Raw genomic sequence first — 72,089 nt, 5'->3', positions numbered from 1 at the left:
GCTGATGTAGTAGCAACAACAATTTACAGTGCAGGAGCAGTTGGGAGTGGCAATGCTAGCAACAACACTGATGTAGAAATTCAAAGGGAGTTGTAGTATGGATGTAGTGTTGATAGTGGCAGTGTCAGCAAAAATACAATTGTAGCAGTAGCGCAGTAGTTGGTGGACAGCATGTCAGGCATCAACAACATAGAGGATGATGCTATGAAGTTAGGATGATGCTTCAGTGGGAGGCATTGCTAGAGCACATTTCTCGCTAAGAGGGAGTGTTGATTTCTAGTAGCATCAAATGTGCTCTAAGTTTCAAATTTTGCAGGGATGCTTGAGCACATGTATTCCAAAGAACATAGAAAGCGTTTTGGGAAATTCCACCTGGAGACATTTTTATTAAAACAATTAATTATTTTTAATGGGTCCCTAAGTCTAAACTTAGGAAATTAAAATAATTAATGAGTATTAATCTAATTGTGGGTGTAACTTCTAAAAGAAGATGAGGATCAAGCAAAAATGATCTTAGCCATTGATTAGCTTCTAATATGGGTCGTCGCATGTCAACAAGAAGATTATTTAAGGATGCTTGAGGGTCATTTGAAAAAAACACAGAGAGTTGATTAGTTAGATCGAATTGCTGAAGTTAGAGCAGTGCAATTATTTCGTAGTGATCACACATAGAGGGGCATAGAGAGTTTTGACTGGAGTATCTTCTTCCGAGCCAAGAATACTCAGCAGAGGGGAAGTGAGAAACATAGAGGAGGAAACACAGTGCCCAGAGAGGGTGATGCAGATCCAGGAAGGGCTCACGTAGAGCAGTGCAGGGTCTTCCACGCAGAGGTCCGATTTTCACTGGAGGGCTGGACGTTCTGAGCCGGGAAGGCTGGAGTCAGCTCCTGAGAGAAAATCGATTCAACAAAGAGGTGATGCAATGCCTTAGAGGCTTTGACGCAGACCCACACAATGAATGTGTAGGGGCAGTGTAGAAGTAGCTAGGGACTCGTTGGCTCAACTACCAGATTAGCTGAGACTTGCAGTGTATAGTGAGGTAATCTCACTAATTTCTTCTTCTAAGTGACATTATCTGTACTAGATTTCCAGCAAGGCATCTAGAGCTCGTATTAAGAAATAAATTCCCCTTAATAATAAAAACCATCAGATGTGCTGCACCGGTTTTCTCGCATTAGGTTTTTTCGGGGACATTTGTCTAAAAATAATTGTGTCATTTGTGTTGTATCTTTCTATTGTTCAGTTTCTTGTTTCAATATATTATTTTAAATGGTGTAGACTGCAGTGTATGTATTTCAATGTTTGTCGTAGAAAACTGCAAATAACTTGTTCATGTAAATTAACAAGTAGGAGAAATATCATCAATTGCTGTGGTAGGATTCCCGTTTAGAAATTTTCACATTTCCTTGATACCCCATTTTTTCAACAATTTTGATCCAATTCCTATAGTATGTTTCTCAAAAGCAGCGAAATCATGATCATAAAAAGAACATGAAATTGAAGAATCACTTTTTACCTCAGGCTTGTTATGCTGCAACTTTTCCAAGGCCTCCTCCTTGGCTTGTAGTTGATGCTGCAACCTTTGTTTCTCCTTCTCTGCTTCTTGTAGGAGTCTTCTTAGTTCAACATTCTCTACCTAAATTTTTTGGTTGATCTCTTCGAGTTCTTGGAGCCATATAGTATTCTATGTCTCCCCTATGTTTGGCACAACATCTGCTGAAATATTTGTCTCATCGCCCAAATCAGAACCTAAGTCGATAGGTCCATCTTCTGCAATCCCAAGAGCTGCAATCTTCATTTCATCACCTGAGTCTGATCCTAGGTCAATTGGTTCAACGCTTGCAAAACCTGCCACTATGATCTTCTCATCATTATTTGATTCAAATTATTGTTCTTGTTGCACAGTTGCAACTGTCTTCTGCTTCTCTTTTTTTCCATTCCTCTTTGGCCTCAATTTTGGATGCAATTTCCAACAATGCTCCTCATCATGCCCTTCTTTCTGACAATGAGTACAAGATGGCATTTCTTATTTTCTCTTGGATGATGCTTCCCTCTTTGGGCGGTCATCTTGCTCATGCTTCCCTTTGCTTTCAAGATGTACAACCTTCTCACTAGTTTCATCAAGGGTTTTAAGTTCAAATAATAACAATGAATGACACAAATAACCATGCAATGCGCCATTGTATTTCATCAAAGTTTCAAGAGAGTCTAATGGAACATTCCATGTTAATTCTTGTTTCCTAAACTCTTTTGTAAAATTTTGAATATTTTGACCTTTACTCTGTTTTAAATGTTGCCATTCTATCATGGCCTTATATCTGTAACCCAATGGGTAAAACTATCCTCTTAAAGCAGAAACAAACTCAGACCAAGATGAAAGAAGTTTATGACTACTCTTATCACCTTTCTGCAACTTTTCTTCCCACCAGACGAGAGAAGTGCCACTCAATCGAAGGGATGCTAGCTGGATCTTGGCTTCATCCTCTTTGATTCGTTGTATGCGACAATATACTTCAACTTGTTTGATCCAGCTATCTAGCTTTTCTGCATTAGATTCTCCACTAAACACAGGCAAATCAAACTTGACATCCAACTTGAAAAAGGGCTTTTTATGAGTTTTTCTACCTCTAGAATGACGAGAAGAGGAAGAAAAATAACTTTCGCTGGAAGATGGAGAGAGAGGTTTAGAAGGCTCTTCTTATCTTTCATGATTCACCAAGGCATGATCATTTGGTCCTTCCTTCTTCTTTGGTTTCGCCATTGTCTTCTCATACTTTGCAAACAATTTTTCCACTTTGTCTGCCATGGCATAGAAGGCCCTGTGATAGTTTCACTCTTCCTCCAGCTGAACATCTTCATCTGCCATTTTCCCTCTTCTTGTTACATGCCCCGCTTATGGATCAAAGGAATTAAGTTTTCCTTCACCTCTTTGGAGCTTTGCCTTGGTTATCATACACTTGTAATTGACATCAACTAAAGACTCGCTCTGATATCAAACTTGATCCAAATCTTTTCACTTCAAAGATGCATACAAAATTTCATTTAAGAGGGGCATGTAACCATAAGACACATATACATAAAAAAAGTAGAAATATACGACAACCATGAGAAGAAAAGACACAAACAAGTTGATAACAGAGTTCAACCAGTGTGGGTTTGTTGTAGGGAAAAGTATCCAATTCGGATGACCCTATCCCACTCTAAGGGTGATAGTACCTCAGCAACAACTGTAAAGAAAACTACTTAAGGTTTACTTCTTTACGAAAGCAAAAGAGAATGAAGGAATGCACTAACCGTTGCCTTGCGCTTAATGTCGAATCCAAACTCTTCTCTTTGGCTGCTTGCTCCCAGCTCCTTGCTCTATTGCTGGCCCAGCTACAATGAGATCCTGCAAAATAGCAAAGAAGGAAACTACAAGAAGCATGCAATCGTAACTGATTCAAGGATTAGCATAAATCAAATATACAATTATCACAATACATAATTGAAACAAGTGCATATAGAAGAACCTCAATAGCTTTTATTAATGAAGAAGTAAAGTTCTGAGAAGGTTACAACCATTGAAGGCTCCAATCCAGCAACACCTCCCAGCAGAAATAATTTCTCCTCTTCACCTCCTTCAAGCAATCACCCAATAGCTCTATAGTGAAACCAACAACATAGCATTACTTTGCACAAAATTCCAGCCTCCTGAGCTCATAGGAGAGAGCTCAATATATAGATGAATTGAGAAAGGATGAGTCAGCTTGCAACTGATGTGTAGCTGCCTTGTGTCCTCTCTCTCTTCAGTTGATCTTCAGTTCTTGAGTCCACTTGGAGAACCTTGCTTCCACTTGGAGAAACAGAGCCTCTGACTCATCACAAGGCGAAATCCCTGATCCAAGTGTCATTTTTGGAAGATTCTAGAGCAATGACTCAGTGTGCCACTTGTCCCATCTCGCTCAGTGCAGGTGGCCTTTGTTCCACTTGCTTTGCAACGCAGGTACACCATGGAGGAGTTGAGTTTCAGCGCAGAAGCCTAGTGGAGCACCTGCTTTGATTTCAGGATTGCTTGTTTTTGAGTGTTTTCAGGTGGAGCACTGATCTGAGAGCTGTTGGTTTGCTGACCTTGTTCCTCTAGGGGTAGGAACATCATGTTTAGGGACTTTGGATCCCTTGGATTATTGACAATTCATGCAAGGCACAAAATTGTCTATAACAGATGCCCCCTAAAGTATGAGGTCGTTTATCGGGTGAAATGCTTTATTAGGAGGATCCGAAGTTCATTCAATCTGCTGAGAAGTGTCCTGTAATAAGATACAATACAATACATTATTTTTCATTCTTTTTCATGATCTAGCTGAGGCGGGCATTCCCATGCTCAGCTTTATAAATACATTTTGGTACATAGAACAGACGATCGTCTGATGATAGACTGATAATTCTCTGCTGAAATTATCATCCTTTGAGAAGGATGATCATCTGCTGCAATGATGTACATATCAAATGTCTTTATGTCCTGAATATATATCGCAGCCCGGATGGATGAAACTAGATCCGGGGTCTTCAATCTCTTCCGATCTTCACTCGATGTACAAGTCGATCCATGTGAGAATTTCTTGAAGTCGAACATGGAAAGACATCGCTTGATTACCGGTCAATGATGTAAACCGTTAACAAGCGCGAGAGGAATCACCGATAAGGATGATGACCCTCAAGGTACGGCAGTACAATTCACATGGTGGGAATAAAGGACTTGGCGTCGACCACCATGCAAAATCTTCTGGTCGAAGGTCATTGATGTATACCCGTCGCCGGAAGTGAGAAACTTGCCATTGAGGCATGCAAGCTTCAAAGTACTGAAGGGGTTGTTCCTAGATCAACTCCTTAGATAATGAGCTGATGTCGACAAGGAGCGATCCGTCAAAGGAGGGCCTTAATGAATCCCACATCAGTGACACGGAACGGAGCTAGTGATTGTGATGAGGTGAAAACAAACTGTGATGTATGATTCAGGGTGGCGGTCATGAAATGGATGAAGGACAATGTATGGCAGTGGATGGGACACGGTTGACTCTTTGCACAACAACATCTCTTGAACATATAACGACACTGATGTGATAGATTGGTAGCATTACCCCACATGTGGATGGTGTGGCGAGGACCATGGTGATGAGACCGGTGAATGAAACAACCCAACCCAATGTGATACGGAGGACAAAGTGTCATGTTCAAGAGCGACTTGCTACCATTAAAGCTGTGAGGTTCTCCCAATTTTTCCCCAGTCATTGCTGACCAGTACCTCTTTATTTTTATCAAGTTTGAGGAGGATAACATATGCTTGTTCTATAACCTGCCCTTCGGGCAAGCCCATCGCTATGTTTTAACGAGCCTAGCGATAGGGAAACTCGTTCTCGTCTAAAGACAAGTTTGTCGCTATTTAATGAATTTAACGAGTCTAACGACAAGGATAACTCGGTCCTTTTCATTTTTAGAGAGTCTGAAAAGGTACATAAAGTCAACTCCAAAATTCCTTTTTCGTCATCTAATCCCTTAAGTCCGAAAAAGTATAAAAAAATACAGAAGGGATGAATTTTTGATTGCTTTAACGAGCCGAACAAAACAAGCGCTCGATCTTTTTGTGCAATAATCCCTCAGGTCCAAAAAGATTAAAATCTAGAGGAGGGATAGCTCTTCCGGTCGTTTAACGAGCTGGAAGGCCAAAACTCGGCAAACTTTTCATATTTTACGAGTCAGTGAAAAGAGCTCAAAGAAGACTCGTCTTTTTAGGAACGAGTGATAAACAGGGATAGCAGCGGATTCCAGGTACAGGTTGGAATTTTCCAATCACGGCAGTGTCACAAGGATGGCTAAGTGAAATCACTCTTCGCAGCTGTTCCTCAAAATGGGTAAACAAACATATGGAGATGAACGATTGGCCAAATGAACGGATGGAGGTGAGACTGCAAGAACACGACCAAGGGCTTTAATATGGCTGTCAAAGGTTACATTTACCAAGGTTATTTACCGGTTCATTTTTTCTGGGTGAGCTTGAACTCTAGGGGAAGATTGCTCACAACTTATGTTTATTTTTAACGAGCATGAACTATGTGCTAAAACTGCTCGGATCTTGCGTTTATTTTTTAACGAGCATGAACTGTGTGCTAAAACTGCTCAATTATACCAGTCATAATACAAGAAACGCCTCAGGTGAGATAGCTATTTTTTAAGGAGCTTTATCTCACGAAGCTATGCTCCTATTTGGCAAGTTTTAACTTTTGCCCCACATCCTTTCTTTATGCAAGCTGGAAACGGCTAATCCTACGAGTTTAACGGGTTAGACCTACAGGTTTAAAGGGAGGACCTAAAAATTTAAAAAATAAATAGTCGTCCCGTGCTTGCACTCCAAAAGGTTCGCATGCCCCCAGGTATAAAGTATAATTTCTAGGTTCGTCCTCTTACTTATTATCCGGAAAATGGTTATGTTCGCTGCCGCAAACTAAACTCTTTTTCCGGCGATGTCTATTACTAGGTTGCTAAGGATGGTGACTACTTGTTGCAGCAATTTCATCTCTTTCTTTGGAGGCTGCCCCTACTTATCCTTCAAAACATATGTTTTAATGGGTGAGGCTTGCCTTCAAAGATGGTGGCTACTTGCCGCCACAAATGGATCTCCTCCCTCAGGAGAGCCTAATTTCTAGACAAAGGGAGCCGATTATTTCGCTCACATAACTTTGACAAAAGAACTTTATCCTAGAACAACCCTCTCTTCCTTCCTTCGGATGGGGTACGGACTAGTCATGTTCTTCTGCGGAAATTAACTTTATACCCAAGGTTTTCTCTGCCCAAGGCAGGCCAGGGTGCATGCCCCCTGGGTCCCAGTTCTTTCTTCCGAATCACTCGCATTCATCGGGAAGTAGAACCGGGGGTGGAGGCATTCCTTGAGTGAATAAACCGTTAAGGGATGGTATTTGACTATTTGCGATGCGTGATCCTGGAAATGAAAGTTGGTCTACGAGCTTGACCATTCTTCCTTCGTGCGGAAAACACATAACTCTAAAGAGTGAGGACACTATCGCCTCCATGCAATATATATAGTCTCGTCCAAGGAGTAAGTTATACACTAAGGGTCCCTGGACGACCATGATGTTCATATGAACTGTCTTCCCTTTCAATGTAACTGGAACATTGGGGAGAATCCCTAACGGGTGACTGGTTCCTTTATCAAAACCTGATAGATTTCTCATCTCAGGTAAAAGCACCGGGGAACCCAGTGCTTTCCAAGCAATAGAGGAAAGGATACTCACAGATGCCCCTTCATCAATGATAGTTCCAGCCATCACCATTCTGTAGATTTGGACGATGATTCTGAATGGGATACTGGCTGGTAACCGGGGTCTGCCTAGTTGATTCCAATCAAAGGATACAACTAGGTTGCTTGGTGGTGGGACCGAATACACGGCCGGGTACGACCCTGACGATGTTCCTTCCTGCGATAAAGGAATGGGCGTATTGCCCTGATGCTCATCAGAGTCTGTGTTGATGAAAAGAATATGGACGGTGTCATCCTTATCCTCTTCAGTGAGGGTGTCATTTGAAGATGGGTCTTCAATGACGGAGTCATTTGAGGATGAAACCTCTGAAGGAAGAACCGGGTCAACTGTCGTTTCGACCTTTAGACTTTCGTCTGGTCTGGATTCAGCAGGTTCATTCTCAATGACTGACACTTCAGCTGACCACTTGAGCGGGCCAGCTGGATTTTCAACTATCGAGGGATTAGGCACGAGTTTTTGGTATCCAGGAGGAAGTCGTAACGGTGATACCGGACGATCTTCCAAAACTCTCTTCGCCTCATCTAAGAATGGACATCGGTGGATGGCGTGATCGCCTTCACACAACATACAGGGTGATCTTGGTCTCCCTTTTCATCCCTCACTCTCGCTAGTTGACGGACTGCAATCAACATGACTACCAGAGGTTGATGCTACCGGATTGTGCAACCTGGGGGACCAGTCCCTTAGTATCCGAGGAATACAAGGACAATCACGATGGAAGTGGGTCCCTTTGCAAATGAGACATGGCGATTTAGGCCCGGTCGGTGCAGTGTGTGGATTTTTGTCAGATGTCTTTTGCTTGCCCCTAGTCGCCTTCGCCATAGGCCCCTTCTGCTTCTTTTCTTTTTTCTTCTTTTCCTTCTTCTCCATGGGAGGCTGACTTTTGCCGGCTCTACCTCACGAAGATGAAGGATCAGAGGAAGAATTGTAAGAAGTGGAAGGCTGGTGGGTAGCTCTAGACTGGTCTGACTGTTGATTTGACTGCTCAGGATTAGTGGCGATCTGAACTACATTAGTTGAAAAGAGCCATACAGGTAGGCCAATTGTCAATCCTGGAAGTGACAATGTGGCCATATGAGGCGCACCAACATCTCCCCAAGAGGAGAAGGGATTGGGACTTCCGCTAAGGTGACTTCCTTGGTTGGTGGGCTCCATACTTTTCAACTGAAAGATCAACGTGGGAATAACAGGTGATTATGTTCTGCTTAAAATAAATTTTATTAACGACGCTTTAGACACAACTTTGCTTTTTCATGTTTTAAGAGTCGAGAAAAAGCTAAAGATGACTCTAGTCTCCTTCGATGTTTTAACGAGCCCGAAGTGACAAATGCTCAGATGGACTTTTTCAGTTATAGAGTTTGAAAAAGGCCAAAAGAAACTTCTCTGGAGTTCTAGGCAGAGGGTGTGCCAAACTTTTCGCGAAACCACAGAATACGTTTTACGGTATGGGTGGTCGATCTTCGTGAATGCTGTGTTCACTGCATCGCGATCAGTAGGGCGGCCGACACGGTTTCCTAGGGATAAAGGCTTTGTTCCTATAGGGGTCTCCCAATATATACGCGACGGTACGTGGGAGGACAAGTCCGTATTAGTGCCACCGACTCTCAGGAGGAATCACCCACCTTCGTAGAGATCGACAGTCACTATGTTTAACGACGCCGGAACACGTCTCTACCTAGACCTCTATGTGTTGCGTTATGTTACAAAGCGTTGTTATGTAAATTGAATTTATTTTAATGTTGATCTTGTTTAGCAGTTTGCCTTTAAGAATCACCACGAGATGTATGTAACAAATTCCTGAATGCAGTCTAAGATGAGAAGCAAACTTTTCAATCTTTCAACTTTGAAAATCTTAACTACTGAGGGAGAAGAAAGGCAAATATTTTCTCACAGATCATAGAGCACACACTAATGCAAAATTTCCTAAATCGTCATGCAAACAGTCAAATGCAAAATGCACAATGCATGTATTTTCTTTTCCCTTTTTTAATGTTGATGGGTTACAAAAAGAAAGTTGTTATATAACTTTGATTTCGATTTAAAGCGAAAACAAACAAGTTTGTCCAAAATCAAAAGACACCTTAAGATTTACTTGTTTAATCACTGGAAATACATGAAATCAAACCATAATGATGAAAGTAAAAAGACTAATCAGCTATGGACAGCCAACAAGCTAACTCTTTAGACCAGCAAAATGCCTAACACAGGTTCAGATCTAAGAGGCCAAGGCAAGACTAGTTTACTCTTCGTTATGGGGAATTGTAAATGAAGTAAGAAATACAAAAGAACAAGTACAATTTCGTTATATAACTGAGGCGGAAAGATGGCAAGTAAGGTTGGTTTCAGAACAGGTACAAGAAAGACAACTTGCTGCAAAAACTATAGTGCAAACAGGCAAGAAAAAGGGAGGAAACCCCAACTGCACTAGGCAAAATTGGGCCAACGCAGGTGCTGCTCAGCCAGTCTGGCTCTCAGCGCAGGTAGCCCCTTCGGGACCTGCGTTGCAAAGCAGGTAGCCTGTGTACTACCTGCTTTGGAAAACGAAAGTTGCGTTTTCACAGTTTCCGGGTCACAATTTCCTCAAAAATGCACAGTTTTTGCTCAAATCAGAAGCAATCAGTCAAGCACACACAAAGGGATGATTAGGAGGATGAAAAGCTATCACTAAGAGCTTACAAGGATCCTTGTAGATCAGCTCTTCAAATCATGAACATGCTCAGAAATGAGCTAGAGTAGCTGCCCTCTACTTCGCTTTTGATATAGTCAAAAGCTTTTCGATTTGGTACTCTTTTGTTCAGGAAATGAATAGCAAAATACTACAAACAATCAAACAAATACGATCCCCAGTGGAGTCGCCAGTTTGTTGTAGGGAAAAGTATCCGATTCGGATGACCCTATCCCACTCTAAGGGTGATAGTACCTCAGCAACAACTGTAAAGAAAACTACTTAAGGTTTACTTCTTTACGAAAGCAAAAGAGAATGAAGGAATGCACTAACCGTTGCCTTGCGCTTAATGTCGAATCCAAACTCTTCTCTTTGGCTGCTTGCTCCCAGCTCCTTGCTTTATTGCTGGCCCAGCTACAATGAGATCCTGCAAAATAGCAAAGAAGGAAACTACAAGAAGCATGCAATCGTAACTGATTTCAAGGATTAGCATAAATCAAATATACAATTATCACAATACATAATTGAAACAAGTGCATATAGAAGAACCTCAATAGCTTTTATTAATGAAGAAGTAAAGTTCTGAGAAGGTTACAACCATTGAAGGCTCCAATCTAGCAACACCTCCCAGCAGAAAGAATTTCTCCTCTTCACCTCCTTCAAGCAATCACCCAATAGCTCTATAGTGAAACCAACAGCATAGCATTACTTTGCACAAAATTCCAGCCTCCTGAGCTCATAGGAGAGAGCTCAATATATAGATGAATTGAGAAAGGATGAGTCAGCTTGCAACTGATGTGTAGTTGCCTTGTGTCCTCTCTCTCTTCAGTTGATCTTCAGTTCTTGAGTCCACTTGGAGAACCTTGCTTCCACTTGGAGAAACAGAGCCTCTGACTCATCACAAGGCGAAATCCCTGATCCAAGTGTCATTTTTGGAAGATTCCAGAGCAATGACTCAGTGTGCCACTTGTCCCATCTCACTCAGCGCAGGTGGCCTTTGTTCCACTTGCTTTGCAACTCAGGTACACCATGGAGGAGTTGAGTTTCAGCGCAGAAGCCTAGTGGAGCACCTGCTTTGATTTCAGGATTGCTTGTTTTTGAGTGTTTTCAGGTGGAGAACTGATCTGAGAGCTGTTGGTTTGCTGACCTTGTTCCTCTAGGGGTAGGAACATCATGTTTAGGGACTTTGGATCCCTTGGATTATTGACAATTCATGCAAGGCACAAAATTGTCTATAACAGGGTTATGTCTCTGGAACCTGCTAAATGTGGGGAGGTCTCTTTCATTAATCTTCAACGAAATCAAATTACATGCATGTGCAAAGACACTTTATACCTCCACTTCTGGGGATGGCTTGAAAATTCACACCTCTGCTGAAGAAATGGACTGCACCATTGAATTCCTAGCGAAAAATCATGAAAATGACTATAAACTCGACCCCTTTCTGCTTCGGTCAAAATATGGTCCCCTAGGAATCTCAAAGATTCCCTAAAGATTCCTTCTCACGAGTTGACTGAAATTTTGCTACTGAGATGAAGAATATGAGCACATCATCGCGTTCCTAGCGAGAAACTAAGAAGAATGAGTATAAAGTTGGTCTGGTTATGAAACTGTCAATTTCGAGCTCCTTAAAGATTCCTTAATATTCCATAAAGATTTTGTTGTGTAGGTTGGCTAAACTTCCACTGCTTAGATCAAAAAATCGATCGCGGCATTAGACTCTTGGCGAAATTTTGTTTCGTTTGAGTAAACTTGACATGAATCTGACACTATGAAAATTTGGCCTCCAAGGGGATCTTTTAGATTCCCTGCATCAGGGTTTCGCTCCTCGGTTCTCGTGCTTCTCTCCTCTCCTTCGTTGGCTTGGGATAATGACGAGTTCTAGTCTATACAAATTTAGGTGGATTATTCAAGGTTGCATGGGCTCACACATTGGTTAAACTCAGTGTTTTGTTGTGGGTGGCTTGGGTTACAACCTGCGACTCACTCATTATTTTTGGCATGTTTTGAATTGGGGCGGGCGATTATTTGACCATAGGTGGTGTGTTCAAAATGGAGGGCCACCTATTGGGCGAGGCGACTGGTTGGCCGGATGGGTTCAAATCCTGTTGGCCTTGTTTTAATATTGGCCATGGTCGTTGGGCATATATATATATATATATATATATATATATATATACATATATATATATATATATATATATATATATATATATATATATATATTGCCCAGTGGGGTGGGTGTGTCCACCGGGCCCAACCCACCCCCTTTTTTATTTAATTTTTATTTTTATTTTATAACAAACTGGTAAAAATAAATTGACTGAATTTTTGGGGTCACTGGTTTTTTTAAGTAGGCGACAATTTCACCCGTTCCGACCACTGGAAACCATCGCCGCAAAGTGCCAAATTTTTGTCTCGTTAATTTCCGCCAAATTTAGCGGCTCTGATAGATTTAAACATACTCTAAATTTAGTTGGCGCTCTGCTAACTTTAGCTAAGGGGCCTAGTTGACCAAAAATTTGACTAACTATAACTTTCACATATGATTTTGGATTGAGGCATTGTTTGCTCTGTTGGAAAGCTTGCGAAGATATTCTTGATCTGAACCTACTTTCATTACAATCCAATAACTTTGATTTTTGAGCCTTTTCAAAGCCCTCTTTGACTTCTGAGCATTTTTGGAGCCACCTGGATCAGGTATGTGTCTTGAGAGATACTGATAATGGTGTCTATAAGTCATTTGTATTGCTATAATTGTTCTCTGATCTTGTGGAGAGATAGTGTTGTTAGTCAAGGCCTTGCTATGTCAGTGACAATGCTGGTTGGTATGATGCAAATAGATTGCTTACCAATCTGACTATTCTTATGAGAATTATTCATATTGAGAATGTCCAAGTACTTTGTATGGATTATGAATACCTCCCTAGTTAAGAGCGAGTGCTGAAATATGTAAGTAGGTTCGGTCTTCATAATGACATATGTAATCATGATTTTATGTATTTGACGTAAAAAGAAAAAATAATTTTATTATTATTATTCTTGAGGCATGGGTTTCATGGTCAAGGAAATTTATTTTATAGGTCAAACTCCCATTGATAGCTTCTAGGGCTTGTCATTATGTCTACAAGTCAAGAGAGTCATTGCCATGTATGGAAGAACCATTTGGACAAGTTACATATTGTAAAGAAAAAATTATGAGTCAAAAGACCCTTCAAGACCTCGTGATAATGCAAAGATCAAGTTGACATAAAAAGAGGCAATTCAACCTAGTAGAAGACCTATATAAAGGGGACTTCGACCTCACTTGGAAGAGACATTCACTCAAGCATCAAGAAGTTCTATCTATCTAAAAGAAGAAGCCTAATACCTAAGCGAAGGAGAGGAAGGAAGAACGAAGTATTTTTGGACTGTCTTTGGGCTATTTCTCTCCACACGTGCGAAATAATTAGGGAACCAATTAAGGGCTAGGGTTTATGTAGAGGAAACTGTTGGAGATCAAAGTTGTAGAAGAATTTGTTGGGGAGGTCAAAGTTGCAGAGGAATCTGCTGGAGGGGTCGAAGTTGCAGAATGAATTTTGTTGGAATACGAAATTGCAGAGGTTGCTGAGGATGATGTTGCTAGAAAGGTTTGACTTGGTCTTGGAGGGTCTTGGTCAAGTGTCATAGGTCTTGGAATTTTTCAATTGAAGTTATATAATAAGAGAATAATTCTGGTGGGTGTTCCTCTCAGTTGGAGAGGTTTTGACCATGGATGATCGCCTATATCTTGTGTCCTCTTGTCTCATTATTCTTTATGGTTTGATAGTTGTTTGACGATAAGAACACAATAATAATCTAGTTGAAGAATAATCTAATCAATATAATTAAAAGGACATCACTAGTAGTTATCAAAAGAAGATGAATAAACTAACTTGCTACCCTTGGATTTCTCAACAGCCATGGGCTAGCATTCCAGCTATCCAAACTTCTGTAGGATCTTGATAACATCCTTCCCTTTCCCAAGGGAAACTACATCAGGTTTTTCTAGACTTTCGGTCTTAAATAGTAATGGCACTAGCCTTCATTCAACAATCAACTCCCTCTTATATTGAAGACTCAGATCTTCATAACATGACAAAATAGGTCATCCATACAAAGAAACCAAGAAACACATTCATCCTTCACAATCTTGACATAAAGGTTGGAACTAGCTTCACCGATCCTTGTTAGATAAGCATTAAATAAACTGATGAACCAATCGATGGATTTCATATTCAATAATGGAACTTGTTTAGGTTCCTCATCATGCAGTTGTCTAGGGACATATAGTCCACCAGGTAGAACCAATATCCTTCATCCATCTCTTAAAGAAGTTAGGTCATGAGCTCATAGAAGACTCATCGTCAACAACATTCTTCAGAAAGATTTAGCATATTATGGAAGTCACAATAGAATACAAAGTTTAAACTTGTTGATTTTTCCTACTCCCTCTCAGTCCAATGCTCATCAATCATAAGTTTTCTTGCCATCCTGATTGGCAAGACTAGGAAAATCCTTATTATGTACCTACAATTCTCACTGAGATAAGAGGCTAAAAATAAAACAACAATAGAAATAATATGGAAAATGCTTATCTCTTGAGAGTATATAGGCTCTCTCTTGATATTGGTTCTGCTTGCATCCTCATCATCATCAAGGAGTTAGAGTTTCTTCTTTGAGTGGGAGCAATCCATCCTATATTTTCTCCAACCTTTTCGACTGGTTGAGAACTTGGAGAACTTGACTCATTGATCTCTTTCAAATCAATATGCCCTTATGCATTCATATACTATAACCCTTTCCACATTAATCGAACAAGGTTGCCCAAGAACTTTTGCTGAAATATCCTCATGACTTTCTACTCTTCATAGAAGATGCAAGATATTAATACGTTTCATTTTTCTCCCATTGTATAGGGTTGTCTTTCCTTCATCTTGGCATCAATTTGCATAACTTGTAGGTGATATCTGTCACCAACATCAAACAAATTCACTTTGTTCTTGATCTCAATCCACCTATGTCCTAGCTCTACCTTTTCCCACATTCTACCAACAACATAAATGTTAGACAATGTCACATATGTAGCAGAATTATGTGGTTCCAAGTTGAGAAGATATTTTGCTGCCGATATTCCTAACTATTGTTATGGATTCTGCAACAACTAAGAAAGCTTTTCCAAACAATAGAACTAAGTACAAAGGGCATTGCTTTGATCAAATTTTTAATCTAGCTCATCATGCAGGCATAATATTCCATTCTTGGAGAGATGCCATATTGTTCACTCATGAGATCAAAGTACCTTGAGCCGTCATCAAGTTTACCTAGATGAATACATGTAGATAAGATTGCAATAAATGTGATGTCATCGGGCTTTGTGCCTTCCTCTTGCATTTGTTCATAGGGTGCCGATGCTTCCATGTTATGTTTGTTAGAAAATTAGATCTAGTAAACTAGCTATCTATCTAAGAAACCAACAATATATCAACATATAAATAAGAAGAGAAAGAGAACAAGGAAAAATAATACAACAGATATACGTGGTTCACCCAATTGGGATACGTCCACGGGAAGGTTGTCTTCTATTATCTCCAGAAATATCCTACAATCTTACAAAGAGAGAAACTACAAATAACCCGATACAAATAGTAGTATGTTGTGAGCACATGATACGATGTGATGGTATCACAAAATGGTATCTGCCTTAAGAGGCTCCCTTGATCCTATTATATACCTAGAGACATGGAGTAATTACTCTCACATATTAAATGTGGGATAATATAATTCTCCAAAATAATACCTCTTTATATAATACATGGACACAAGAGTATACTATGCAAGAATGGGATTTAATGTATTACTCTTTTACATAAGATTGTAGACAACTTTTGACATAATACAAAGACATTATTACCTTCCAAGGAATATAATATATTCCAACACTCCCCCTTAATAATGGATAGGAGAAGGGCCCATCCTAACACTTAGGAATGAAGGAGTCATTATTTCTCCCTCATCCCAAGCAAAGAACAAAGATGCACATACTTCGCTTCTGTCAAGGATTTGGTGAAGATATCGGTTGTCTACTGCTCAGTAGGACAATAATCCAGAGAAATAATACCATCGACAATAAAACCTTTAATATAATCAGCATCAAGGTTGAGATGCTTTGTCTTAGAGTGATATACATGATTATAAGCAAGCTGAATTGCACCGTGATTGTCACATTTCAACGCAGTGGATGATTTCGGAAATAGACCAAGCTCAGTAAGAACATGTTGTAAGAAAACGACTTCTTTAACTTCCTCTTTCACTGCTTTATACTTTTTTTCACATGAAGATAAAGAAAGAGTCTTCAACTTCTTGTTGGACCAAGAGATCATATATGAACCAACTTGAAATATGTAACCAACAGTTAACCATCGATCAAAACTGTCACCTACCCAATCAAAATCTGTATAACCAGAGAGTAAAAATGTAGCACTGCTCAAATAAAATACACCATAATGCAAAGTCCCCTATAAATATTGCAAAATTCTCTTGGCTTCCTGCCAATGACTTTCACGAGGCTATTGCATGAATCGAGAAACCATACTGACTGCAAAAGAGAGATCTGGTCTGCTGTGAGTTAAATATATCAAACTGCCAACGAGATGATGATAAAGAGTATCATCAACCAGTGGATTGGTACACTCAACAATTAACTTTACACCAGATTGAAATGGTGTAGGAGTAGGTGTTGCAGGTGGGAACACCCTAGGGTCTTGGGTTGACAACCCCACGAGAGCGAAGGGCATACAACAACAAGAAATGCACAAACAAACAATTTAAATTCTTTAACTATTGAAGTGGGAAGAAGTGTCCTTACCCGGAGGTCCTACATTTGGGTAGATCCCACAGGGTTCAAATCCTTTGCTTCTTCCGATGCCTTTGAAACCTATAAATTATCCAAGAAAAGAATATACAACAACAGTAACGAAAAGCATGTTCATGATCTATATGTTAGATCATATAAGAACATGAACAATTATGCATTAATATAAGATTTATAAACAAATCAAAACATATATCAATGCCTAAACATGATAAATATCAGGAACAGGACAACATTTATTTATTGATGTAATCTAAATAAAAATATGGAAAACTACAACTTGAGTCTTCCTCCAGCTCCAAGCATAACTGTCCTCCTGATCCGTCCTGTCCCGCCCTTAGCAATCTTCCTCCATCAATATACACAAGGATATCATAAGAGGGATGAAGGATATCTCAAAAGAGGAAACTATAGTTTCCTAAAGCTTGGGAGTGTAGGAGGTACAGGGATTTATTTAGACTCGATCAGGGATCAATTAACTATAATATCAATATCCCATCTCTTCTCCTCTCCTCCCTTACGCCTTCCCATGGAGGTTTATATATACTTCTCCAAATTAGTTTTTGTTTTTGTTTTTGTTTTTTCTTGTTTTGTTTTGTTTTTTTTTTCTTCAGTTGGGAAACAATTGGGCCACGGGTTGTAGTAGGTGAGTAATAGGTAAAACCCATAAACTTCGCCCGAATTTAAGGAGATTTATTATTTTTAAGTGTTTTAACACATATACGCGGGTTGGGTATATGCCGACCCTCGTGTACATGCTTTTAACACAGGGAAAAGTAGCGTATGGGAAATAAAACACTGTTTTTTATATTTTGGACCAAGTCTGGAAAGGAAGGGTTGCCCTAGGCCATAACTAGAGCATCAAATCTACCAAGAGTGGTAAATGGTGCTATAACAGATGCCCCCTAATATATGAGGTCAGAAGGGGTACATGATGGCCGAAATGTATTAAGTGTATAGAAGGAATCATGCCGAGACTGGGGAGGAGTTCACCAGAATTTAGCCTGCCAAGCCAGTGAAAGAGATCAGAAAGAAACTATTGTCTGAGGTGGGCATACCCATGCTCAGAGATAGTAAAGCATGTCCGCATGTCAAGTACAAAAGTGGATCCAATATGCATACAAGTATAAAGGAACTGAAAATACATAATGGATCATCTGATCATATCCAAATAAGTACATGTCTGAATATCACATATAAAGAACTAATCAATGATGCTAAAGTAGGAAGCTGATCATTGAAGTCATAAAGCTGATGCAAAAGTACCAAGTCAAATGTTGGAATAAGTGGTACTACACTACAACTCGGGTACCAACATATAGAATTTCGCTGTAAGGAAGTGCAACATATAAGGTGGATGGTGTCAACTAGTAGAAACAAGAGCAACTAACAAGTGAACCAAGAAATGTTGATGGAAACTCGAGGTCTCCACCGACCACCGTGGTACATTTCTACACAATGGGAATAGATGATCCGAATTCGACCATGTGAGAAATTGTTTGATTACCGGTCATTGATGTATACCGTTAACAAATGTGAGACTACTCACCGATAATGATGATGAGAGCCAAGGTACCCAGTACAATCTAACAAGTGTGAATACATAAGCTGTAGTTGAACACTTGGAAGAATTTATCAATCAGGAAACAATGATGTTTTCCCATTGTCGATAGCAAAGGAGTCTGCCACTGATGGCTGCAAACCCTAAGGTACTGCCAAATGGACTCTAGATCTTGTTCCCAGAAAAATGAGTTGAAGTCGATGGGAAAATATCTGCTAGAAAGAAGGCATTAAGGCACCCTTCATCAATCTAGCGTGAGTGTAATCCATAGGCCAATAATGTGGAAGGAATTAGATGAATAAATATGTAGTAACCCAACCGAAGCACAATTTCAACGTACACAAGATGTAGCTAGCGCATGATAGAAACCCTTTTAACCAACCAATAATGAAAGCTGACACATAGGCAAGGAATCCACCAATAGAGTCAAATGGAAACCAAGGTACTGCATGAATCCCAATGTGTGATAATGAAAGCTGATGTCGAACACAAGGGAAACCACTCAGTCAAAGACCTGTGATATTGATCGATGCTAAGCACAAGGTGACCTATCAATAATGAAAATAGGGCCAGGGTATGGCTCTAGATTTGTTCTCAGAGTAATTTGTCGTAGTCAATAAGAGAAAGACCCTCCATCAAGAATTCAATGGAGACCTTCTCAAACCAGCACGAGCAAAGGACCAAATAGTCGATGTGATAATGAACATGACTCTGACAACTAGGAACGACCGACTGAAAAATACGTCAAGAGACACGCAGAGAGGCCGACTCAAGTTTACTTCCCTTGAACAAAACAATGACTCAACTGTGACTACATGGCATCATATGATAACTTTGTATAAGTTTGTCATGTAGGAGGCATAAGCAAACTCTCCATATGATTGGAAGAGATAACCAATCAAAGGAGTACCGATACGATAACAAGGTTAAGGCTCACCTAAGTCCAACCAAATCCCACCCCAATGGAGGAAAGACTTATCTTTTGAGTGATTTCTTCAAGGGTGACACAACTGATTCTAGCTGCCATCAATTATGGAAATAATGTCCTGTTCTCGCTCATTTTGGGATATATAATTTTTTTTTATTTTTCATATTTATGAAGCCTGAAAAAGAATAAAAGAATGCTATAGTATAGTGGAGAGAATGAGTGTCCAAAAAGTAGGTGCTTTAGTTCCTGGGAGAGTAACATTCCTATGGTCAATGCAAGGTGACGAAACTGGTCAATGACACTTAAATGAATGTTATTTCCATGGGTAAAAGGGTGTGCAAAGTTGCAGAGGCTAAGTGATTACAAGGTTGATTTTGCAAAGGACATGGTCAAAAGGTGGCTTAAACACAAGTCCAAGTGAAGCCGGCTCAAGGCCAAAAGGTGCAAATAGTCAACATGCAATGCAGTAGTACAACTCAACACAAAGGAGCCTCTAGGGTATAAAGCCAAAAAACAGCGAAGAAGAAAGAGAATGAGTCTCCAAAGTACAAGTCATGGCAGTACTAAAGAGGACTCTCGAGCCTACTCAATATATCAGCATGGGCAACAGATGTTAACGAGAATCTAACTAAGATGCCCATGTAAAGGTTGGATCTACCACAATATCATGATTTTATAAGTCGGCGAGTGAAAATGGTTTATGAATCAAGGCATGATGGGGTTGACCTTATGGCAAAAAATATCGCAGTATGGAGGCTAGTATGCAAAATGTAGCGGAAAATGATATTCCCTAGCCTATATGCCAATAAGAAAGCGATACCTTGCATGATGGGTTTGCAGTCATGGGATTGAAGAAATTTCTGTTGCGAGTGGGAACACCCTAGGGTCTTGGGTTGAAAACCCCAACAGAGCGGAGGGCATACAACAATAATAAATGCGCAAACAAAAAATTTAAATGCTTTAACTACTGAACTGGGAAGAAATGTCCTTACCTGGAGGTCCTACGTTTGGGTAGATCCCGTAGGGTTCAAACACTCTGCTTCTTTCAATGCCTTTGAAACCTGTAAATTATCCAAGAAAAGCATATACAACAGCAGTAACGGAAATCATGTTCATGATATATATGTTAGATCATATAAAAAAATGAACAATTATGCATTAATATAAGATTTATAAACAAATCACAACATAGATTAATGCATAAACATGATAAATATCAAGAATAGAACAACATTTATTTATTGATGTAAGCTAAATAAAAAGATGGAAAACTACAACTTGATTCTTCCTCCAGCTCCAAGCGGAAATGTTCTCCGAATCCGTCCTGTCTCGGCCTCAACAATATTCCTCCATCAATATACACAAGGATATCACAAGAGGGATGAGGGATATCTCAAAAGAGGAAACAAGAGTTTCCTAAAGCTTGGGGAGTGCAAGAGGCACACAGATTTCTTCAAACTCAATCAGGGATCAATCAACTATAATATCAATATCTCATCTCTTCTCCTCTCCTCCCTTAGGCCTTCCCATGGAGGTTTATTTATAGTTTTCCAAATTAGTTTTTTCAGTTGGGAAACCATTGGGCCATGGGCTGTAGTAGGTGAGTAACAGGTAAAACCCATAAACTCCGCCCGAATTTAAGGAGATTTATTATTTTTAAGTGTTTTAACACATATATGCGTATGGGAAATAAAACACTATTTTTTAGGTTTTGGACCAAGTCTGGAAAGGAAGGGTTGCTCTAGGCCATAACCATAGCATCAGATCTACCAAGAGTGGTAAATGGTGCTATGACAACAGGCTGACAATCACTCATATGGAAACGAGCTAATAAATTGTAAAATTTCCTGCAAATTCTCTACAAATCTCACTCTAAGACTATGTAGAAAATCTGACTGTAGATTAACCCGATAATGCAATATACCAAAGCAAAATACTATAATCTACTTCTATTATCAAACTTGCGGAAGCTTAAAGATCGAGTTGAATCAGAGCTGAACACATATAACCATAAGAAGAAGAATCAATACACATGAAACATTGAAAATACTCAGGGGAAAGCCTCAGCTAAAAACCCCACTTATGAAAGTATTTAAAAAGAATGGATACTGTAAACACTAGATGATCAAAGCCTTTAGGAAAGCTGAAAATCCCATAAGAAAACAACCTTTGGATGATCAAATAAGTAAGGTTCACCTCCCCTACATATTGGGCACTGCAGACAAAATTGCATACATTTTAAAAAAGAACAATATTAGGACCACCTTTAAACCCATGAAAACAATCGGAAGATGCCTTAAATCAGTCAAAGACCTCGTTGATCCCAAATGCCACAAAGGAGTTTACATGGTTCCTTGTTCTTGCGGAAGAACCTACATAGGGGAAACTAGGCGATCTATCCAAACTAGGATTCAAGAACATGCAGCTGACATCAAACACAACCGCTCAAAAACCTTAGCCCTAGCTGAACATTCTAGTAAAACTAATCATCATGTCTGTATCGAAAACTCAAGTGTAGTGGCCAAAATCGATCATTATCACCATAGAAAATTTAGAGAAGCCATAGAAATAGGAAAACACCCAAACAACCTCAATCGTGATGAAGGATGGAAAATAAGTGACAACTGGATTTCGACCTTAACCTCTTAAATCAACCTTAAAACTCCTGAATTACCCCTATCTCGAACTTTCCCACCTCTCTACATTTCTCTCAACCAATTCACAACCCTAATTCTGGTCCTAATTAGTCCATGATTAAATTTGAAATTAATTAAATTAAGAAAAATTTATAAAAATTAATTTGAATTAATCCAAAACATATTACAAATTGAATCAAAAGTGATATTAACATCACCTTCATCAAATTAAACAATTTTGAATACACCTAAAATTAAAAATTTAAATATACCCAATAAAATTATAATTATATATCATTAGATTTACACCAAAAATAAAAATAAAAATTAATTAGAATTAATTAAATTTTGAATTTAATCAAACTAAGAAATTTTTTATAAATAATTAATTTGAATTAATCCTAAACATATCATAAATTGAATCAATCATTAATCAACATTACCTTCACTAAATTAAATAACTTTGAAAATACCTAAAATTTTTGAAGTATATAGAATAAAACACACACAAGAATTAAAATAAAATAAAATAAAAATTAAAATTAATTAATTAAATTCACATAAAGCAAATTTATAAAGATCCAATATGTTAATTAAAATTAATTAATATCACATAAATTCCATTAATTCAATCATAAAAATCAATTGTTTATATAAACTCAATTATAAATAATATAATGAATTATGAATTTAAAAATATTATTAATATTATTAAAAATAAAAATTCTTATAATTACAAATTAAAAGAAACTAAAATTAATATTAATCACAATTAAAATAAGTTCAATATTGATTTATAACCCTAATAATATTATAAGATGACTAACTATAATAATTATTAAATATTATTAATTACTAATTAACCTAACCTAAAAACATGTTGGCTAACATCATTCCCATTCTCTCACACCTCTATATATACATCCCGGTGAGATCTAGCTTATACATCTTTTTGATCTATCCTGATGATGAGCCACAAGGTGGAAATACGTTAGAATTATACAAAGCCTTAGCTGTCACAACTACCCAGCTCTTAGTACAATCCTCATAGATTCTCACAGGCAATCCTGGCTTCTCACAAGCCTTCTCCTCTACCCTCCAAGCTCCTATTTCCTTGCGCAGTTTCTCTTGGGTGATCCTCCTGTTACCAAGTGGAAGACTCTCAACCAATTGGAACACTGATCTCTCACACTGATCTCACACCCTGTAAAACTGCGCAATCCTCTTGTGCATTGATCCTTCTGCATGCATGAGTTTCCTTTATAGGAGAAAACATGCAACTGATAGTACAATGTCCTTGACATTTAGCTCAATTGGGTCTTTCTCAGAACATACATGCATTAGTTTCTGATGAGGGAATCTTCAATTATTTGGAGTATAATGATTGAGTGCGTGCAAGCATCAACTGACTGATAACTCACAATTAGTTCCTCAAACAGTTTGGAACTAATTTAACTGGAGTTAACTTAGTAAACTGAGTTAACTAATTACAACTCAAATATAACTCAATCTTATCTCCTTAATTTAAGGGATAACTATTGCATGACTTCAGAAAGACTTATGACTTGAATTTCTCCAACTAATTAATCCATAATGAATTAATTAATTATTTTCAAGCAGCTGGTGAGACTAAATTCGAATTTTAATTCAAGGACAAATTAAAATTGGAATATTCTTGTTGCCACATTTCAACATAAATCTGTCGCATACTTAGGCTGAGAGAGAAAAATACCATCGACCATATGCCAGATCTGAAGACCCAAGAAATAGTGCAATGTACCGAGATCTGTCATCTCAAACTACTTCTGAAGAGCAATTTTCATATCTTGAATTAATACAAGTTGGATGCCAGTGATAATTAGATCATCCACATATAAAACAATAATGAGGACATTATCACCAAAGTTCTTAACATACAGATTTGGATCAGATATACAACGCTTAAAACCATTATTCAAGAAATATGCATCAATTTTATCATACCAAGCCCTAGATGCTTGTTTGAGACCATATAAAGATTTGTGTAATTTGCATACTAAACTTGAGGATTAACATAAATAAAACTAGGAGGTTGTTGCATATAAATTTCTTCAGTAAGATCACCATTTAAAAAGGCACTTTTAACATCCATTTGATGAATTTCCCACTTATAAGATGCAGCAAGTGATAAAATGGTTCTTATTGTGTTCATTTTAGCAACAGGAGCAAAAGTTTCATTATAATCAATACCTTCAAGTTGATTAAAACCTTTTGCAACTAATATAGCTTTATGCTTTTCGATCTGTCCTTCTGCAGTGAACTTAGTTTTATAAACCCATTTACAGCCAACTAAATTCTTTCCTAAAGGAAGAGGAACAAGAGACCAAGTCTTGTTTCTCAAAAGAGATTCATATTCAGCAGACATAGCTTGTTCCCAATGAGGCTTACCCTTAGCTTGAGCATAAGTAGTAGGATCATCTATGGCCAAAACTTTGGTCATAAGAGAAAAGTTAGATCTAGCTCGACAAGTGTCGGAAGGATTTCCAACCTCACTACCTACAGATTCAATATTTTTGCGAGCTCAAACAGCAAGAGTAGAAGGAACATGAGTCACTTCAGGAGCTTCATGAGTTTCAGGTGGAATAGTTGAGGGAGAGGAAGAATCAAGATCAATAAGAGGCACAGAACTAGAAGAAGGAGTAACATGAATAGGAGTAACAGGTGGTATTGGTAAATTCAAGGTAACATGATATTCTACAGACTTAGGTGGGGAAGAGATCAATTCATGAAATTAAACATCCCTTCTGATTATGACACTTTGATTAGAAGGATCAAACAACCTGTAATCCTTGGAATTCTCATCATAACCAATGAAGATACACTTGTGAGATTTTAGTTTTAACTTTTTCCGTTTTTCATTAGGAATATGATTCCAATGTTCACAACCAAACACTTTAAAATTACTAATATTTGGTTTATGTCCATTCCATTTTTCCTCAGGGGTAACATGCTTAACAACTTTAGTAGGAACTCTATTTAAAATAAAATTAGCACAATAGATCACTTCAGCCCAAAATTTCCTATGCAGTTCTTTAGAAAAATGATACATCTAGCCATTTCAACTAATGTTTTATTTTTCCTTTCAGCAACACCATTTTGTTAAGGTATGTAACGAACAATATTTTGATGTTAAATACCATGTCAAGATAAATATGCATCAAATACTTGCTTAACAAATCCCCCCCCATTGCATTCCTCCTGAATACAATCTTTACACTTCTGAGGTAGAGGACATGAAATGAAACTCCTTCTTGGGACTCTTTCAATGGCCTTAATGGCAGCTTTGGAACTCTCTCCATAAGACTATCCATAGCCAAGACCCAAATACTTAGGCCTTTCCTCAACCATTATTGGTTCAACAATACCTTGTGCATGCTTTCCCAAGCCTTTTCCTTCATAATCCATCTTGGACAAGCTTTGAACCTATGCCTCTAGTATGTTTTTCAAAAGAACCAATATAAGAATTCTTAGAGGAATTCGAAGTCAAACTGGAATGGTTTACCTCTTCTTCAAGCTGATACTTGACCAAGGTTTCTTTGGCAACAAAGAGTTGTGACTCCAACTCATGCATCCTTTTCAGGTTCATATTTGCAATATGAAGTTGCCTCTCCATTTCCTACAGTCTGTCGGAAAGCAACTGCTTCTCTTCCTTCATGGAATTCAAATGCTCTCTAAGTATGATGCTCTTCCTTCCATCCTCATACATTTCTCTCACCTTGTCCATCATGATGAACAAGTCTTGCTTCAATGTCTTCATCATAGATTCTTGTGATGAAGGGGGAATTTGAGGATTCACTCGTAGAAGTTGTCATTATACCAATGAACAAAAGAACTTCAAACAAGATTAATAAAGGGCTTTATTAAGCAAATTTTTGCAACAAACCTCTTGTGCTTCAAGGATTGCTTTGAGGTCCTTCGGAATAGAAGAATGTCTTCAGCCCTTCTTCCTTCTTGTCCTTCCTAGACTGAGCTATCAACAACTTTCCCTTCACCTCTACAAACTCAAACAATAGTCAGTCTATAAACAAGCATACAATCAAACTCTGACTGTTTAAACACCTTTTAGACAAGCAATCTTTGCTATGTCAATCAAGCATTCTGATCTGATACCACTTGCTCTGGTATAATCAGCTTTGATATCACCTTCTTGAGGGTGGGGTTAATCAATCTCAAGCTCCGATACCACCTGATCTGAAAATGGGGCACTTAGGATTCTTGTCTAACTTACAAGGATCTCTCCTACTTCCAAAGGTTAAATGCTCCCAAGTCTTATTGATTAACCAATGTGGAATTGATAATATGCTTGAAAATATAGGTTTATGCTTATGTTTGTTTTAAACTATTTATGTGCTTTTAAAATTCTGTTGTTTGTGCTGATATGTAAATACATATGACAGTAGACAAATGCAACAAGAAGCAAACACATAAGACAACAATTTAATATGGAGTTCACCCAAAACTCTTGGGATACGTCTCCTTGAGCTCTAGCCAACTCAACTAGGCTCTCTGGGATTATGGAAATTCCTTTTTAGAAGCTCTTGGCTCAACTCCACTGTTTTACATAGAAACAAGGGGCTTAGAACACCATATTTCCCTGGCTCGAAAGCGGCTTTCTGGCTCTAGGCTCTCTCTCTCGGCCTCTGCGTGCCTCTGTGATTCGCTTGACCTCCAAGCGATTCTCGACAACCTTCCAGTGACCTTTTGCAGCTCTGCTTTTAGCTTTCTCTGGCTGCTTCTGCTAGCTTCTTCCTCCTGTGTGCTTAATCGTGCTCTCTGGCTCTTTTGAGGCATCTTCCCGGCTTTTTGGCTTCCCTGGCCATTTCTCCTGCGATTCATTGTCCCTTTGCAGCTATGTCGCTTCAAAATGCACCATTTCCTGTAAAAATGCCTTCTGCAGCGTGGCATGATGATCAAGAGTGGTTACAGAAGGAATCGGGGCTGTTTCATAGGCGAACATCCAAAAAATCAAGAAAATCCCATTACATAGAGATTTATGAAAAATACACTATCGGGCGTGTATTTCGGACGTGAAATTCCATTCAATCACCCTAAAATCCCTATCGGGTCAGTGATTTGGCATTATATCACATCACATTAGTGTATTGGGAAAAATCCCAAATACACGGGAAAACGATGAAAAACCCGACAAAATGCCTTCTTTCGGACTTCAAATATTATCGCATCCACCCTAATACCGCATCGGGCCTGTCTTGGGTCACTTTCACAGCTCCACCATCAATCTATGGGATCTCTGATCAACGGTCGATATCCCATTTAGGGCGGCTTAGGAGTAGGGAGGTTACCTGCCTGAAAAGGCGGTTTTCCTCTCTCCTCCACCGGCCACGTGTCGATCAGTGTGTGGGCTTGGGGGAGCCAGCCAAATATCTCTTTCCGCCTAAGGCCTGCCCAAAATCCCGCCTTATCGGAACTCAAATTTTATATATCGTGCCTTTAATTCTCCTTCGGGTCCAACTGTATCACTTTGGAGGTTTTTTCCTTTGTATTTAGGTTTTTATGCCGAAACACTCTTATACACGGGAAAGTCCCTTTTTCCGGAACTCAAATATTATGATGTTGGGTTTATGAAACCCGTCGGGTCTGGCGATTGCATGTGCATGTACTATCACCCCTTTTATCGCCGTGATACGACATTGCGATGCGATATATCGCAATCGCTCATCACATAGCCTCGGGGTTCCATCCCTTGTCTTATGCCATGCTGATACTGATTTGTCGATTCGATCATCGGCAATCGGCATATCGCATAGCCCGGGGTCTCGCCATCACACACAGGCCTATCTCCGACTAGATATATCGGAGATCAGCAATTGGGGGTTTCTCCCCTTTCCGCTTAGGTCCGCCTCTTTGACCCTTCTCCGATGCGATTTCCCTTTATAAGGGTTTTTTGCCATTTTTAGGGGATTTTTGCCTCTTTTTCCAAAGAACAAAGGGCCTCTTCTTTGAGCAATAACTTCTGCATCCTAAGTCCATTTTTTTCCCATTCAAGTTGTAGTAGATTCATAATGAAAAGATCTCTGCAATGGGGCTATGTCCAGGAACTTCCTTGGACTTTAGTTTTCCTCTGTGAGGAACACTTAGACTTAGGAGTCTATTCAAAATCCATTTGGATCACGCCTTCCCACTAAAGAGATTTTGGTCTCCAAAAGACTGATATAATGATCTGAATAGTAAATGAGAGTAACAACACCCTCTCCTTTCAGCCTCCATACACTTGCCTTGCATAGTGCCTCTGAACCAAAGCCTTTGACCACTCTCCTTCCTGGATGTGCCGGTTCTCTTGGGAAGAACTGTCTTCCTCCTTGCCTTCCTGTAGAACTCCTGCTGAGATGGTCATATAAGGTAGTTTGGACTTCTCTGGCTAGATCATTGATCCAAGGTGGCTCAAACAAATGTGAAATACACCTGCTCCACAAAATTCTCTTTTGTACCTGTTTGAAAAGTTATCAACAACAACTGTTAACAACAACAAAAATACAGGCAACAACTGGATGGACTAAACTCATGCTTTAACAAAAGAAATAGATTTCACATCTTGTGAACACCTCCATGTCTTACATCTGCATACAAATGAAGGACTATATAACAAGCCCACAAATCATGCCTTTAAAACAAATGACCCTTCAAGTCAAGCATGTAGAAAAAGACCATTAGGACTCTTTTCAAAAAAATGAAACACTTCGTCATTATCTCCATCTTGGAGATCGAGTTAACTTCTCTCAAGTCAACATTGCATTACATGCATGTTTACAACAAAGCAATCAACCCTACAAGTTAATTACACATACATGTTCAAAAACAAGGAAAACATCAATATCCCTGTGTTCATGCATCTCATGCTCATGCATGCATTTCATCCTTCAACTTTCACTTAAGTACACTGTACTTTCGAAGCTGAAATGAAATATAATGTTACAGCAATAAAGTGAGTTTCCTACTCAACTTTTCCATTCACCTTCTTGGTAAGAACCTGCAACTTGCATCTCATTAACAAAGAAATGCAAATATGATGCATCAATAGACATGCAACCTTAATTGGATAAGAACTCTAGCCATTTCTCATCAATCCCTTTCAAAGGTACTACCTTTGTCTACACATTAGCATCAACATGTGAATCATCCCGAGACACATCATCCATGGAATCGTCCTTTCCATTTCTGCCATCTTCTCTTTCCACTTTCTTCGGCTTTTGTGGAGCACTGCTGGATTCAGAGTCCAACACCTTTTAGCAAGATGCCCTTGCTTATGGCAGTAAGTGCAACACATGTGCATCCTCTTGACAACATGATTTGCCTTGTCCAATGGACCTTTGGATTTTTTCTTCCTTTCCTTCAAAAGTTTCCTGTATGTGGCCATTCTCTTCCAACATCTAGAAACATGATGGTTATCCAAACCACAAAAGGAACATGCAATTATTTTCCCGTATCTATGTGGAAATTTATCATGCTTTGCAAAATCAAAAGGAAGATGCTTAGAACCAGATTTATACCTGCCTCTTTCACCTTTATTGCCTTCATGAGGAGGTGAAGCAAATGAAGAAGTGACTCCCTTTGGAACACCATCAATCTCTTCAAGGTTGTTAGAGTTTCCATAACTCTATGGCTCAAGTGTGTGCTTCTGAACACCTGCATCCTGCAAGTGATGTTTCAAGCCATTGCATTCCTCTTGAATACAATCTTCACACTTCTGAGGTAGAGGACATGAAATCAAACTCCTTCTCGGGATTGTTTCAATGGCCTTCATGGCGGCTTTGGAACTCTCTTCATATGACTGTCCATAGCCAAGACCCAAATACTTAGGCATTTCCTCAACCATTATTGGTTCAACAATACCTTGTACATGCTTGCCCAAGCCTTTTCCTTCATAACCCATCTTGGACATTAGCTTTGAACCTATGCCTCTAGTATGTTTTTCAAAAGAACCAATATAAGCATTTTTAGAGGAATTTGAAGACAAACTGGAATGGTTTACCTCTTCTTCAAGCTGATACTTGACCAAGGCTTCTTTGGAAACAAAGAGCTATGACTCCAACTCATGCATCCTTTTCAGGTCCATATTTGCAATACGAAGTTTCCTCTCCATTTCCTGTAGTATGTCGAAAAGCAACTGCTTCTCTTCCTTCATGGAATTCAACTGCTCTCTAAGTATGCTACTCTTCCTTCCATCCTCATACATTTCTCTCACCTCTCCATCATGATGAACACGTCTTGCTTCAAGCCTCCATCATAGAGCCTTGTGATGAAGGAGGAATTTGAGGATTCACTTGTAGAAGTTGTCATTATACCAATGAACAAAATAACTTCAAACAAGATTAATAAAGGGATTTATTAAGCAACCTTTTGCAACAAACCTCTTGTGCTTCAACGATTGCTTTGAGGTCCTTTAGAATAGAAGAATGCCTTCAGCCCTTCTTCCCTCTTGTCCTTCCTGGACTGAGCTATCAACAACTTTCCCTTCACCTCTGCAAACTCAAACAATAGTTAGTCTACAAACAAGCATACAATCAACCTTTGACTGTTTAAACACCTTTTAGACAAGTAACCTTTGCTCTGTCAATCAAGCATTCTGATTTGATACCACTTGCTCTAGTATAATTAGCTTTGATATCACCTTCTTGAAGGTGGGGTTAATCAATCTCAAGCTCCGATACCACCTGATCTAAAAATGGGGCACTTAGGCTTCTTGTCTAACTTACAAGGACCTCTCCCACTTCCAAAGCTTAAATGTTCCCAAGTCTTATTGATTAACCAATGCAGAATTGATAATATGCTTGAAAATATAGGTGTATGCTTATGTTTGTTTTAAACTATTTATGTGCTTTTAATTTTTTTTTGTTTGTGCTGATATGTAAATACATATGACAGTAGACAAATGCAACAATAAGCAAACACATAAGACAACAATTTAATATGGAGTTCACCCAAAACTCTTGGGCTACGTCTCCTTGAGCTCTAGTCAACTCAACTAGGCTCTCTGGGATTGTGGCAAGTCCTTTTTACAAGCTCTTGGCTCAACTCCACTATTTTACACAGAAACAATGGGCTTAGAACACCATCTTTCCCTGGCTCAAAAGCGGCTTTCTGGATCTAGGCTCTCTCTCGGCCTTTGCGTGCCTCTGTGATTCACTTGACCTCCAAGCGATCCTCGGCAACCTTCCAGTGACCTTTTGCAGCTCTGCTTTCAGCTTTCTCTGGCTGCTTCTGCTAGCTTCTTCCTCCTGTGCTCTCAATCGTGCTCTCTGGCTCTTTTGAGGCATCTTCTTGGCTTTTTGGCTTCCCTGGCCATTTCTCTGCGATTCATTGTCCCTCTGCAGCTCTGTCGCTTCAAAATGCATCATTTCCTGTAAAAATGCTTGCTGCAGCGTGGCATGATGATCAAGAGCGGTTATAGAAGGAATCGGGGCCGTTTCATAGGCGAAAATTCGAAAAATAGAGAAAATCCCATTACACAAAGATTTCTGAAAAATACACTATCGGGCGTGTATTTTGAACGTGAAATTCCATTCAATCACCCCTAAAATCCCTATCGGGTCTGCCATTTGGCGTTATATTGCATCGCATTAGTGTATTGGGCAAAATCCCAAATACACAGGAAAACGATGAAAAACCCGACAAAATGCCTTCTTTCGGAGTTCAAATATTACCACATTCGCCCTAATACTGCATCGGGTCCGTCTTGGGTTGCTTTCACAGCTCCACTGTCGATCTACGGGATCTCCGATCAATGGTTGATATCCCATTTCGGGTGGCTTAGGAGTAGGGAGGTTACTTGCCCGAAAAGGCGGTTTTCCTCTCTCCTCCGCTAGCCACGTGTTGACCAGTGTGTGGGTTCCAGCGGAGCCAGCCCAATGCCGATTTCCACCTAAGGCCTGCCCAAAATCCCACCTTATCGGAATTCAAATTTTATATATCATGCCTTTAATTCTCCTTTGGGTCTGGATGTATCACTTTGGGTGATTTTTCATTTGTATTTAGGTTTTTATGCCGAAACGCTCTTATACACGGGAAAGTCCCTTTTCCCAGAACTCAAATATTATGATGTTGGGTTTATAAAACCCATTAGGTCCGGTGATTGCATGTGCATGTACTATCGCCCCTTTCATCGCTATGATATGACGTTGCGATGCGATATATCACAATCGCTCGTCGTATAGCCCCGGGAGTCCGTCCCTTGTCTTATGCCATCGCCGATACCGATTTTCTGATCCGATCATTGACAATCGGCATATCGCATAGCCCGGGGTCCCGCCATCGCACATAGGCCTATCTTCGACCCTATATATCGGAGATCAGTAATCGGGGGTTTCTCCCCTTTCCGCTTAAGTCTGTCTCTTTGACCCTTCTCCTATGCGATTTCCCTTTATAAGGGTTTTTTGCCATTTTTAGGGGATTTTTGCCTCTTTTTCCAAAGAACAAAGGGCCTCTTCTTTGAGCGATAACTTCTGCATCCTAAGTCCAATTTTTCCCATTCAAGTTGCAGTAGATTCAGAATGAAAATATCTCTACAATGGGGCTATGTCCAGGAACTTCCTTGGACTTTCATTTTCCTCTGTGAGGAACACTTAGACTTGTGAGTCTATCCAAAATCCGTTTTGGATCATACTGAAGGAACTTTAAGAGGACCACATATATCACTATGAATTAATTGCAAAGGTTCTTGTAGCACGCCATGGTTTACCTTTATTAAACATTTCTCTATGCTGTTTACCAAGAACACATCCTTCACAAACACCATTAGTATAAAAAATATCAGGCAAACCATGAACCATTTTAGTTAGCATTTGAATTTTACCATAATTCAAGTGACCCAATCTTTCATGCCATAATTGACTTAGTTCATCAGAATGATTAACATAGGAATAAAAGGGTTGTCTCTTAGTTGAATTAAAACTATCAAATTTATATAAACGTGTTGTATTATCAACAGGACCAAAAGAGACTATGTAATTTCAGTTGATATCTTTAAGAACATATTTATCAGGCCAACCTTCAAATTTAAAACCTTTCTGACATGCACGATAAATAGAAAGTAAGTCGATGGGCATGTTTTGAACATGAAAAACATCTTCCAATTGACCATTAGAAACATTAATATTACTGGAACTAATTACGGAAATTTGTTTCCCATCACCAATAAAAAATTTCTGAGATGAGTGCTTATTAGTGTCATAAGATGTAAATAATTAAGCATTACTAGTCATATGTTTAGAAGCACCATAATCCATTATCCATTCCACATTAGAAGAAGAATTACTAGATGAAACAACAGATGCACATAAAGCTACTTGAGATTCATTAGAATTTTTCTTGTTAGCTTTAGCCATTAAACATTTCGCTTTAAAGCAATTCTTTTCAGGATGGTTAGTTTTACCACAATGCTTACAAGGATCATACACTTTCTTCCTCTTACTAGTTTCATGATGTGCATGAGAAGCATGACCATTATTATTAGTATGATTAGAAGTGTGTGAATAAGAACCTTTAGCATTATTAAAACTTTTCTTAGGATTCTTATTATGTGCCATAAGAGCTTTATTAGGTGAGACTTGTCTTGAAACAATCAACCTTTCTTGCTCATTTATCAACCCTTTACAGAAATCATCAAAAGTAGGTTTCATGGTACTTTGAGACAATTCAAGAGCCATATTCCTAGTTTGGATGAACATGTCAAAACAAGATGGCAATTTTTGTTCTACAAGAATGATAAGAGCAGTGTCTATCTTCTTGTAATATTTACCACAATTATTTAACTTTTCATTTAAGGTTTTCAATTCAGCAAGATATAATTCTACTCTATCAAAATTAGTAGGATTTATTTCATGAATCTTCTTTTTAAAGTAATAAGAAGAAATATCATCATATTTATCAAATAAAGAAGCAAGAATTATCCATACCTCAACCGAGTTGTCTTCTGCCTCAATACTTACTTGAAGACTATCTGAAACTATTTGACCAATGATCCCTCTTGCTTGATCACACTTTTCTTCCCATTTAATCAAGGCTTGAGCATCAATAGGTTTCTTGTGTTCACCATTAACTAACCCTCATAGATTCTTACTCCCGAGAACACCAATCATTTTCCTTTTCCATGCAAGATAGTTAGAACCGACAAGTTCAGGGACAAAAGCTACTTCTAAAGTCATAATGATAGAATTTTTGACAAGAAATATAAACCCAAATGCAAGAAATGACAAGAGAAAAAGATGATAGAAAACTGTAAATTTCTGCAATTCGTTTTTCCATCACTGCAAAACCTGAAAAAACTATCAATCTTAAATCAACGATAATTTTGCTTCTGGTACTCCGTTTGAGTTGATTCGTTTTTTGAAATTGGGTAGCTCAGCAAGAGGAACCCAAATATCTTCTCTGTTATGGGAAATTTTGCACATAAGGTAGCAGATTTGACAAAAAACGCAGGGTGTCAAAACAAAAAGCACTCAATAATGCTCCAAATGCTTATTATAACCAATTTTTGGAAATGGCGCAACCACTCTGCATCCAAGTATGCGTCCTAAATTCTGTTCTAAACTCTCGGTCTGCTAATCTTCTGCCCTACAAAAAAAAAACCAAAAAACTGGACAAAAATCACAGATCTTACAACCAGAAGATAGATCTCCTTGAGGAGAATCCGAAAACCATATAGATCTGATAGAAAAACAATCAAGAGCCCCTTGAAAAAAAAAAATTGCAAAAAACTACACAACAAAGTTAGAGTTATGAGAAAAAAACTCAAATATGTCGAATCATGCCCAGATCTGAAGAGAAGCCTAATGGCGACCAAATAGAAAGAAAATCTACAAAAAATAATGAGTACCCAGGTAACGAAAAATGAAGATACACATTGATGGTTAAATTCAAAGAAGATGCTTGTTATAGACATTTTTGTGCCTTACAGCATGAAGCATGAAATTTCAATAATCTGAGGCATCCAAAGTCCCTAAACATGTTGTTCCTACCCCTAGAGGAACAAGGTCAGCAAACCACAACACTAAATATCAGTTCTCCACCTGAAAACACTCAAAAACAAGCTAATTCTGGATCATGTCAACTGCTCCACTGAGCATCTGCGCTAAATGTCAACTGCTCCACTCTGTACCTGCGCTGAATGTCAACTGTAAAGAAGGCTACTTGCGCTGGGCGAGTTTGGCCAAGTGGCACAGTCATTCCTCAAGGTGTCAATGCCCAGGAAGCTTCCAAAATGGCACTTGGATCAGGGAATTCGCCTTGTGATGAGTAAGAGGATCTAGATCTCCAAGTGGAAGCAAGAAACTCCAAGTGGACTCAAGAACTGAAGAATAACTGAAGTGGGAGAGGACACTAGTCAGCTTCATGTCAAGCTCAAGCTGACTCATCCTTTCTCCAAAACTCCTATATATAGAGCTCTCTCATGAGGTCTAGGGAGGCTGGAATCTGGTGAATTTAAGGAAGTGCTGTTGGTTTGAGTATAGAACTATTGGGTGATTTGCTTTGAAGGAGGTGAAGAGGAGATTTCTTTCTGCTGGGAGGTGATGCTGGATTGGGCCTCTATGGTTGTATCACTTCCTGAACTTTACTTCTTCCATTAATAAAGCATTTGAGGTTCTTCTATATGCATGTGTCTCAATGGCGTATTGATACTTGTATATTTGATTTATTCTAATCCTTGAATCAATTATGAATGTATGCTTCTTGTAGTTTCCCTTTCTTGTGATTTTGCAGGATCTTGGTGTAGCTGGGCCAGTGAAAGAGCAAGGAGCTGGGAACAAGCAGCAAAGAGAGAAGATTGGATCAATCATTAGCGGAAGACATCGGTTAGTGGACCTCTTTCTCCCCTCTCTTACATCTCATAAAGAAGTAATCTCGAATAGCTTTGCTTTGATTGTTGCTGAGGTACTATCACCCTTAGAGTGGGATAGGGTCATTCTGTATTGGATACTTTTCCCAACAACAAATTGGCGACTCCGCTGGGGATCGTATCTTGTTGGTTGTTTGTGTTTTTGCTATTCATTTCATAAACACAGGGAGTACCGAATCGAACTGCATTTGGATCTTTCAAATGCAAAGTAGAGGGCAGCTACTCTAGCTCAGTTTCTGAGCAAGTTTATGATTTGAAGAGTTGATCCACAAGGACTCTGAATAGCTCTTAGTGATAGCTTTTCATCCCTTAGTGTGTACTTGATTGATAGCTTCTGATTTGGCCAAAAACTGTGAATTTTTGAGCAATCTGTGACCCGGAAACTGAGAAAAACGAAAGTTTATCTCTTCAGTGCAGGCACTGTGAAGGCAATCTGCATTTCAGCGCAGTTCCCGAAGGGGCTACCTACGCTGAAGGTCAAACTGCCAGTGTACTACCTGCGCTGAATAATTTTTGCCTAGTGCTACTGGGGTTCCCTCCTGTTTATTGCCTTGTTTTCACCCTTGTTTTTGCAGCCTGTTGTCAGTCAATGTACCTATCTGAAACCAACTTTCCTTGCCACTATTCCGCCTCGGTTGTATAAAGAAACTGTATTTGTTCTTTGTGTATTTCTTATATCATTTACAGTTTCCCATAACGAAAAGTGAACTAGTCTTGCTATGGCCTCTTAGATCTAGACCTGTGATAAAGTTTCGTTTTGATCTTAAGAGTTAGTTTGTTTGCTGTTCATAGCTGATTGAGCTTTTGCTTTCGTCATATGGTTTGAATTCATATATTTCTAGTGTCGAAACAAGTAAATCTTAAGGTGTCTTTTGATTTTGGACAAACTTGTTTGCTTTCACTTGAAATTGAATTCAAAGTTATACAACAGCTTTCTTTTTGTATTGCACCAACATTAAAAAAGAGAAAAGAAATACCTGCATTGTGCATGTGCATTTTGACAGTTTGCATGTGGATTTAGGAAAAAGTGCATTAGTGTGTGCTCTATGATCTGTGTGAAAAGATGATGTCTTTCTTTTCCCTCAGTAGTTAAGATTTTCAAAGTTGAAAGATTGAAAAGCTTGCTTATCATCTTAGACTGCATTTAGGAAGTTGTATCATACATCTCGTGGTGATCCATAAAGGAAAACTGCTAAACAAGATCAACCTTAAAATAAATTGAATTTACATAACAACGCATTGAAACATAACGCAAACACATAGAGGTCTAAGCTAGAGACGTGTTCCGGCGTCGTTAAACGTGATATCTTAGCGTTGAGTGGTTGGGTGATTCCTCCACGGTGAAGCGATAAGTATCAATACGGACTTGTGCTCCCAAGTACCGTCGCGTATATATTGGGAGACCCCTATAGGAACAAAGTCTTTATCCATAGGAAGTCGTGTTGGCCGCCCTACTGATCGCAATGCAGTGAACACAGCATTCACGAAGATCGACCACTCGTACCGTAAAACGTATTCTGTGGTTTTGCGAAAAGTTTGGCACACCCTCTGCCTAGAACTCCAGAGCAGTTTCTTTTGGCCTTTTTCAAACTCTATAACTGAAAAAGTCCATCCGAGCATTTGTCACTTCGGGCTCGTTAAAACATCGAAGGAGACTAGAGTCATCTTTAGATTTTTCTCGACTCTTAAAAAGTGAAAAAGCAAGTTGTGTCTAAAGCGTCGTTATAAAATTTATTTTAAACGGAACATAGTCACCTCCTATTCCTGCGTTGATCTTTAGGTTGAGAACATGGAACACCCTGTTGTAGGGAAAAGTATCCGACTCGGATGACCCTATCCCACTCTAAGGGTGATACTACCTCAGCAACAACTGTAAAGAAAACTACTTAAGGTTTACTTCTTTACGAAAGCAAGAGAGAATGAAGAAATGCACTAACCGTTGCCTTGCGCTTAATGTCGAATCCAAACTCTTCTCTTTACTGCTTGCTCCCAGCTCCTTGCTCTTTTGCTGGCCCAGCTACAATGAGATCCTGCAAAATAACAAAGAAGGAAACTACAAGAAGCATGCAATCATAACTGATTCAAGGATTAGCATAAATCAAATATACAATTATCACAATACATCATTGAAACAAGTGCATATAGAAGAACCTCAACAGCTTTTATTAATAGAAGAAGTAAAGTTCTGAGAGCGTTACAACCATTGAAGGCCCCAATCCAGCAACACCTCCCAGCAGAAAGAATTTCTCCTCTTCACCTCCTTCAAGCAATCACCCAATAGTTCTATAGTGAAACCAACAACATATCATTACTTTGCACAAAATTCCAGCCTCCTGAGCTCATAGGAGAGAGCTCAATATATAGATGAATTGAGAAAGGATGAGTCAGCTTGCAACTGATGTGTAGCTGCCTTGTGTCCTCTCTCTCTTCAGTTGATCTTCAGTTCTTGAGTCCACTTGGAGAACCTTGCTTCCACTTGGAGAAACAGAGCCTCTGACTCATCACAAGGCGAAATCCCTGATCCAAGTGTCATTTTTGGAAGATTCTAGAGCAATGACTCAGTGTGCCACTTGTCCCATCTCGCTCAGCGCAGGTGGCCTTTGTTCTACCTGCTTTGCAACGCAGGTACACCATGGAGGAGTTGAGTTTCAGCGCAGAAGCCTAGTGGAGGACCTGCTTTGATTTCAGGATTGCTTGTTTTTGAGTGTTTTCAGGTGGAGAACTGATCTGAGAGCTGTTGGTTTGCTGACCTTGTTCCTCTAGGGGTAGGAACATCATGTTTAGGGACTTTGGATCCCTTGGATTATTGACAATTCATGCCTGATGCTGCAAGGCACAAAATTGTCTATAACAGATGCCCCCTAAAGTATGAGGTCGTTTATCGGGTGAAATGCTTTATTAGGAGGATCCGAAGTTCATTCAATCTGCTGAGAAGTGTCCTGTAATAAGATACAATACAATACATTATTTTTCATACTTTTTCATGATCTAGCTGAGGCGGGCATTCCCATGCTCAGCTTTATAAATTCATTTTGGTACATAGAACAGACGATCGTCTGATGGTAGACTGATAATTCTCTGCTGAAATTATCATCCTTTGAGAAGGATGATCATCTGCTGCAATGATGTACACATCAAATGTCTTTATATCCTGAATATATATCGCAGCCCGGATGGATGAAACTAGATCCGGGGTCTTCAATCTCTTCCGATCTTCACTCGATGTACAAGTCGATCCATGTGAGAATTTCTTGAAGTCGAACATGGAAAGACATCGCTTGATTACCGGTCAATGATGTAAACCGTTAACAAGCGCGAGAGGAATCACCGATAAGGATGATGACCCTCAAGGTACAGCAGTACAATTCACATGGTGGGAATAAAGGACTTGGCGTCGACCACCATGCAAAATCTTCTGGTCGAAGGTCATTGATGTATACCTGTCGCCGTAAGTGAGAAACTTGCCATTGAGGCATGCAAGCTTCAAAATACTGAAGGGGTTGTTCCTAGATCAACTCCTTGGATAATGAGCTGATGTCGACAAGGAGCGATCCGTCAAAGGAGGGCCTTAATGAATCCCACATCAGTGACACAGAACGGAGCTAGTGATTGTGATGAGGTGAAAACAAACTGTGATGTATGATTCAGGGTGGCGGTCATGAAATGGATGAAGGACAATGTATGGCAGTGGATGGGACACGGTTGACTCTTTGCAGAACAACATCTCTTGAACATATAACGACACTGATGTGATGGATTGGTAGCATTACCCCAAATGTGGATGGTGCGGCGAGGACCATGGTGATGAGACCGGTGAATGAAACAACCCAACCCGATGTGATACGGAGGACAAAGTGTCATGTTCAAGAGCGACTTGCTACCATTAAAGCTGTGAGGTTCTCCCAATTTTTCCCCAGTCATTGCTGACCAGTACCTCTTTATTTTTGTCAAGCTTGAGGAGGATAACATATGCTTGTTCTATAACCTGCCCTTCGGGCAAGCCCATCGCTATGTTTTAACGAGCCTAGCGATAGGGAAACTCGTTCTCGTCTAAAGACAAGTTTGTTGCTATTTAATGAATTTAACGAGTCTAACGACAAGGATGACTCGGTCCTTTTCATTTTTAGAGAGTATGAAAAGGTACATAAAGTCAACTCCAGAATTCCTTTTTCGTCATCTAATCCCTTAAGTCCAAAAAAGTATAAAACAATACAAAAGGGATGAATTTTCGATTGCTTTAACGAGCCGAACAAAACAAGCGCTCGATCTTTTGTGCAATAATCCCTCAGGTCCAAAAAGATTAAAATCTAGAGGAGGGATAGCTCTTCCGGTTGCTTTAACGAGCTGGAAGGCCAAAACTCGGAAAACTTTTCATATTTTACGAGTCAGTGAAAAAGAGCTCAAAGAAGACTCGTCTCTTGAGGAACGAGTGATGAACAGGGCAGCAGCAGATTCCAGGTACAGGTTGGAATATTCCAATCACGGCAGTGTCACAAGGATGGCTTAGTGAAATCACTCTTCGCAGCTGTTCCTCAAAATGGGTAAACAAACATATGGAGATGAACGATTGGCCAAATGAACGGATGGAGGTGAGACTGCAAGAACATGACCAAGGGCTTTAATATGGCTGTCAAAGGTTACATTTACCAAGGTTATTTACCGGTTCATTTTTTCTGGGTGAGCTTGAACTCTAGGGGAAGATTGCTCACAACTTATGTTTATTTTTTAACGAGCATGAACTATGTGCTAAAACTGCTCGGAGATAAGTTTGCATGCCCCCAGTATAATAATGCAAATCGAGGTGCATGCCCCCCAAGCTTCATTGCATCCAACTCGGTGGTTGGAATGAAGGTTTACCTCGGGGATTTGTTTCATTTTTTAATGAGGTTGATACAAGATAGGAACTATCCTCGACTCCTTGTTTCATTTTTTAACGAGGTTGACACAAGATAAGAACCGTCCTCGGAGCTTTAGATCCATTAAAAATAGAAGGCTTCATATTCCACTGCGCCCATTTCCGCCAGATTACTTGGCGGTGGTGGGGCAACAGTGCCCATTAAAGAAGGGCCTTTTAGGAAAATTACTCCGATAATTTGGAGAGGATGATTGCCTCCATGGATCGTTGGAATGCTTCTTGTATTGGATGGCGGCACAACTTCTGTCGAAGTTGTTGTCGAACTGCCTGATCGACCTTTTCTCTCGCCATTCAACAACTGTGAATTTCCATAGCTTTTGTTTAATGTTGAAATTAAAGCATCATCTTGGCGCTTAAAACTTGACAACATCATAACTTGTGATGGGGAAGCATTTCCACTATCAACCAGATTCTGACTTGGATCGGGAAACGGATCAGTTAATACAGCTGGGGTTTGTGAATTCTTTATGAATCTTTTAAACTCAGCTTTGAACGGACAATCTGTTGTCCAGTGATCCTCTTCACATATTCGACACCCAAAAGATGGTTTCCCTTTTCCAGGAGAAGTTCTTCGAGGAGATGTCTCTCCTTGTTTTTTCTTCTTCCTTTGATTTTGCTTCTTCTTGCTTCCTGGTTGATTGGTTTCTTTGCCCTTATCTGTCGATACGGCATTTACTTCCGAAGCAAGAATTTCCTCATGCGCATTTTGATTCGAATCCTTACGGGCCTTCTTTTGATTGGCCCTTTTCGGATTTGTGTTTGCCGTGCCAATCACGCCATCGCCGGCATGAGAGTCACTATTCGATTTAGGAGGAGGAGGGATTGAAAACTCTGGTCTAGGGGTGTCTGGTATTTTGTCATAGAGCGTGCCGGACTGAGTATACACTAAGTCCAAATATTGTGCACGAGCAATAACCTGCTCTTCTGTTACGACTCCTCCTTTCGCCACATCTTCCGTTATGGCCGGAAGTAACGACTTTATAAACCATTCAGCTAAAAGTTGATCAGGAACGTATGTTCTAACCATTCTTCGTCGGCGTCGCCACTCATGTATATGATCTGATATATGAGTTGCGGTTGTCTGTTTAAAGTTAGTCAATATCTCTGTTCCCGTTTCATACCTTATTGGTAATTGAAAGTGGGTTAAGAATGTCGTGGCAAGGGAGCTAAAATTGTCGAACGAAGCTCTTGGCAATTCTATATACCATTTCGCTGCTGGACCTGTCAATGTCCTCTGAAAGAGGCGAAGCCTTATCGAATCATCATTTAAAGTGTTCGACGAACACCATAGATGAAATGTCATCACATGATTCGACGGGTCTTCACCTGGATTTCCATTGAATTTAGGAATGTCGGATGGAAGTTTGTGCGGGATCACTGGCCACCATGGGGCGTAAGCAATTGGATCATTGGTTAACCGATGTAAATCAGGCAACTCTAAAGTCGCCACGAATGGTAACTGTTGATTCAAGTTAGGGGAAGCGTAACCAGGGTACGATGGAATTGCCTGAACAGTTGGTCTTTGCATACCAGCATAATGGAGTTGATGTTGGTATGATTGATACGGTTGATGGACTTGACCACTATGAAGTGGTTGATTTTGGCCATTTTGGATATATGGTTGTCCAGTATTCGCAAAGATTTGCTGTTCAGAACCTTGGTACACTTGTTGGAATTGTGGCTGTTGGTATTGCACTATCCACGGTTGCGACACCATGGGTTGTTGCGCTACACTAACCATTGGACCAAGATGTGGGGTAATTGTACCCGATTGTACTTGTGTCGCCCCACCAGTAGGCGATTGTGGTTGGGTCGCAGGGTCAAGGGGCTGTTGCATGAGAACCTGAGAAATCTGAGGTTGACATACAACAGGCATCGTTTGAACTTGCGACACGGTTACGATAGCCGGTGTAGTTGGGATGTTCGTCACAGGTACACACTGTTGCATAGAATATACAACTCTTGGTGGCTGGGATAGCATAGGTACCCAACTACTCGTTGCAATTCCACCATAACTTGAATAAGGTTGAGAACTCCCGTATGGGTACCCTCCCGGAGGGGGTAATGAAAGGGCATACTGCCCCCCATACGGTGGTAATCCGGAACTCAAGGCAATTGATTGTCCTGGAGGACTGGATGGCCCAAATTGATTCCCAAAAGGGTCAATTTGATGAGTCTCACCATAAGAGTTACCAGACATTACTCCGGAACAAACAGGAACAGACCATACTGCCGAGATAGTCCCTTGGTGGACTCCTTCTAGCGATTGAGAGCTAGTTGGGACAGATGGTATGCCGGCGAACATTGTTGGATTTGCAGCAGGTAATTCTGCCGTCGCCGTGTCATTTGACACAGTCCTAGATGTCGATGGTTGTTCAGACATTTTGAGTCTATCCAATTGATTGCCTAGTGATTCTACAGGAACTTCCACTGGTGATGGACAAACTTTTGTTGTAGCAGGAAATAGAGTGACCCCTACTCCAAAATGAGTTGGAGTGGATGCTTGCGGTTCCTCTATAATTTCCTCTATCGCAATCAGACCAGGTGGAAGAGGAAGACCGTCAGGTCCGTAAAAGATTTCCAGTGCCGAAGAAGGGGTTGTATCGACAGTGACAGATGTTTGAGGAACAAAACTCTCTGGACCGGTTACAGATGGAACTGGTTCAGTTGTACAAGTATTTGCCCCCAGACTAGGATCAGTATTACTGTCCTTCTGCGGCGGTTGAACTTCTTCTATAGAGGCAGGGTTTCCGGAAATGTTTGGAGTAACCAGAATCTCAGATGTTGTTGGAACACTTGTTCTAACTTTTAAAGGAGATTTTGAACTGGTTCGACGAGCTCGCTTTGTCCAGACTGTTTTCGATTCCGGAGACAAAGATGGTTGACTCGCAAGCCTCCGAGAACGACGGATATTCAATTGACTTTCTTCCACGATTGCGGATTACTCGATCAACTAAAATATAAAGGGGAAAATTTGTGTTTCCGATTTGAATGAATTTTATTAGACGCTTTTAAACATAACTTTGCTTTTTCATGTTTTAAGAGTCGAGAAAAAGCTAAAGATGACTCTAGTCTCCTTCAATGTATTAATGAGCCCGAAGTGACAAATGCTCGGTTGGACCTTTTCAGTTATAGAGTTTGAAAAGGGCCAAAAGAAACTGCTCTGGAGATCTAGGCAGAGGGTGTGCCAAACCTTTCGCGAAACCACAGAATACGTTTTACGGTACGGGTGGTCGATCTTCGTGAATGCTGTGTTCACTGCATCGTGATCAGTAGGGCAGCCGACACGGCTTCCTAAGGATAAAGGATAAATGCCTATAGGGGTCTCCCAATATATACGCGACGGTACGTGGGAGCACAAGTCCGTATTAGTGCTATCGTCCCTCAGGAGGAATCACCCACCTTCGTAGAGATCGACAGTCACTACGTTTAACGACGCTGAAACACGTCTCTAGCTTAGACCTCTATGTGTTTGCGTTATGTTTCAATGCGTTGTTAGGTTTATTCAGTATATTTTAATTTGATCTTTTTAAAGTTTGCCTTTCAAGGTTCACCACGAGATGTATATGAAAAATTACTAAATGCAGCCTAAGATGAGAAGCAAGCTTTTTTCAAATCTTTTTGACTGATGAAAATCTTAACTACTGAGGGAGAAGAAAGGCAAATCTTTTCACACAGTTCATACAACACAAACTAATGCACTTTCTCCTAAACCATCATGCAAACTTTTTCAAATGCAAAATGCACAATGCATGTATTTTCTTTTCCCTTTCTTAATGTTGATGTATTACAAAAAGAAAGTTGTTATATAACTTTGATTTCGATTTCAAGCGAAAGTAAACAAGCTAGTCCAAAATCAAAAGACACCTTAAGATTTACTTGTTTAAACACTGGAAATGCATGAAATCAAACCATAATGACGAAAGTAAAAAGACTAATCAGCTATGGACAGTAAACAAGCTAACTCTTTAGACCAGCAAAATGCCTAACACAGGTTCAGATCTAAGAGGCCAAGGCAAGATTAGTTCACTTTCGTTATGGGAAATTGTAAATGATGTAATAAATACAAAAGAACAAGTACAATTTCGTTATATAACAAAGGCGGAATGATGGCAAGTAAGGTTGGTTTCAGAACAGGTACAAGACTGGTAACTGGCTGCAAAATCTATAGTGAAAACAGGCAAGAAAAAGGGAGGAAACCCCAAATGCACAAGGCAAAATTGGGCCAACGCAGGTGTTGCACAGCCAGTCTGGCTCTCAGCGCAGGTAGCCCCTTCGGGACCTGCGTTGCAAAGTAGGTAGCCTGTGTACTACCTGCTTTGGAAAACGAAAGTTGCGTTTTCTCAGTTTCCGGGTCACAATTTTCTCAAAAATTCACAGTTTTTGTTCAAATCAGAAGCTATCAGTCAAGCACACACTAAGGGATGACAAGGAAGATGAAAAGCTATCACTAAGAGCTTACAAGGATCCTTGTAGATCAGCTCTTCAAATCATGAACATGCTCAGAAATGAGCTAGAGTAGCTGCCCTCTACTTCGCTTTTGATATAGTCAAAAGCTTTTCGATTTGGTACTCTTTTGTTCAGGAAATGAATAGCAAAATACTACAAACAATCAAACAGATACGATCCCCAGCGGAGTCGCCAGTTTGTTGTAGGGAAAAGTATCCGACTCGGATGACCCTATCCCACTCTAAGGGTGATAGTACCTCAGCAACAACTGTAAAGAAAACTACTTAAGGTTTACTTCTTTACGAAAGCAAGAGAGAATGAAGAAATGCACTAACCGTTGCCTTGCGCTTAATGTCGAATCCAAACTCTTCTCTTTACTGCTTGCTCCCAGCTCCTTTCTCTTTTGCTGGCCCAGCTACAATGAGATCCTGCAAAATAACAAAGAAGGAAACTGCAAGAAGCATGCAATCATAACTGATTCAAGGATTAGCATAAATCAAATATACAATTATCACAATACATCATTGAAACAAGTGCATATAGAAGCACCTCAATAGCTTTTATTAATAGAAGAAGTAAAGTTCTGAGAGCGTTACAACCATTGAAGGCCCCAATCCAGCAACACCTCCCAGCAGAAAGAATTTCTCCTCTTCACCTCCTTCAAGCAATCACCCAATAGTTCTATAGTGAAACCAACAGCATATCATTACTTTGCACAAAATTCCAGCCTCCTGAGCTCATAGGAGAGAGCTCAATATATAGATGAATTGAGAAAGGATGAGTCAGCTTGCAACTGATGTGTAGCTGCCTTGTGTCCTCTCTCTCTTCAGTTGATCTTCAGTTCTTGAGTCCACTTGGAGGACCTTGCTTCCACTTGGAGAAACAGAGCCTCTGACTCATCACAAGGCGAAATCCCTGATCCAAGTGTCATTTTTGGAAGATTCCAGAGCAATGACTCAGTGTGCCACTTGTCCCATCTCGCTCAGCGCAGGTGGCCTTTGTTCTACCTGCTTTGCAACGCAGGTACACCATGGAGGAGTTGAGTTTCAACGCAAAAGCCTAGTGGAGCACCTGCTTTGATTTCAGGATTGCTTGTTTTTGAGTGTTTTCAGGTGGAGAACTGATCTGAGAGCTGTTGGTTTGCTGACCTTGTTCCTCTAGGGGTAGGAACATCATGTTTAGGGACTTTGGATCCCTTAGATTATTGACAATTCATGCCTGATGCTGCAAGGCACAAAATTGTCTATAACACGCCCCAACCAAGGAATTCCTCATGATGGAAATCCTAGTCCTTTCTCCTCTTGGGGAGAAGTTGGTGCGCCCCACATGGCCACATTGTCGCTTCAAGGACTGACGATTGGCCTGCCAATTTGGCTATTCTCAACCAATGTAGTTCAGAACACCATGGTTCCTGAACAGTCGTGTCAACAGTTAGATCAGTCTAGAGCTGCCCACCAGCCTTCTACTTCCTATAACTCTTCCTCCAATCCTTCATCTTCGCAAGGTAGAGCCGGCAAAAGCCAAGCTCCCATGGAGAAGAAGGAGAAGAAGAAGAAGGAGAAGAAGAAGAAGGAGCCTAAGGCGCCTGGGGGCAAGCAAAAGACATCTAAAAAAAATCCACACACAGCACAGACCGGGCCTAAATCGCCATGTGTCATATGTAGAGGAGACCACTTCCATAGAGATTGTCCCTGTATTCCCCGGATACTAAGGGACTGGTCCCCTCGTTTGCACAATTCGGGAGCATCAACCTCTGATAGCCATGTTGAATGCTTACCGTCAACCAACGAAAGTGAAGGTTCAAGACAAAAAGGGAGAGCAAGATCCCCCTGCAGACTGTGTGAAGGCGACCACGCCATCCACCGTTGTCCCTTCTTAGACGAAGCGAAGAGAGTTTTGGAAGATCGTCCGGTTTCACCGTTGAGACATCCTCCTGGATACAAAAAACTCGTGCCAAGTCCTTCGTTGGTTGAAAATACAGCTGGCCCGCTCAGGTGGTCAGCTGAAGCATTAGTCATTGAAAATGAACCTACTGAATCCAGACCAGACGAAAGTCTAAAGGTCGAAACGGCAGTTGACCCGGTTCCGCCTTCAGAGGTTTCATCTTCAAATGACACCGTCACTGAAGATTCATCTTCAAATGACACCCTCACTGAAGAGAATAAGGATGACACCATCCAGATTCTTTTCATCAACACCGACTCTGATGAGCATCAGGGCAATGCACCCATTCCTTTATCGCAGGAAGGAACATCGTCAGGGTCATATCCGGCCGTGTATTCGGTCCCACCACCAAGCAACCTGGTTGTTTCCTTTGATTGGAACCAACTAGGCAGACCCCGATTACCAGCAAGTGTACCATTCAGAATCATCGTCCAAATTTATAGAATGGTAATGGCCGGCACTATCATTGATGAAGGGGCATCTGCGAGTATCCTTTCCTCTATTGCTTGGAAAGCACTGGGTTCCCCGACGCTTTTGCCTGAGATAAGAAATCTCTCAGGTTTTGATAAAGGAACCAGTCGACCATTAGGGATCCTCCCCAATGTGCCTGTTACATTGAAAGGGAAGACCGTTCAAATGAACGTGATGGTCGTTCAAGGACCCTTGGATTATAACCTACTCCTTGGACGAGACTATATATATTGCATGGGAGCTATAGTCTCCTCACTCTTTAGAGTAATGTGTTTTCCACACGAAGGAAGAATGGTCAAGCTCGTAGACCAACTTTCATTTCCGGGATCACGCATCGCAAATAGTCAAATACCAACCCTGAATGGTCTATTCAATCAAGAAATGTCTCCACCCCCAGTCCTCCTTCCCGATGAGTGCGAGTGATTCGGAAAGATGGGACTGGAACCCAGGGGGCATGCATCCTGGTCTGCTTTGGGCAGAGGAAACCTTGGGTATAGGGTAGAATTTCCGCGAAAAAATATGACTAGTCCGTACCCCGTCCGTGGATGGAAGAGGGGTTGTTCTAGAACAAGATTCTTTTGTCAAGGTTACTTGTTTGACAAAGGTCATTCACCATTGTCTACTTCGGTAGACAGTGCCGAGGAAATGTTTTCGTTTGATGGTGTTAACAAAACAATCTTTGGGTAACCAGAAAGAGGCAAGCCTCCCTCAATAACATTAATGTTTTGTCTTTGAGTAGTGTTCTTCTCTTGTCGCAAGTAGCTGTTCTCTTGCGATCTTGCAAAAGAGCTGTCAAAAGTTAGGCTGACGGGAAGACAAGTACCGCATAAGACCTGTTAAAAATAACGAGAAGACAAGTATCGTTAACATTAGACTGGCAAGACGACAAGTAGCTGTGAACACCCAAAGAAAAACAGAGGTGGGGGAGAGGAGGGGCAGCCTTGAAATTGTACTTTATACCTGGGGGCATGCAAACCTTTTGGAATGCAAGCCAAGAGCGGTTATTTATCTGTTTTTTGGATTAGTCGTTTCCTAACTTGCATAAAGAAAGGATGTGGGGCAAAGGTCAAAATTTGCCAAATTAGGAGCATAGCTTCGTGAGATAAAGCTCCATAAAAAACAGCTATCTCACAGGAGACATTTCTTATCTTATGACTGGTATTATCGAGCAGTTTTACCGTGGAATTTATGCTCGTTAAAAAATAGAAAAGCGAGATCCGAGCAGTTTTAGCACATAGTTCATGCTCGTTAAAAAATAAACATAAGATTGAGCAGTGTTTTGGCGCATTCAAGCTCTTTAAAAAATGAACCCAGTCCCGGTAAATAACCATTGTGATCGTAAATTTATTAGCCATAAAAAGCCTTGGTCGTGTTTTGCACCTGCCACCTCCATTCCATTTGGCCGATCGTTCACCTCCATATGATTGTTTACCCATTTTGAGGAACAGCTGCAAAGAGTGATTTCACCTAGCCATCCTTGTGACACTGCCGTGATTGGAAAATTCCAACCTGTACCTGGAATCTGCTGCTATCCCTGTTTATCACTCGTTCCTCAAAAGACGAGTCTTCTTTGAGCTCTTTTCTCCTGACTCGTAAAATATGAAAAGTTTGCCGAGTTTTGGCCTTCCAGCTCGTTAAAATGATCGGAAGAGCTATCCCTCCTCTAGATTTTAATCTTTTTGGACCTGAGGGATTATTGCACAAAAAGGTCGAGCGCTTGTTTTATTCGGCTCGTTAAAATTATCGAAAACTCATCCCTTTTGTATTGTTTTATACTTTTTCGGACTTAAGGGATCAGATGACGAAAAAGGAATTTTGGAGTTAACTTTCTGTACCTTTTCAGACTCTCTAAAAATGAAAAGGACCGAGTTTTCCTTGTCATTAGACTCGTTAAAATGATTAAATAGCGACAAACTTGTCTTTAGACGAGAACGAGTTTCCCTATCGCTAGGCTCGTTAAAACATAGCGATGGGCTTGCCCGAAGGGCAGGTTATAGAACAAGCATATGTTATCCTCCTCAAGCTTGACAAAAATAAAGAGGTACTGGTCAGAAATGACCGGGGAAAAATTGGGAGAACCTCAAAGCTTTAATGGTAGCAAGTCGCTCTTGAACATGACACTTTGTCCTCCGTATCACATCGGGTTGGGTTGTTTCATTCACCGGTCTCATCACCATGGTCTTCGCCAAACCATCCACATTTGGGGTAATGCTACCGATCCATCACATCAGTGTCGTTATATGTTCAAGAGATGTTGTTCAGAAAGAGTCAACCGTGTCCCATCCACTGCCATACATTATCCTTCATCCATCCATGATCGCCACACCTGAATCATATTTCACAGATTGTTTTCACCTCCGCTAAAATCATTAGCTCCGTTCCGTGTCACTGATGTGGGATTCATTAAGGCCCTCCTTTGACGGATCGCTTCTTGTCGACTTCAGCTCATTATCCAAGAAGTTGATCTAGGAACACCCCCCTCAGTACTTTGAAGCTTGCATGCCTCAATGGCAAGTTTCTCACTTCCGGCGACAGGTATACATCAATGACCTTCGACCGAAAGATTTTGTGTGGTGTTCGACACCAAGTCCTTTATTCACACCACGTGAATTGTACTGCAGTACCTTGAGGGTCATTATCATTATCGGTGATTCCTCTCGCGCTTGTTAACGGTTTACATCATTGACCGGTAATCAAGCGATGTCTTTCCATGTTCGACTTCAACGCAATTCTCACATGGATCGACTTGTACTTAGAGTGAAGATCGAACGAGTTTGAAGACCCCTGATCTAGTTTCATCCATCAGGGCTGCGATGTATATTCAGGAAATATAAAGACATTTGATATGTACATCATTGCAGCAGATGATCATCCTATCAAAGGATGATAATTTCAGCAGAGAATTATCAGTCTACCATCAGACGATCGTCTGTTCTATGTACCAAAATGAATTTATAAAGCTGAGCATTGGAATGCCCGCCTCAGCTAGATCATGAAAGCAGAATGAAAAATAATGTATTGTATTGTATTTTATTACAGGTCACCTCTCAACGATTGAATGAACTTCAGATCCTCCTGATAAAGCATTTCACCCGATAAACGACCTCATACTTTAGGGGGCAACTGTTATAGACATTTTTGTGCCTTACAGCATGAAGCATGAAATGTCAATAATTTGAGGGATCCAAAGTCCCTAAACATGTTGTTCCTACCCCTAGAGGAACAAGGTCAGCAAACCACAGCACTAAATATCAGTTCTCCACCTGAAAACACTCAAAAACAAGCTAATTCTGGATCATGTCAACTGCTCCACTGAGCATCTGCGCTGAATGTCAACTGCTCCACTCTGTACCTGCGCTGAATGTCAACTGTAAAGAAGGCTACCTGCGCTGGGCGAGTTTGGCCAAGTGGCACAGTCATTCCTCAAGGTGTCAATGCCCAGGAAGCTTCCAAAATGGCACTTGGATCAGGGAATTCGCCTTGTGATGAGTAAGAGGATCTAGATCTCCAAGTGGAAGCAAGAAACTCCAAGTGGACTCAAGAACTGAAGAATAACTGAAGTGGGAGAGGACACTAGTCAGCTTCATGTCAAGCTCAAGCTGACTCATCCTTTCTCCAAAACTCCTATATATAGAGCTCTCTCATGAGGTCTAGGGAGGCTGGAATCTGGTGAATGTAAGGAAGTGATGTTGGTTTGAGTATAGAACTATTGGGTGATTTGCTTTGAAGGAGGTGAAGAGGAGATTTCTTTCTGCTGGGAGGTGATGCTGGATTGGGCCTCTATGGTTGTATCACTTCCTGAACTTTACTTCTTCCATTAATAAAGCATTTGAGGTTCTTCTATATGCATGTGTCTCAATGGCGTATTGATACTTGTATATTTGATTTATTCTAATCCTTGAATCAATTATGAATGTATGCTTCTTGTAGTTTCCCTTTCTTGTGATTTTGCAGGATCTTGGTGTAGCTGGGCCAGTGAAAGAGCAAGGAGCTGGGAACAAGCAGCAAAGAGAGAAGATTGGATCAATCATTAGCGGAAGACATCGGTTAGTGGATCTCTTTCTCCCCTCTCTTACATCTCATAAAGAAGTAATCTCGAATAGCTTTGCTTTGATTGTTGCTGAGGTACTATCACCCTTAGAGTGGGATAGGGTCATTCCGTATTGGATACTTTTCCTAACAACAATGCTAGATCATAGTAGCCATGGCTCTGATAGCATGTTAGAATATTAGATCTACTAAGATAGCTATCTATCTAAGAAACCAACAATATATCAACATATAAATCAAAATAGAAAGAGAACAAGGAAAAAGAATACAACATATATACGTGGTTCACCCAATTGGGCTACGTCCACGGGAAGGTTGTCTTCTATTATCTCCAGAAATATCCTACAATCTTACAAAGAGAGCAACTACAAATAACCAGATACAAATAACAGTATGCTGTGAACACATGATAAGATGTGATGGTATCACAGAATGGTATATGCCTTAAGAGGCTCCCTTGACCCTATTATATACCCAAATATGTGGAGGAATTATTCTCACATATTAAATATGAGATAATATAATTCCCCAAAATAACACCTCTTTATATAATAAATGGATACAAGAGTATACTGTGCCATAATAAATATGGGATATAATGTATTACTCTTTTACATAAGATTGTGGACAACTTCCGACATAATACAAAGATATTATTACCATCCAAGGTGTTGTAACATTATTTGGTTTTGATAAGTTAGTATGTTAGCCAAAAATAATTTTAACACAAAAATGTTAGTATATTAACCATAAGTTAGGATATGGATGCAAAAGAAAGAAAAGTTAAAATGTTAGGCCAATTTAATGTTTTATAAGCATCCATATCAATAAAATGTTAGGTGTTAGCTGCCCTAAACAAAGAAGGCAAAAGGAAAATAAAATGCTAGGGAAGCAAAAAGAAAAGAAAAGTTTCATTTCATATTTTTATAAATGCACAGGCTCCTAGTCAAAATTCACCACAAGTCAAATATCAAATGTGATTTTCATGTGCAAAAGAAAAAAGGCAAGGAGTAAATGTTTTTCTCTAAGGTTTTATATATCAATTAATTTTGGTATTAATTCCCTAAGCCTAAGTTTAAAACCCTCAAATCATACCTCCGCTTATATTATCCTTCACCTACTTATACATAAGTTTTAACACCCCTCTCATACATTCCAAATATCCCTCTATGCATTAAATAATTCCTGCCAGCCCCACGGGAGTCCGGTCACGTCGCGATAACTTTCCGCCAACTCTCACCCCATCTCCATCCATCTCCCAAGATCCAATGACCTGCATAAAATTTCAGCCCCCCCCCCCCAATCTGAACTTTACCGTCGGGGGGAGGAGGGGGGCGGGTCCGAAATGGGTGGTATACGAAACCGCACCCACCCCTACATGGCAGCACCATGGCTTTTTGGACCACCCTCGGGTAAAACCTTTAACCGCTACCCCCCTGAAAAGGTGTTTCCCTTACTACCGATACCATTCTCCTACCTATTGCGCTCCCGCCACGACATTTTCCCGTTAAATCCACCAATCACTTCCACTCCCTCCATAATTAAGCCGTTAAGAAATCAATTGGCATAGTCATTAATCCAACCGACCCGCACCACCTCCAAAGGAAAAGCCAGATTGATTATATAAACCTCCCTTTCACTTGTGAACGGGATACTGAATTCATGCATTATCACTGTTATTGATTTGTTACAAGTTTGCTAGACTAAAATTTCAACTCTTTCACCAGCTAACGACACTATTTGCTTAATCATTTTCAACCTAATGCTTCTATTCTAGCCTCCAAAACGTGACTCCTCTCTGCGTATTCAAACTTCTAATCCAATTTTCACTCCTGTCCTTAGCTTTATCCAAAGATGCCTCCAAAGGACAAAGGACCAGAGGAAACTGTCAATCCTCTGATCTATCCTCCCATAGATTCTCACCACATACCTTTGGCTGACAAAGACTTTAAAATCCATGAAACTCTCTATGAATTTGACCTGTTTGAGATGTATTTCTGGCTCAAGGACAAATACATTGACAAGTCCGATGACATTCAATTGTGGGAGTCCAATTTACCCCACTATATTTTTCCTCATACCCAAAATACCCCAGAGTTTGTTAGAAAGTGTCATGCATCATATTTTCCAAGCCAAAAGCCCATCATCACCCCCACTAGAGAAATTCTATTTACCATCACTCCTCAAGCCATAGATTAGATGATGCAAGCCCCCATAGTAGAGAATGCTACCCCATTTTCCTATGAAGCACTAATTGAACTGTACTAGAAATTAGACTTTGCTAAAAGGGCCAAAACCCTGGAAATATTCTTAACAGAAGATGCCTCATTGCCAAAGAAAAATCCTCCCTATCCCTCCTCTATTTTCCCTGAGAGAGCCAAGAAGATTATCACAGTTGTCTCCTACCTCCTTGGCTACTACTCTGATCAGTGGGTAGATGAGGCCATCATAGGATTTCTGTCCATTTTCTTTACTGATTCTAAACCCTCCATTGTGTTTAACTTCAGCGAATTTCTTGCAGAATCAATTCATCAACAACTTATCAAATTCCCAACTAAGGAGGTATTCAAGTATGCCTCTGTATTAGTTTATATGTTCTTATACTTTTAGGGAGACAACATCAACCTTTCCTTACAAAAGTTGGATGTAGAAGGGAACCAACAGTCAGTCATCTTTTGGACTACTCTGGTGATGAAGGAACAAAAGGAATATACATATAAACAATTTACAAAAATGTTTGTTCATCCAGTAATTAGTCTCCTATGCAGCGAAATAGAATCAAGGATTAGTGAGGAAATAAGAAAGGTGTTTCAACTATTAGACCAAGTTCAGACATGGGATTGATACCTCTACAAGAACTATATAGAATTGAGAATATCTTTGATGTGAGATTGCACCTTACAAGCTACCCAAATTCCTCCCAATGAGGAATTTTTCTCTAGAGTACATAAGGCATATGCTAAATATGGATGAGATCCACTTTGTTGCTGCCAAGAAGAAGTCCCAGTTCAAAATCAAAACACAGATTGGGCCTTTCATTTGCAACGCAAGAGCAGAAGGGGAAGAAGCAGATAATCTATTAAAGGAAATGCAGTTCAGCCTTAGATTTACCTGGTCATATGATCCATTAGGGATCATTTCTAAATTAAGAGTAGAAACCAAATCTACTCCTTACTTTCACACATTGAGAACTAAGATTGAGAAGTACAAAAATCAATTAGAATGGGTTGAGAATACCCTACAAGAGGCAGAAGAACAACTGGTATCATCATCTACAGTACAGACTCCTACCATGTAGGAGAAAACAACTAAGATAAGTAGAGGGGAAGAGTCCCTTTTAGGGACTGACATTTTCAGTGAAGGATTGAAGATCATGTACATAAAGAAGGCCAAGCTTAGTTCCAAACTAAGCCTAAACAAAGATTCAGAGTAGAAGACCATTATCACCACTAATGAGCCACTTATTTCCTCATTAGTGGTTGATCAAAGCACACTATCTCCTACTACCTCCACATCTTCACAAGAACAAAAAAAAGTAATACAGACCAGCACATCTACTGCAAGGGAGACAGAGAAAAGCATAATGGACATTTTCAAGGAGATAAAAGTAAGAAATGAAGCCTTGAAGATTAACACCTATAATCAGTTCTGGAAGCAGAATTCTGGTGCTCAAAGCAGGTTGTTGTCAACTTTTGATTCAGATAAAGGAAAAATGTAAATGGCATTCCTCCAGGCACAAGTTCCCCAGCCCAATGCAACATCAGACTACAAGAAGACAACTTTGGAGTTTTATGTAAAGGATTACATCCCATTTACCGAATGGAGATGAAAAAGCAGACTAGGGAAATGATCTTTTCCACTGTCACCAGCACAGCTACGAGTTTATCAAAACTGTCGGTTACATTAGCAAATGTCCAATCACAACTAAAGATGGAGAAGGTCTCTGCACTTTCCAAAGACACCAGGATTAAAACTCTGGAGGACTTGGTGGTCAAAGTGGGTTATGACCCTTCAAACATCAATGCTGCAGAAGAACTTGTGAAGAAGAAGAATTTAAGTATGGGGGTTTACGCAGTGCATTATATTACCGGGTGCAAGCCCCGGAAGTGATGATTGATGCTATGCGATTCATTTCACTAGTTTCAATCCCACTTCTTCACCCCTGTGAGCATCACCCGATGCAATGAGTGCTAAGTGAACTATTCAAAAATCATGAGAAATTAGTCAGTTACGACTACCTCTCATGGAAATGGTCATACGTGAATGACTTACTTAACGCAGTTGAATCCCAAAATGATATCTAATATAATGCACTGCGTAAACCCCCATACTTAAATTCAAAAAGAGTCAAGGGATCTCTACTTGAATGGTTCATGAGGCACAATACTTGCTAAGGTTTTGCAAATGGGGTAGCAAGCTAAGTGGGCTTGATGGTGGGGAAAACTCCACAGTTAAGCGCGCTTGAGCCAGAGGAGTTATGGGATGGGTGACCTCCTGGGAAGTCCTGGTTACTGGGTGCAAGCCCCGGAAGTGATGATTGATGCTATGTGATTCATTTCACTAGTTTCAATCCCACTTCTTCACCCCTGTGAGCATCACCCGATGCAATGAGTGCTAAGTGAACTATTCAAAAATCATGAGAAATTAGTCAGTTACGACTACCTCTCATGGAAATGGTCATACGTGAATGACTTACTTAATGCAGTTGAATCCCAAAATGATATCTAAAGAAGAATTTAGACATAGCAGCATTAAGGAAGCAATTGAAACTTCCAACTACATAAGATCCTCTAGCCAAGGATATTGAAGAGACAGAGACACAAAAGGTAGATATGATGAAGCTCATCATGGAGCAGACTGCACAGTTGAAGCAAATGGAGACAAAAATGGAAAAGTTAATTAAATAAAAGGAGAAAGATGCCAAAACGACTTTTACGCCTTTAGAAGCACTTCCTATCACAACCATTCCTACAGCCATATCTTCTACAACAAGTACAGGAGATGCTGCAGATCAATTGGCCAATGCAGTACAAAAGATGTCTCTCTAGACTGAAGAAATCAAAAAGTTGCAAGATCAAGTCAAACTTCTATAGGTTCATCAAACGAAGACTAGGACTTTTCATGCAGTAGAGCTTCAGAGAGCTGAAAATCAGATAGAGGCATGGACGAAGTCAACAACTGAGTCTTCTATTGGGTACACCCTGGGTCATGTTAAAGAAATCATCTGGAACAATATCATTGAAAAATAGATGAAGTATGGCCATGTATCCAAATTATATTAGAACAGAAGGAACTCATGGAAAAAAAATCAAACCATTGCCGCTATCAATGCTCAATTGTGAGAAATGCCTGCTACAATCAACAACATCATAAAGTTCCTTAATTCCAAAAATAGATATGAGTTGGATGATCTAGGAGTAGATGATAGAACAGAAACCATCCTAGAGGTGAATAAATTTATAACAAATAAGAACTTGGTTGTACAACTGATAGAGAAGTGTCGCACTCTAAAGGTAGCAGTTAACAAGTTTTTCACTAGGATAGATGCACTGAACAAGAAAGGTCTGCCTTCACTGTTTGTAATCAATGACAAATTAATGACCAGGGAAGACTACATGAAGAAGCTTCCTGATATTGCCATGGATACAACTAAGTCTTCCAACATCAAAGGTTCTATGATAGGGAGAGATTTTTATGAGCCTATTAGCAACATAAGTTTTATTCAACGTGAGATAAAACATATTTTTACAGTAAAACCCACTTTTACTCGGTATGCTGAGGTAGATGAAATCTACCGCAAGGTAACCAAGATTTCTATTTCAGATGAAGAACACTGGGATAAGTTGTGTGAATTTTAGGATTAAATGACAGGTCAGCTTCACCAGCGCAACATTAGAATATTGGCCACTCAGCAATTGTTCTCCTTCAAAACAGGGCCAGATGTTCATATTCATTCCTTTTGATCGTATTACTTATTTTCTATTAGTTCTAAGTTAATAATAGAATGTCGTGTCACTCAGGCATTAATTGTAATATTTTTGTAATTTTGCTTAAATACTTCATTCTGTCAAAGTATTCAGGGTTGAACCCTTGAACCAGTTATCAAGCAGATTTGTACTAAGCTGGAGCATTTTTGAGATAATAAAAGATTCTGGATTTGCCTCATATGGTCTGTCTCTTAGTGAGTTGTTTTCATCTTAGTTTTTTATTATGTCTTCTTCATATAAATTAATTCTTTTACAGTCATCCGATTTAAAATTTAATTGAATATCAATTTCATTTTGAATCCTTTGTGAAGTTGTAATTTAAGTAAGAGATTAATTTGCAGAACTATTTGTAATGTAAATTCCTCTTTGAACGTAAATTACACTAGATTTATGTAATAGTTTATTTATATTTTGTTGATCAAGGAAACACTGTTTTCTTGATTTCTTCTTATAAATGATTAAATACTCAGTTTGAATACTAAATCAATTATACCTCTCCACATTCTTCTCATCCATCCCACTAAAATCAAAATAACCATGTGCATGTAAAAAACAACCTTTTATTTTATTAAGAATCTATCTAAGTTTAAAGCACCTATTCATAAATAGTTCACTGGTCATCCAATCATTTAAAACAACAAAACATTTTAGATGCTTTGGCATAACCAATTTACCTTAGGCTATCTCAAAGGACAACATCAGCCACTACCGAGAATCGAAGAATTGAAAGCTAAATCTTCCCCCAGGCAACGATTCTCCCTTTTCTTTAAGGTGAATAAAGGATAAGGATATAGGTCAAAATCTTTCACCTGGCGATTCCACTGGTCCAAGCTGGCTCCTTTTAAGCACACTAGATCATGTTCTGATTCTAAGATTGTTAACCCTCTACCAGACCCAGAAAGACTTATTAGGGGAGCCTCTTCAAGGAGAAGACATAGAACCCCTTCTTCTTCTTCAACTTTACACCCTGAAGACATCTCATCTGTAGATCCTTTTTCATCTGTACCATCCCATCCTGATTGGATTGAACTACCTCCTAGGGTTTTTGAACTCCATTCTAGAGGAGTAGATCTTCAATCAGCCTTTTTAATACAGTCACTTGAGTCATATCAAGTCCCAACCATTCCTATCAAATCACCTTCATCTGAGGAAGAATTGGGTTTACATTTACCTGAATTCAAGCCTCAAGATTTCATTACTCCAACTCCTTATTCTATTCCATCAACCTCTACTAATCTTGAAGAGACATTTTCTGTCTATTCAAATCCTTTGTTTGATAATAAGGAAGACTTTCCACCAGGAGTTCATAAGTTGTCTATTAAAACCCCTTTGAAATCCTCATAAAGGTCTCCTCCCTCTTTCTCTCCTCCACATACTAATACTCCTATGGATTCATCTTCATCTTCATCATCCTCCTCTTCCTCATCATCATCTACTCAGTCACCCAATACTCCTCCTACTGTTATGGCTTTTCGACCCATTGTGAAAGCAAGGTATGCTACTCTAGTTCTCCCTGCAAACTTGGGAAATTTTCTTGATGGATATCTAAAACATATACCTAGATTTAATGGAGAAACAGGTCCCTCAGTAGATGATCATGCATTAGCTTTCCTTGATTTTGCTAACAATATGAACATAGAACAAGCAGATGTTTATATGATATTATTTGTACAATATTTAGAAGGAAATGTTAGGATCTGGTTTAGGAAACTTAGAGTTAACTCTATTAGAACATGGAATGAGCTCATAACTATCTTTAAAAACTAATGGGGGGTAAAGAAAGATCCTGTTTACTTTCTTACTGAATTTGAAGAATTAAAGAGAAACCTTGGTGAACCAGTTGTTGAATTCATCAAAATATTTAACAAACTCTATCATAAAATGCTTGCTGATTGTAAACCACCAGTAGCAGCTGTAAAGGTTAGATTTTCCAAAGCATTTGAAGATGACTTTGTAGTGATGCTAAGGGAAAGGGTTTCTAATACATTAGAATACATGCAGACAAATGCTATAGAGGTAGAAGCCAATAGGTCAGGTTCTGGAAAACTTAAAGCGAAAGCAGAAAAAGAAGAAAGAAAACTTAAAGCTAGGATTGATGACTCATCTTCTTCAAAATCTAAACTTGAAGATCAGAAAATTGATGAAATTACATCTTTACTTAGAAACCTTTCTAATAGGATTTCTAAAATTGAAACACAACCTAGAACTGCTCAACAAACTGCTGTCATACCTCAAGCTCAAATTCAATTCTGAAGAAATCCTCAAATGAAGATTCTTCAGAGACCAGGTTCTGATTAAAATGGTAAACCACCTTTGATGATTAATGATCAACAACCACAGGATACAGGCCCTTTAATCACTAAAGATATCAATAATATTGATTCTTCAGCAGTACAAATGGCAATAGTTCCTTCATCTTCACCTCAGTCTTTTGAACAAGAACAAGGAGATGCTCAACTTTCAAAATACCTAGCATTCTCTGAATTTTTGATTGCAGAATTGAATAAGAGATATGATCTAAGACCTAGATCAGGTCCTGGTAGACCTTCAAAATCTACCACCATAATTGAACCTGCAATGAAAACCATTCAAACACAAACTCCAACACCTCAGACTACAGAGTCATCCACTGAAACCTCTTCATCTGACAAGACTATTTTGACAACTTTTAATATTGAAAAGGAATTGGAAAGGGTCAAGATTCCTATACCTTTAGCTGAACTTTCCAAAAACCCTGGTTATAAAAATCAAGTGTCTAAATGGATATAGTCCTCTAGTGTAGATGCTAAGGGAGATGTTATTAGTTTGCAAAAATCCCTTAGTAGTGTTTGGACCTAGTTTTGATATGATTGATGAAATTGTTCCACCATTTTATGTAACTTTAAAGGCTCATGACTTTCTTTTGTATAACTACATGCTGGATTCTGGAGCCTCTCATAACCTTATGCCAAAGGTAATTATGGACTAGCTTCAGTTACAAGTTACCCATTCTTATCATGACCTTTACACCTTTGATTCAAAGAAAGTACCATTCCTAGGATTGATCAAAGACCTAGTTGTCACCTTAGCTTAGATACCTGTCAAGAGTATAGTTTTAGACATAGTTTTCACTGATATTCCTGCCAAGTTTGGCATGCTTCTATCTAGATCATGTTGTGCTAAACATGGGGTATCACTTCAAATGGACATGTATTTTGCTACTATTCCAGTCTATGGAGGTGAACATTTAAGGTTATATAGGGAGGTCAGATTCCTTCATACTATTTGTAGGTCTGATCAAGCAAAAAACCACCCTATCTATGCAGTAGATCAGGATTTTGGTTGCTTTCAGTTATCTTCACAAAATGCATCAAACACTCAACTTTCCATTGAAAATATAGTTTCCAAACCTAAAGTTGTAGAATCAGATATTTGGAAACTTTATTTTGATGACTCTTGCTCAAAAGGAGCAGGAGCAAGAATTGTTTTAATTTCACCAAATAAAGAAAACATAACTTAGTCATGTAAACTTGAATTTGAGGTCACCAATAATGTGGCTGAGTATGAGGCTTTTCTTCTTGGTCTTGAGCTAGATAAGAGTCTAAAGATTCAAAACTTGAGTGTCTTTTCTGATTCTGAGCTTATAGTGAACCATGTTAGAAATCTATGTCAAATGAAACACCCAAGGCTTAGGTCCTATAGAAATGAAGCTTGGGACACAATTGAAAATTTCTTCCAAGGATTTAACATAACTACTATTCCTAGATATGAAAATATGCATGCCGATTCACTAGTTGTCTCAGCAAGCTATTTCAAAATCCCCGAGCCAGTATTGTTAGAATACCAAATTCAAGTCAAGTATAGACCATCAATTCCTGATAACCTTAAACATTGGTATATTTTTGAAGATGATGAACGATTAAAATATTTCCTTCAAGTAAATGAAGAATTATTAAATATGCAAATTGAAGAAGATCAAAACGATGTTCAAGAATCAAATCAACAAAATCCAGAAACTTCATTGAGTCCTAAAATTCTTGATGATGATATCATCCAATTATCTAATAATTTTATTCCTAAAGGTTTGGTTCCACTGGAGAAACTATTTGATAATAATGATGTCTCTAAAAATCCCTTGTTTAACTCACTCGAAGAAGAAATCGAAGAATGCAATATTGGAACTTTGGGCGATGTGAGAAATGTTAAATTGTCATCAACTTTACCTTTGGATGTAAAGAACAAATACTCAAATCTTCTTAAAAATTACAAAGATGTTTTTGCCTGGTCTTATAATGAGTTAAAAACTTATGATACATCTTTGATTGAACATAAGATTCCTTTGAAACCAAAAGCAAGACCCTTTCAGCAAAAACTAAGAAGAATCAATCCCATACTACTTCCAACCATTGAGAAAGAACTTAAAAAGATGCTTGATGCTCATATCATAGTACCTTTAAGGTATTCTAATTAGGTAGCCAACCTAGTTCCTGTCAGAAAGAAAAATGGTGAGATTAGGCTATGTGTAGACTTCCGAAATATGAACAAATCATATTTAAAGGATAATTATCCATTTCCCAAAATGGATCATCTACTTCAGAAAGTTTCAAGTGCAAATAGGATTTCTATGCTAGATGGATTTTCTGGTTACAACCAGATCATGGTAAGTCAAGCTGACCAAGACAAAATTGCTTTCACCACACCTTGGGGTACATTTATGTATGCTAGAATGCCATTTGGGTTAACCAATGTTGGAGCCACTTTCCAGAGAGCCATGGATCTAGCATTTGTAGGTAAAACATCTGAATTTACTGTCATTTATTTAGATGATTTAACTGTTTTCTCTGATTCTGATGAAAATCATTTAAAACACTTGAGCAAGGTTTTTGACAGGGCAGTAAATTCGGCATATCCATCAATCCCAAGAAATCTTTATTTTCTGTAAAGGAAGGAAAATTACTAGGGCATATAATCTCTAAGGAGGGAGTTATAATTGACCCAAAGATATTTTCAGCTATTCAGACCCTATCTATACCAAGGAATAAGAAAGAGATACAAACCTTCGTTGGAAATATTAATTTTCTCGGAAGGTTCATTACTAATTATGCAAAGATAGTTAAGGACATAATTGATATGCTAAAGAAAAATAATGAAGTGAAATGGACAGTTTTTGCTAGATGTGATTTTGATCAGATCAAAAAGGATATATCTGAGGCCCCTACATTAGATAGCCTTGATTATTCTTCACCTTTTAGCATATTTTATTTTTCATCCGAGACAACCTTAGTTGTTGTACTTTTACAGAAGAACACAAATGGTGATGACCAACCTATAACTTTATTTTCCAAAGTTATGAGGGATGCTGAACTTAGGTATGATATTATTGAAAAACAAGCTTATGCCTTAATTCAAGCCCTCAAAGCCTTTAGAACCTATGTCCTGCATTCACACATTACAACTTATGTCCCTAATCATGATGTTAAAACTGTTTTGACCCAACCTGATACTGATGGAAGAAGAGGGAGATGGATTGCAAAAATCTTTGAATTTGACCTTGAAATTAAGACCACAAAGCTAGTAAAAGGCCAAGGCCTAGCCAAATTGTTAGCTGAATCCAACTGCAAAGTATTGGGGATAAATTATTATTATTATTATTATAATATATATATATATATATACATATATATATATATATATATATATATATATATATATATATATATATATATATATATATATAATATATATATATATATATATATATATATATATATATATATATATATATATATATATAGGGAAGGGGAGAATCCACAAGAACCTCTTTCTTCAGATCAAGCCATTCTTGTTCACATAGATCATAAATATCTACTCTCTGATTGGTACTCTGATATTGTGTAGTTTCTTAAGGATTTTCAATGTCCAGCTGATCTTAATTTGAAGCAGTGCAAAGCCCCGAAGCTTAAAGCAATAAAATACCGCATTATCAATGCTAATCTATACTGGAAAGACCCTCTTAATATCCTTCTTCTTTGTTTAGCTGAAAATGAAACAGAGGGAATTATATATCAGTTCCATGCATGGTTTTGTGGTGGACAATATGCCTGGAGAGAAACAACCTACAAAATTTTAAAAGCAGGTTTTTATTGGCCCACACTTTTCAAAGACGTTGGAGCAAGAGTAATAAGTTGCAAACCATGTCAATTATTTGCAGGAAAACATAAACTGTCAATACTTCCTTTGGTTTCAGTATTGGTTCATGCTCCTTTTCTACAACGGGGATTAAACTTTATAGGGGAAATTCATCCACAATCAAGTAGTCAACACAGATGGATTGTAACTGCTACAGACTATTTTACCAAGTGGGTAGAAGCCATATCTGTTAAAAATGCAACTGATACTATTGTGATTAAATTTCTTGAAGAAATCATCTTATCAAGATTTGGATGTCCTCAACAGATTGTTACGGATAATGCAACAACTTTCAATAGTGTTAAAATGATTGAATTCTGTCAAAATTATTCAATCCTATTACACCATTTTACACCATACTACCCACAAGGTAATGGGATAGTAGAGTCTTCCAACAAGAGCTTAGTTAAGGTCATTAAGAAGACTCTTGAAGACCATAAAAAGAGTTGGGACAACCATCTAATCCATGCAATTTGGGCAAACAGAGTTTCTCCTAAGAGATCAACAAGCAAGTCTCATTTCCAATTAGTTTATGGAAAGGAAGCAATTTTTCCTACTCATTTAGCTTTACCTATTATGAGATTCCTCCAGGAATCCTATGAAGAAAAATATGATTTCTCAAGAAGGATTAATCAAATTATTGAGTTGAATGAATACAGGGATGAAATTTAGTACAAGCTAAGGAAATACCAAAACAAGATGAAAGAACTGTTCGACAGAAAGGCTAGAGAAAGAAATTTCAAGAAAGGTGACCTAGTGCTTAGATGGGATACAAGGAGAGAAGATAAAGGAAAGCATGCAAAATTTGACAACCTCTAGTTTGGTCCATTTAGCATTGCAGAAGTCAAAGGGAACAATACATTCATCCTACAGAATCTGGAAGGAGAGTATTCCTCATTGCCAGTCAATGGGAAATACTTGAAACATTACATTCAGTATTAATTTTTCATTCATTCATTCAACATCTGTAAATATCTGGAGATTTTATTTTATTTTTGAAGAATTTTCAAGTGAGTATCTGTTTTAGCAAAGACTCCATAGCCTGAGGAGAAGGCACTTGGATCTGCTTGTTATTTGCATCCCATAGGGGGAAGCAGTTCCCAACTGTAGCCGATGGTGTAACATTATTTGGTTTTAATAAGTTAGTATATTAGCAAAAAATAATGTTAAAATGTTAAGTTAGGATATGGATGCAAAAGAAAGAAAAGTTAAAATGTTAGGCCAATTTAATGTTTTATAAGCATCCATATCAATAAAATGTTAGGTGTTAGCTGCCCTAAACAAAGAAGGAAAAAGGAAAATAAAATGTTAGGGAAGCAAAAAGAAAAGAAAAGCTTCATTTCATATTTTTATAAATGCACAGGGTGCTAGTCAAAATGTGCCACAAGTCAAATATCAATTGCGATCTTCATGTGCAGAAGAAAAAAGGAAAGGAGTAAAGGTTTTTCTCTAAGGTTTTATATATCAATTAATTTTGGTATTAATTCCCTATTGCTAAGTTTAAAACCCTCAAATCATTTCTCCACTCATATTATCCTTAACCCACTTATACCTAAGTTTTAACACCCCTCTCATACATTGAAAATATCCCTCTATGCATTAAATAATTTCTGTCGGCCCCACCGGGAGTCCGGTCACGTCGCGATAACTTTCTGCCACCTCTCACCCCATCCCTCCCCATCTCCCAAGATCCAACGACCTGCATAAACTTTCGGCCCCCCCTCACCATCCGAACTTTACCGTCGGGGGGGGGTCTGAAATGGGCGGTATATGAAACCACGCCTGCCCCTACGTGTCGGCACCATGGATTTTCAGACCCCCTCGGGTAAAACCACTAACCACTCTCACCCACTAGAAAAGTTGTTTCCCTTATTGCCGATACCATTCTCCTACCCGTTGCGCTCCCACCACTCACCTTTCGCCATGACATTTTCCCGTTAAATCCGCCAATCACCTCCACTCCCTTCATAATTAAGCCGTTAAGCAATCAATTAGCTTAGTTGTTAATGCAACAGACCTGTGCAAACCCCAACGGAAAAACCATATTGATTATATAAACCTCCCTTTCGCTTGTGAACAGGTTACTGAGTTCATGCATTATCACTATTATTGATTTGTTACAGGTTCGCTGGACTAAAACTTCAACTTTTTCACCACCAACGACACTATTTGCTTAATCATTTTCAGCCTACTTCCTCTTTTCTTGCCTCCAAAACCTAATTCCTCTCTGCGTATTCAAACTTCCATTCCAATTTTCACTCCTGCCCTTAGCTTTATCCAAAGATGCATCCAAAGGACAAAGGACCAGAGGAAACTGTCAATCCTCTGATCTATCCTCCCATATATTTTCACCACATACCTTTGGCTGACAGAGACTTTAAAATCCATGAAACTCTCTGTGAATTTGACCTCTTTGAGATGTATTGTTGGCTCGAGGAAAAATACATTGACAAGTCCGATGACATTCAGTTGTGGGAGTCCAATTTACCCCACTATATTTTTCCTCATACCCACAACACCCCAGAGTTTGTTAGAAAGTGTCATGCATCATATTTGCCAAGCCAAAGGGCCATCATTACCCCCACTAGAGAAATTATGTTTACCATCACTCCTCAGGCCATAGATCAGATGATGCAAGCCCCCACAGTAGAGAATGCTACCCCATTTTCCTATGAAGCACTAATTGAACTGTACCAGAAATTAGACTTTGCTAAAAGGGCCAAAACCCTGGAACTTTTCTTGACAGAAGATGCCTCATTGCCAAAGAAAAATCCTCCCTATCCCTCCTCTATTTTCCCTGAGAGAGCCAAGCAGATTATCATAGTTGTCTCCTACCTCCTTAGCTACTACTATGATCAATCGGTAGATGAGGCCATCATAGATTTCTGTCCATTTCCTCTGCTGATTCTAAACTCTCCATCGTGTTTAACTTCAGCCAATTTCTTGCAGAATCAATTCATCGACATCTTATCAAATTCCCAACTGAGGAGGTATTCAAGTATGCCTCTGTATTAGTTTATATGTTCTTATACTTTCAGGGAGACAACATCAACCTTTCCTTACAAAAGTTGGATGCAGAAGGGAACCAACAGTCAGTCATCTTTTGGACTACTCTGGTGATGAAGGAACAAAAGGAATATACATATAAACAATTTACAGAAATGTTTGTTCATGCAACAATCAGTCTCCTAAGCAGCAGAATAGAACCAAGGATCAGTGAGGAAATAAGAAAGGTGTTTTAGCTATCAGACCAAGTTCAGACAGAGGATTGGTACCTCTACGAGAACTATACAGAATTGAGAATATTTGGATGTGAGCTTGAACCTTACAAGCTGCCCAAATTCCTCCCAATGAGAGTACATAAGGCAGATGCTAAATATGGATGAGATCCACTTTGTTGCTGCCAAGAAGAAGTCCCAGTTCAAAATCAAAACAAGGATTGGGCCTTTCATTTGCAACACAAGAGCAGAAGGGGAAGAAGTAGATAAACTATTAAAGGAAATGCAGTTCAGCCTTAGCTTTACCTGGTCATATGATCCATTAGGGATCGTTTCTAAAGTTAGAGTAGAAACCAAATCTACTCCTTACTTTCACACGTCCAGACCGGAGATAGAGAAGTACAAAAATCAGTTAGAATGGGTTGAGAATACCCTACAAGAGGCAGAAGAACAACTGGTATCATCATCTACAGTACAGACTCCTACCATGTAGGAGAAAACAACTAAGATAAGTAGAGGGGAAGAGTCCCCTTTAGGGACTGACATTTTTAGTGAAGGATTGAAGATCATGTACAGAAAGAAGGCCAATATTAGTTCCAAACTAAGCCTCAACAAAGATTCAGAGCAGAAGACCATTATCACCACTAATGAGCCACTTATTTCCTCATTAGTGGTTGAACAAAGCACACTATCTCCTACTACCTCCACATCTTCACAAGAACAAAACAAAGTAATACAGACCAACACATCTACTGCAAGGGAGACAGAGAAAAGCATAATGGACATTTTCAAGGAGATAAAAGTAAGAAATGAAACCTTGAATATTAACACCTATAATCAGTTCTGGAAGCAGAATTCTGGTGCTCAAAGTAGGTTGCTGTCAGCCTTTGATTCAGAGAAAGGAAAAAAGTAAATGGCATTCCTCCAGGCACAAGTTCCCCAGCCCAATGCAACATCAGACTACAATAAGACAACTTTGGAGTTTGATGTAAAGGATTACATCCCATTGACCGAATGGAGATGAAAAAGCAGACTAGGGAAATGATCTTTTCCACTATCACCAGCACTACTACGAGTTTATCAAAATTGTCGGTTACATTAGCAAATGTCCAATCACAACTAAAGATGGAGAAGGTCTCTGCACTTGCCAAAGACACCAGGGTTAAAAATCTGGAGGACTTGGTGATCAAAGTGGGTTATGACCATTCAAACATCAATGCTACAGAAGAACTTGTGAAGAAGAAGAATTTAGACATAGCAACATTAAGGAAGCAATTAAAGTTGCCAGCTACAAAAGATCCTCTAGCCAAGGATATTGAAGAGATAGAGACACAAAAGACAGATATGATGAAGCTCATCTTGTAGCAGATTGCACATTTGAAGAAAATGGAGATAGAAATGGAAAATTTAATTAAAGAAAAGGAGAAAGATGCTAAAATGTCTATTTCCCCTTTGGATGCACTTCCTATCACAACCATTCCTACAACCATATCTGCTACAACAAGTACAAGAGATGTTGCAGATCAATTGGCCAATGTAGTACAAAACATGTATCTCGAGATTAAAGAAATAAAAAAGTTGCAAGATCAAGTCAAACTTCTACAGGATCATCAAACGAAGACTGAGACTGATGATGAAGCAGAGCTTTAGAGAGCTCAAAATTAGATAGAGGCATGGAAAAAGTCAACAGCTGAATCTTCTATTGGCTACACCTTGGGTCATGTTAAATAAATCATCTAGAACAATATCATTGAAGAAATAAATGAAATATGGCCATGTATCTAGATTATATTCGAACAAAAGGAACTCATGGAAAAAGCAAAGAAAACCATTGCCACTATCAATTCTCAACTAGGAGAAATGCCTGCTACAACCAACAACATCATAAAGTTCCTTAATTCAAAAAAGACATATGAGCTGGATGATCTAGGAGTAGATGACAAAACATAAACCATCCTCGAGGTGAAGAAAGTTCTAATAAAGAAGAACTTGGTTGTACAACTTACAGAGAAGTGTCACACTCTAGATGTAGCAGTTAATAGGTTTTTGACTAGGATAGATGCATTAAACAAGAAAGGTATTCCTTCACTCTTTGTAATCAATGACAAATTAATGACCATGAAAGACTATATAAAGAAGCTTTAGGAAATTGCCAAGGATACAACTAAGTCTTCCAAAATCAAAGGTTCTATGACGAGGAGATCTTTTTATGAAGCTATCAACAACATAAGTTTTATTCAACATGAGATAAAACACATTTTTACAGTAAAACCCACTTTTTCTCGATAAACAAAGGTAGATGAAATCTACCGCAAGGTAACCAAGATTTCTATTTCAGATGAAGAACACTGGGATAAGTTGTGTGAATTCAGGATTAAAGGACAATTCAGCTTCACCAGCGCAACACTCAAATAGTGGCCACTTAGCAACTGTTCTCCTTCAAAGCAGGGCTAGATGTTCAGATTCATTCCTTTTGATCGTATTACTTCTTTTATGTTAATTCTAAGTTAATAATAAAATGTTGTGTTACTCAGGCATTAATTGTAATATTTTTGTAAATTTTCTTAAATGCTTCATTCTATCGAAGTATTCGGGGTTGAATCCTTGAAACAATTATCAAGCAGATTTGTACTAAGCTGGAGTATTTTTAAGATAATAAAAGATTCTGGATTTGCCTCATATGGTCTGTCTCTCAGTGAGTTGTTTTCATGTTAGTTTTTCATTATGTCTTCTTCATATAAATTAATTCTTTTATAGTCATCCGATTTAAAATTTAATTATCAGTTTCATTTTGAATCCTCTGTGAGGTTGTAATTTAAATAAGAGATTAACTTGCAGGACTATCTATTATTGTAAATTCCTCTTTGAATGTAAATTACACTAGATTTCTATAATAGTTTAATTATATTCTGTTGATCAAGGAAACACTATTTTCTTGATTTCTGCTTCTAAATGATTAAATACTCAATTTGAATATTAAATCAATTATACCTCTCCAAATTCTTGTCATACATCCCACTAAAATGAAAATAACCATGTACATGTAAAAAACAACCTTTCATTTTATTAAGAATCTATCTAAGTTTAAAGCACCTGTTCATAAACAGTTCACTAGTCATCCAATCATTTAAAACAGAAAAACATTATAGATGCTTTGGCATAACCAATTGACCTTAGGTTATATCAAAGGACAACACAAGGAATGTAATATATTCCAACAATGTCCATGTTGAGCATATCCTTGTTCCAAAACTAACAGTCCTTCCTTAATATCTAACCTAACTAGTAATAGATTGTTATGAACTAAAAGAGAAACAATTTAGTTTTGTCACCACTAGACTAGAATCAATGTCATAGAGCTTAGACATGATACCATAGAGATCAGATATACCACCAGAGAGTTCGGATCTGTCCTCACAGAGCTCAGATCTGCCACAATGCTTGGATTTATGTTACAAAATTCAGATTTGCTACCACATAGCAAAGATAATCCAATACAAAACATAGAATAATGTCACAAAACTCAAATTTGATACCAGAAAGCTAGGATCTTCTACCAAAGAACTCAGATCTATGTAATATAATTTTGATCTGACACCACAAAGTTTGGATCTTCCAATAATGAGCTCAATCTATGTCACAAAGTTTAGATCTGTCACCACCAATCTTGGATTTACCGACAAGGAACTCAAATCTATTGCTATAAAATTCATATATGAGATAAATATACCATTGAATTGTCTAATCACTGATGATCTCAGACATTTGCTACAAAATACATATACATGCTACAAAATTTGAATCAAACCTTCACTGAAATTAGAACTACATGTCAAACTTTGATAGGTGCTTCGATAGATACCAATATGATGTAGACTTCAGCGAGAATAAAGAGATGATATTTCTCCTTCAGAGTCGAATGAATAGGCTTGAGAGATGAGTTGCATTCTTTGAAAGATAATTTGAATTAGTCCTTAAACATGCTCAAACCTTGACATAGGTTACCTTTTATGTACGGAGACATATTCAAATACATTATTCCTTTAGCCAAGTACTAGACAGTGAGAACAAATAAATTAGCACATTCTTCTCAAGATATTTGTGAAGATGCTAATGAAAGATTCAAGAAAATACATATTTTTATAGACTGATGCAAATACATTTTAAAACTTCAGATTTTCATATAGCAGAAATTTCAGAATTGAATACTTAATCTTGAAGAAAATAACCTCGATCAATAAATATGGATGGAGATTTGACTTTGTAGTAGTGAGTAGTATAATGAGAGCATCCTCAAGCTAGGGTATAAATCATACCTTTCAGGGTTTTCTCAAGGAATTTCCAAGAGCTTCTTTCAAGGATATCTCCTAAGAGTTCATCCAGAACTTTCTGCCTTTACTCCTGCCCTGATACCATGTTGAGAAAATGTAGAAATTTCCCACTATAGATCACCTGATAATGGAATATACTAAAGCAAAATACTTAATCTACTTCTACAAACAAACTTGCGGAAGCTCAATCGATTTTGAGCAAGATCAAATAGAACACATATAACAGAGAATGAGAAATAAATCACACATGAACACAGAAGAATAATCTAGGGAAAGCCTCAGCTAAAAACCCCGCTATCTGTATTATCAGACAAGTGGAAATATGTCTGGATTACACGAAGCTTTAGCTCACAAGCTATCTAGTGCAGCGGAAATGATGGTTTAATAAAACCCATAATGGATCTCTAAAACCACAATCGCCCCTCTCTCTATCAGAACCCAAATCCTTTTAAAACAATGGCTTTCCCATTTTTAGGACTGAAACACCCTTTGGAAAAGGCTTAATAGCACTTTACCACCCTTATAAACAATTTATATGACCGTTCACCATAGATCCCGATCTAGCGATCTAACAGCTCAGAACAAATCACAAAATAGGCGATTGGCAGGCAGAAGTTCCCGACTATTGGTACTAACCTTCAAGACCGATGTGATATCACTGATCGCTATC

This window comes from Pinus tabuliformis, chromosome 3_2, assembly GCF_031772625.1.
Source record: "Pinus tabuliformis cultivar Carrire ecotype Pingquan chromosome 3_2, CPIR1, whole genome shotgun sequence".
In the NCBI taxonomy this organism is placed as follows: Eukaryota; Viridiplantae; Streptophyta; class Pinopsida; order Pinales; family Pinaceae; genus Pinus; species Pinus tabuliformis.
This window is presented reverse-complemented; position numbering follows the sequence as displayed.